Genomic DNA, 72,089 nt, shown 5'->3' with positions numbered 1-72,089 from the left:
GGACTCTACCCCCTGGGACTCTACCCCCTGGGACTCTACCCCCTGGGACTCTACCCCCTGGGACTCTACCCCCTGGGACTCTACCCCCTGGGACTCTACCCCCTGGGACTCTACCCCCTGGGACTCTACCCCCTGGGACTCTACCCCCTGGGACTCTACCCCCTGGGACTCTACCCCCTGGGACTCTACCCCCTGGGACTCTACCCCCTGGGACTCTACCCCCTGGGACTCTACCCCCTGGGACTCTACCCCCTGGGACTCTACCCCCTGGGACTCTACCCCCTGGGACTCTACCCCCTGGGACTCTACCCCCTGGGACTCTACCCCCTGGGACTCTACCCCCTGGGACTCTACCCCCTGGGACTCTACCCCCTGGGACTCTACCCCCTGGGACTCTACCCCCTGGGACTCTACCCCCTGGGACTCTACCCCCTGGGACTCTACCCCCTGGGACTCTACCCCCTGGGACTCTACCCCCTGGGACTCTACCCCCTGGGACTCTACCCCCTGGGACTCTACCCCCTGGGACTCTACCCCCTGGGACTCTACCCCCTGGGACTCTACCCCCTGGGACTCTACCCCCTGGGACTCTACCCCCTGGGACTCTACCCCCTGGGACTCTACCCCCTGGGACTCTACCCCCTGGGACTCTACCCCCTGGGACTCTACCCCCTGGGACTCTACCCCCTGGGACTCTACCCCCTGGGACTCTACCCCCTGGGACTCTACCCCCTGGGACTCTACCCCCTGGGACTCTACCCCCTGGGACTCTACCCCCTGGGACTCTACCCCCTGGGACTCTACCCCCTGGGACTCTACCCCCTGGGACTCTACCCCCTGGGACTCTACCCCCTGGGACTCTACCCCCTGGGACTCTACCCCCTGGGACTCTACCCCCTGGGACTCTACCCCCTGGGACTCTACCCCCTGGGACTCTACCCCCTGGGACTCTACCCCCTGGGACTCTACCCCCTGGGACTCTACCCCCTGGGACTCTACCCCCTGGGACTCTACCCCCTGGGACTCTACCCCCTGGGACTCTACCCCCTGGGACTCTACCCCCTGGGACTCTACCCCCTGGGACTCTACCCCCTGGGACTCTACCCCCTGGGACTCTACCCCCTGGGACTCTACCCCCTGGGACTCTACCCCCTGGGACTCTACCCCCTGGGACTCTACCCCCTGGGACTCTACCCCCTGGGACTCTACCCCCTGGGACTCTACCCCCTGGGACTCTACCCCCTGGGACTCTACCCCCTGGGACTCTACCCCCTGGGACTCTACCCCCTGGGACTCTACCCCCTGGGACTCTACCCCCTGGGACTCTACCCCCTGGGACTCTACCCCCTGGGACTCTACCCCCTGGGACTCTACCCCCTGGGACTCTACCCCCTGGGACTCTACCCCCTGGGACTCTACCCCCTGGGACTCTACCCCCTGGGACTCTACCCCCTGGGACTCTACCCCCTGGGACTCTACCCCCTGGGACTCTACCCCCTGGGACTCTACCCCCTGGGACTCTACCCCCTGGGACTCTACCCCCTGGGACTCTACCCCCTGGGACTCTACCCCCTGGGACTCTACCCCCTGGGACTCTACCCCCTGGGACTCTACCCCCTGGGACTCTACCCCCTGGGACTCTACCCCCTGGGACTCTACCCCCTGGGACTCTACCCCCTGGGACTCTACCCCCTGGGACTCTACCCCCTGGGACTCTACCCCCTGGGACTCTACCCCCTGGGACTCTACCCCCTGGGACTCTACCCCTGGGACTCTACCCCCTGGGACTCTACCCCCTGGGACTCTACCCCTTTTTTTGCATGTAAAAAAAAAAATACACAATTAAAAGATACACAAAGAACATTGCAACACACTTTTACAATAAAACAAAAATACATTACAAGTCAAACAACAGCATAAATACAAAACATTAACATCTAACCCTTACACGTAAACTTAAGCAGGAATGTGAAACCACTAAAAAGTTGAAAGTACTATGAATAAAGAGGCAAAAGATGATGAGTGGTAGCTTGACGATGTGTATCTGGAGAGAGTTGTGACAGAGGGAACCACCACGGAGGAGATAACGGAGGGAACAGTGAGAGAGAACATGGCAGGAGGCTCCAACATGCTCACCAGGATGTAGGGCCATGGCAGACGATAAAAGGATAGGTGGACCTTTGGTAAATGGGCCAGGCAGAACCCGGGACAACCAACTCAGATGGAGCCATTAGAAGTGGGGACCTAGGCAGAGCCGAAGACCCATGGCAACACCACTGCACTGGAAGGCAAAGGCAGAACCATAGGGGTGGAGGGACAAAGAATAGCCGTAAGATCGGAAGTCTGTGTTGCAACCAGGGTAATAACTGACCAAGGTGGAGTCAGAGAGAAGAGGGAGCCCAATACAACTTGAGGGATAACTGCCCATGGTGGAGCTGATAGGTCGACAGAGTGAAAGTTAAGTCCGGGGCTTGGCCCGAAGACAGAGGATCAACACCTAGGCGGAGCTGGTAATCTGGAAGCCAAAGGCGGACCCAATGATTAAAGGGTGGCCAATGAAGGATGAGCCAAAGGGCTGAAAGGAGTCAACGGACACAAGCCCCATTAACTAGATGGCATAGGTAGAGGAGGTGGGAGAAGGAGCATCAATGAGAGGCTTCATGCTGAGTAGGAAGGACATCAGCCTGGACTGTCTCAACAGCTGGAGGAACCGGCCAACACAGGATAATGAGAACACAAAATAAACCAAAACAGAATATAAACCTGACAAGTACTTTAAAGTAATAATAGAAAAAAAAATGGGTTAGGATTTTACAAATAGGGTATTATAAATTACACAAATTGGCATATGGCCACAAGTACAATCATTAAAAAGGTAGAAACAACAAAGGCTTTAAAAAAAAAAACAGAACCTCGAAACAGAAATATAGACCATAAACCAAGTACAAAAAGACTTTAAAATGAAGACAAACAAAACAAAGTGTAACAAAATACAATACAAGTAAGTTTACAACTTCCATATAAAGCTTTACAATATTAGAAGGGGCAAACAATGGCATAAAAAGGCAAACAGACAATTCAAGAAACAAGTGAAATGTATTTAAAAACATTAAAACCATAAATGCAAAGACACAGACAAAAAGGGTCATATAACAGAAATAAAAAGGATGAATAAAAAAGAGACAGACAAACATGATCTTGAATGGAACAAGAGAGCTAATTAGTACAATATAAATAAATAAATAAAAAACACTTAAGAAAAAAAAACTTTGTCTTTGAGTGGGAGTCACCCCTATATATTGTAGCTTAAGAGACTTTGATATGCACCTGCAGTTGGTAGACTGTTGGGTTGCACGGTTGGAATCTATCCTAGACAAGTCTCACCCATCGAAGTACCACCCAAGTCAAACACAAGTCCCACACAACCCTAACAAGTCCAACTGTTGAGCACTTAAAAAGAAAGTTCTACACGTTCATGAAAATGAATGAAGTAAGTAGTGAACCCAATAGCCATTCCATCAAGGGGGAGAAAGAAAAAATACAAACAGGTTAAATGAAATCGCAGCATCAGACAAATACAAGTGGGCACAAGAGCATAAAGAAAAATCACAAAGCATAAAAAGGGCATAGTAAGAGAGCCACTAATGCTAACACACAAAAGGCAGTCAGATAATAAAAACAAGTGCATATATATACAAAATACACAAAGAGTAAAGACAACATTTTATTCAGTAAATTTCAATACAAAATACAACTTTTTTGGAAAAATAACAATGGGCATAAAAGAGTCATTGGGACAGGGCCACAAAACAGCATAATGGCTAATAAGTCAAGGAGCATAAATAAGGTGTATGGAAGACATTAAATCATAAAAAAAAAATAGGCTAAGTAAAGAAATGCAAAAGACAAGAGCAGTCATAAATGCAAATGCAAAGACAAGAGATAGGAATATAATAAATACAAAGATGGGAAAATGCACAAATACAAAAGGGCCATTGAGACAGCAGACATAGAAAAACTAATCTTAAATTGGATACATGAGGTGAAGTGAAGGCATAAATACAAAAGCAGCAATTTCAGGAGTATGGTGTTGTACAAAGCAAATTACTTATACAGCTTTATAAAGTATAAATAATAAAAAACAACATTAGGGTTAGGTAACATTTGTAACATTTGTTTAAGAAGTTGGAGATATGTTGAATTTCAGCCCATAAAAATGCAAGCCCTAAAAATAAAATGCATTAAAATGCAAGCACGGTTAATGCATTGCATTTTTTTTTTTTTTTTACAATTAGTGTATTTCAGCCACCTTTGTTTCAAACACTTTTGTCAATACTTTACTTCTATACATGAATAAGGAAATACAACAGGCAATGTAATAATACTAATAAGTCAATACAAAAAGTAGGGCTGTGAAACGATAAATCGTGATTATGCGATATCCAAAATAAAAGTTTACATAATATTAGAGTTAGGGTTGTACTGTGTATAATTATTCTGTATATAATACACACCCATAGAGACAGAGCGCAACGCGCCATAATCTGAAGACCACGCTCACCCAGGGGGAAAACAATCCAACCGTCTCCATTGACTTTGCATTGCGAGAGGCTGCCTCCTTGTCATTTCTTGCTTCTAACAAAAGACAGAATAATGCCTAAAAGCTGCTGTGTCACAAGGTGTACAGCAAACAAGCTAAGAAACCCAGAATAAGTTTTCATAAGCTGTCGACCCCAAAAAACGAGTGTTTGAGGACATAAACCTTTAACCTCTCGCAATGCAAAGTCAATGGAGACGGTTGAATTGTTTTCCCCCTGGGTGTGGGCGTGGCCTAAATGCGCTCTGTCTCTATGCATGTATATGTTTAAGAAAAATTTGTTCAACATCAAGTGAGGAGAATGATCAAAGAGGGCATAATAACAAACACAGATTTCTATTCTAGATTTCTCCCTTTGATAAGATTCCAAGGACTTAAACTCATTGACAATTTTCAAATGTGCCACTTTAACTTGCTGTTCGTAGCATAACATGAATCAAAACATTTACTAACTTTGTTTTCACCAGTTTCAGTTCGTACAATTTCCGGGACAACATTAGCCAGGATGCCTAACAGAAGACAAAATGGCTCTTTAGTTCGATTATTACAATTTAACCCATTCTGATTCAACACTGTACAAAAATAACTTCATGCATTTAAATTAAAACATTTAACCCATTAAACAGAAATTAAATTTGTGACAGTCAATAAAGGATGTGCTCTTAAATGCCTACTGGGCAAACTACTAAATAGTTCAATATTAAGAACAAATAAGTTCTTAATTTAAATGTTCAAAAACTTAAGTGAATCCAAATCCGAATCAAAGGTTTAGGCTTAAAATAAAACCAATCTCTTTAACATGTTGGGTACACAAAGACAAAGTCCTTATTAGGAATGGTTCAGATTCAAACTGATTCTGAAGAGCTGTGGGATAAACACCATTCAAACTTTGTATAGGATGTACTCACTGTTTTTTCGAGTAGCAAAGAAAAAGCAATTCCTCAGATTTACACATCATTGGTGTATAAAACAAGCCACAGTTAGACTAAAAGGAAAAATAAAAACAAATAACCAGTGAAGACCATAGAAACACAAAAACAGAAAAAGAGACAAACACAATTTATGCCAAACCTGGACAGTTCCTATCCTCAGACAGTTTGTCTTCCATCTCTCCATGCAGCTCCTCACAGTCCTCAATGAAACAACTCTTGATTGGGTCATTACATTTAAGTAGTGATGGGATGGTTGATACCGGGACTCCGATGCTCCGACGCGGTTTTAAAAGCACTATCGTATCACACACTGTACCGATGCTTGTATCAAAATGACAATACCACATGATTGATGACATTTGAAGCTTCAAACATCATGCAGTATTGGATGGTCAGAACAGCTGGTTTAAAAAAAAAACACAAAAAAATAAAACACTACACTTCCCTATGACATAAGTTATATTTCTTAAAAACAGAACACTTAAAGAAAATATTTCTTAATTACTTTAATTATGATCACATACCTGTATATTTTATATCATTGATCAATATGTGAATCTGTTGACCAGGCTACACATCACACTGTCATGGAACAGAAGTCAAGTCAAGTCACACAGGTAAAGTGGATTACAGGTTTTAATTGCAGAAGTAGCCCATTATATCACAGCGATGGAAGCAGGTGAGTAACTGAAGAATGTAGAGTACTGGATGAATCTGGAAGTTAAAGAGTCTTATCTGATGTAGGTTCTGAAATGGAGATCAAAGCTGAAGACTGAAGATTGAAGACTACTGGACGTAAACGGTATCTCAAAGGAAAAGAGTTCTCTGAGGGAACAACGAGACCAGACAATGGTGAACTGCAGAGGGAAGCGTTAAAGAGTGCTGGATGATGATCAGTGAAGATTGGTGACAGGTGACGGTGATCTGTGATTGGGAACTGCATGCAGGTGAGGGCCAGGGAGGATGATGGGAAATGTAGTGAGGTGGTGACTAGCTGGAAACCGTGACGCACACGAGTTGTGGCCTCATTGGCACACATTAATTTGCTGTGGGATAAATGCCATACCTGTGCCTGTGTGGGATGTAGCTGAATTTTACTCACCCATCTCCAGTGACAATGAAAAAGCAATTAACCAATTCCTCAGATCGACACATTGTTGGTATATAAAACAAGCCACAATTAGACTAACAGGAAAAATAACAAAAACATAAATCAGTGAAGACTATAGAAACACAAGAACAGAAAAATACACACACACCATATAAGGCAAGGCAAGGCAAGGCAAGTTTATTTATATAGCACATTTCATACACAATGGCAATTCAAAGTGCTTTACATAGAAGAAATTAAAATAATTAAAACAGTTTAGAAAAATAAAAAATAAAATGCAGTACAAACAGTCGGACGAACATTGGCACAGTGCTCATTCAGTAAATGCATAGTTAAACAGATGTGTTTTGAGTCTGGATTTGAATGTGACTACAGTAGGAGCACATCTAATCACTTCTGGAAGCTGGTTCCAGCTGCGGCTGGCATAATAGCTAAAAGCGGACTCGCCATGCTTAGAGTGAACCCTTGGTATTTCTAGCTGATATGATCCTAATGATCTGAGTGATCTGTTGGGTTTATATTCAGTTAGCATATCTGCAATATATTGAGGTCCTAGGCCATTGAATGATTTATATACCAGTAATAATACTTTAAAATCAATCCTAAATTTAACTGGGAGCCAGTGTAAAGACCTGAGGACTGGTGTGATATGTTCATATTTTCTGGTTTTGCTCAGAATCCTGGCGGCAGCGTTCTGTATGAGCTGCAACTGTCTTATGGTCTTTTTGGGAAGGCCAGTGAGGAGTCCATTACAATAGTCCACCCTGCTGGTGATGAAAGCGTGCACAAGTTTCTCTAAGTCTTGTCTGGAAACAAAGCATCTAATTCTTGCAATGTTTTTCAGATGATAGTTTCAGTAGTCATGTCAAAGCAATAACTAAATCAGCATACTAAGGTCTGATTCTAGTGTCACACCAAGATTCCTGACTTGATGTTTAGTTGTTTGACCCCTAGAGTGAAGGTATGCATTCACCTTGAGAACTTCATCTTTGTTTCCAAACGCAATGACTTCAGTTTTGTCTTTGTTTAACTGAAGAAAGTTTTGACACATCCAACTGTTGACTTCATCAATGCATTGGCACAGGGAGTCAATGGGGCTGTAATCGTTAGGCGATAGGGCTAAGTAGAGCTGTGTGTCGTCTGCATAGCTGTGGTAAGAGATTTGGTTCTTTCTCATTATTTGGCTCATTGGGAGCATATACAGGTTGAACAGGAGTGGCGCAAGAATTGAGCCTTGAGGGACTCCGCATGTCATGGATGTCCACTCAGACTTATGGTCTCCTATACTCACATAATATGTATGACCTGAACCATTTTAGGACTATCCCAGAGAGCCCCACCCAGTTTTCCAGCCTGTCAAGAAGTATGTTATGATCGACAGTGTCAAATGCAGCACTGAGGTCGAGTAGCACCAGCACTGATCATTTGCCTGAATCAGTATTTAAGCGAATATCGTTTATTATCTTTATGAGCGCTGTCTCTGTGCTGTGGTGCGGTCGGAAACCAGATTGAAAATTGTCAAAGTATCCATTCGAGCATAAGAATTTGTTCAGCTGATTAAAGACAACTTTTTCGATGATCTTGCCTATGAATGGAAGATTTGAGATCGGTCTATAGTTGCTTAAGATAGTCTTATCCAGATTGCTCTTTTTCAGGAGGGGCTTGACAACTGCAGTTTTCAGGGAGTTTGGAAAACTCCCAGAGAGAAGTGAGGCATTTACCACTCCTAGAAGATCTGCTTCTAAACTGTTTAACACGCTTTTGAAAAATGATGTGGGAAGTGTGTCAAGAGCACAGGTTGATGTTTTAAGGTGCTGTACGGTTTCTTCCAAAATTTTGCCATCAATTTCTTTGAAGTCAGACATAGTAACTACTTTCTCAGGTGGTTTGATCTGTCTGACCCCAGCGCAACTCAACGATGTGCTGATCACCTTTCTGATATTATTGATTTTCTCAGAAAAGAAAGAAGCAAACTCATTGCACTTGTTCTCTGAGAGCATTTCACTTGGAATCTCGCTTGGGGGGTTTGTCAGTCTCTCTACAGTAGCAAAAAGAGTGCGTGTGTTGTTTAAATTACTGTTTATAATATTTGAGAAGAAAGTCTGTCTAGCTTTACCTAGTTCCATATTGAAAGCATGAAGGCTGTCTTTGTAGATGTTATAGTGGACTACAAGTTTTGTCTTCCGCCACATGCGCTCTGCTTTTCTGCATTGTCTTTTCATATTTTGCACTGCTGTTGAGTTTCTCCAAGGTGCTTTTTGTCTGCCACTCTTCTTCCTGACTTTAACAGGAGCAATATCATCAATTACACCTTTAACTTTTGAGTTAAAATAATCAAGGAGAAAATCAACAGAGTCTGCAGATATGCTTGGTGTTAAGGATATAGCCTTCATAAATAGTACACTAGTGTTCTCATTTAAGCATCTCTTCTTGACACACACAGATCTAGCTTCAGTGGCAGGAGAGATCAATATATCAAAGAAAATACAGAAATGATCAGACAGTGCTACATCCTTAATAACAATCGATGAAATGTTTAGACCCTTACTGATAAGTAAATCTAGAGTGTGTCCACGATTGTGTGTGGGTCCATGTACATGCTGAGTCAGATCAAAAGTTTTTTGCCATATTGTTTTCTGCACTATCTATGTGGATGTTAAAATCTCCAGCAATGGCAAAACAGTCAAACTCTGAGGTAATTGTTGATAACAGTTCTGTAAAGTCCTCAGCAAAGGCTGGAGAGTATTTTGGAGGCCTGTAAATAATGAAAAGTAAAATGCGTGGAGCACCTTTTAACACAATACCCATATATTCGAAAGACAAGTAATTCCCAAATGATATTTGCTTACATTGATAGATATCTTTAAAAAGAGCAGCTAGACCCCCGCCTCTCTTAACAGCTCTGCAGACACTCATAAAAGTAAAGTTAGGAGGGGCTGTTTCATTGAGGAGTGTTGCACTGCAGCTGTCTTCTAGCCAGGTTTCATTTAGAAGCATAAAATCCAGGTTGTTTGTGGTTATTAAATCGTTGACTAGGAGTGATTTATTTTTAAGTGAGCGAATGTTTAAAAGAGCTAACTTAACAGACTTACTTTTCCCCACAGGAATATTAGTTTGACGTGTAATAGGCACCAGATTAGTTAGGTTTGCTGTACGGCTATTGAAGGCCTTAGACTTTCTATCATGTAATAGAACATCAATAGAGAAAGATACAGGCACACTGGGTTCCCGCTTGTTTTGTAAACATTTGAGAAAGTTACTGTTATCAAAACGGGGACCCGACACATATCACTGAGAGCTGGTATCAGTTGTTTTTGGTTCACCTCGAGCAGAAGGAGGAGGGTGTGGGCCCTGGCGTTGTGGCAGAGGCCGAAGAGCTCTCACAGGAGGGATAGGGCGAGCTGGGCCCGCAGGCTTTGGTGGTAATGGTGCCTGTCTTTTTTTAGTTGGTATCTGGGGGCTTGCAGCAAAAGAGTGGGATAGTCTGGTTCCAGCATGCACCAGTTCTTCCATTTTCTGTGAGAAGCACAGAAGGGGCGTTGCTGGGGAGAGGGAGAAAGTGTCTGGTGAAAGGGGCTGTTGCTCTGGTGTTATTGGAGGCTGTGATATGCTGTCCTGGCTTCCCTGGCTGTTTTCCAGGAAGTCGTCCTTGGGTGCTGAATCTTCAAGCAGTTCTGATATGTCTGTCTGTGGTGAGCTCTGTGGGCGGGGCTCAGCTGAGATTGTGTCCGTGAGCACAGGTTGTTGTGGCGGAGTGGTGTTATCATGTCCATTTTGCTGCTGTAGTGAAGTCCAGTGGTCATTCATACTGTGTCCAGATGTGTGTGTGCCGTTCAGATTGAGTGGATTGGCACAAACCGCAGAAGGATGATTGAGGGAGAAGTAGATATTGTCCTTTAACACTCTTGAACCAAGTTTGTTTGGGTGATGGCCATCCCGATGAAACAGTTGTCGTTGACTCCAGAAAAGATTGAAATTGTCAATGAAGTTCACTGCTTTTATATTGCAGGTTTTTTGCAGCCATGTATTAAGCCCAAGCAGCCGTGAAAACCTGTTTGTTCCTCTTGCTGGTAGTGGTCCACTGATGAATGTTTGAACTTTCAGTCTTTTAAGTGTTTCAAAAAGTTCATTGAAATCCTTCTTAAGGAGTTCTGACTGCTCTTTATGAATATCATTCTTCCCCACATGTATGATGAGTCGATTTGCAGCCTTATGTTTCATCAGAATGTTCTGAAGTTCCCTGTTTATATCAGAAGTTGTTGCTTGTGGAAGGCAGCACGTAGTTGTGTCCCTGCTGCTAATGTTTCTGATTATGGAGTCCCCCACTATCAGAGTCCTGGGCTCGGCTGCGCTCTGAGCTGAGTGCCGCTGTCTGCTCGACCTTGAGCGCCATTTAGCATCAGTGTAAGCTACTGGCCCATTCAGTCTGTGTACGATCACATTCACATTTGGGGATTCCTCATTTACATTCCTTAGTACTTCAAATCTGTTCTCAAGAAGTATAGGCAGTGGTAGACCAGTGTTTGCAATCCTTGTCAGAGCTGTATCTGGGGTAGAGGATGCTACTGCGGTAATATGTGATGCTCGTGACAATCTGATGTCTCGAGTGCCTTTGGGTTTAGCTCCCTGTTTGTGCCATCGATTGGTAAGTCGATCGGCTTGTTTCTCTATCTGTCGAGGAGTACTAGTTTCATGGGACTCACCGGTATGCTGAGGGTGTCCATGACGAAGCTCTGTTGTGTGCTCCGTCTGGTTTGGTGGTCCCGTAAGTAACTTTGTTTCTAGAACTGCAATCCTTTGTAAAAGTCTGTGGCAGTTAGTGCAGCAAGTAGATTCCAGAGGAGGCATTTTCTCTTATCCTTGTAGGCAGTTGTGTTTTCCTTTCCCGGTATGTAAGCTGGTCGGGTAAAAGAATTCTCAGTTTTTGTAGTAATCCAAACTTTGTCGTATGAGCACTGTGCTGATTTGCTCAAGCTAAAATTAGGTGATAAAAGGAAATAAAATAAAGGAAATAAAATATAGATAAAATGTAAAAGCGATAGAGCAAAGCGCGGAGCAGTAAGCAAGAGCGTCCGAACAGTAGCTGAGCAGGAAGTCTTTTTTTATATAATATTAACCAAAATATTAACCAAAATGGAGGGCTGTTCCATAAAACAAGATTAAAATACAAGACAGGCTTATTTTGGTTAGTCAGACTTATAGTCGGTTGATTCTGTTTCAAAAAGCAAACTTAAAATAGTTCAAACTCAGTTACTCTGGCAACTTATGCTGGGAGACTAACCTTTCTATCGATGACTATCATTAGAGGGTACAGATTGATAATTGGTTGAGGTGTTGGGGTTGATGGGTAGAAGGATTGGTAGTTCTGAGTAATGGGTTCGTGGGGAATGGGAGGTTGCTGGCAATTCGGATTGACTATAGGTGGTTTTGGAGGATTTTTAGAGGTTGGGAGGACACACGCCAAGGACTGATCCCCTTTTGGCGGGCCGCCTCGGAGGAGGGTGTATGGTGTTTAAAGAGCCGAAACACCTGATGATCCTGAGGTACACCACTGAAGATGTGTTCCTCGGATAAATAGGATTAGATGGTGATAGGATTAGCCTTGGTTGTTTTGGATTGATTGACTGATACACTTTTTACGCCTTATTGGGGCAGTACCTAATTAAGAATAAATGGGCTATTCCTGTAACTGCACACGCACTAAAACCTACCCCTTACAGGGGATTGAGACTAATTGCTTTAACATACCTAAAACCTACCCCTCACAGGAGGGGAATTTAAATTAAATTAATTTAAGGTACATAGGATGGAGCTGTCTCTGTGCTTGAAGCAATCATGGGGTAAGGGATTTATATAGGTATAAGAATAAATTAGAGTATGGGTTTGTTGTTTAGGTATATCAGCCTCAACAAAAACATGCGCCGGCCAGTGCATTTCTGCGTCCTCCCTAATCTAAACTAGACGACCGGGAGAGGTTTTCTGGGGGTCCTATAACATTTTGAAGAATAAAACACCTACTACGGAAATGGTAACTAAAGTTGTACTGTCGTTTGGAATAAATGATAGATCATACGATTCTACGGAGTTGGTGGGTAACTGGATTAGGAAGACCCTGGCAGTGGCGGAATCCACCTTCCCTAACACGCAAATATACATCCCTATCATTAATCACCATGGATATCTTCAGAGAGAGCAAATTTCAATACTTAACAGATAAACACACATCAGTAATACAAGGAAAACCCTCGACCCTTTGCCATCACAGTATTTTCGTACGGAACTGGATTTAACCCACTGGACCCGGAGTACAGGTTGGGCTATGTGGAGACATTGGATGAGGGGTTTAAACTAGTAGGGGAGGGGCACCCAGTTGACCAAGGGGCTGGGACTGTGGTGAACCTCTCCCTAACAAGAGTCCTAAGTAAGGAGGAAAAAGCGGTGTTACAAAGGGGATTATCCTTTGTGCCAAATTGTCAGGGGATGGGGCGTAGAAATTGGAAAAGACTGGAGGCGGAAGCTGGATTGATGAAGTATCATAGACGGCTAAAGTTGGCGATGTTCTTTGAGGAAGAGCAGGAGGGACAAAGAGCACCGTTTACGTTGAATTCGGGATGGGAGCCTCAAGACCAGCAGGTCCCACAATTAGCCAAACAAATCATTAAAGAGGATCAGAGCATCATGAAAGGGACCAAGGAGGTGATGGAGGCATGGAACCTTTCCCAGGGAGAATGGAGAGCGGGGGAAGGATTAAGACGGGATAATTCGATTGTCATCAAGCCTGCTAATAAAGGATGTATCGTGGTGGTAATGGACCGGTGGCAGTATGTGAGGGAGGCCATGAGACAACTTGAGGATACGGAATTCTACAAGGAGCTGGAGGTACCTATTTATATGGAATCAGTGGAACAGATTAAAGAGGAACTACAGGTTCTGCAGGGAAGAGGGATCCTAAATAAAAAACAGACTACATACATCAGGGGACTGGCCACGCCTAGAGAAAGGATATTCTACTTGCTGCCAAAGGTTCATAAAGATAAAGCATCGTGGCCCTTTCCAGATATGCCACCTGGGAGACCTATAGTATCGGACTGTGAGAGCGAAAGCTATGGGATAGCAGAATGGATCACATACTATTTGAATCCATTATCAACCAAGCACACGAGTTATGTCCGGGATACATATCAGTTTCTAGAGAAAATTCATGGCATGGAAATAACACCTAGTGCTAGGCTCTTTTCGATGGACGTAGAGAGCTTATACACGAATATAGAGACCAAGAGAGGACTGGAGGCTGTGAGAAGATGTCTACAACGATATCCGGAGGAGGGGAGACCAGATGAGAGCATAATAAAGCTGCTGGAGTTAAGCTTAACAAAGAACGACTTTGGGTTTAACCCTCTGAGGTCTGAGCTGTTTTCTGGGCCCTGGAGGTGTTCTGACATGCTCTGACATTTCTTGTTATTTCTGTTACTTGTGACATTTTCATGGCTAAAGTCTGATTACACTGTATTCAGCACAAACTCTGCTACAATAATATATCAGCAGCATGTATGTAAAAGTTTGTAGTTTTGAGATAATGACATTTATGCGTGGTTTGTGAAAATACACAAAAAAATTCTCACTGAAATAAGCTCATGAAACCCATACTGATTATTTCTTCACAAGACTTTTGAAAACTGTATGACGTAGCCTAGAATATTTGCTCCAAAACTATGTGAAAATCACCCTGACTGCTCATTCAGAGAAGACAATATATTGATTTAAAAATGTTACGACGTGTTTTGTGTGAAAAAGCTTTATGCGTGAGCTCATTAATATGTAAGCTTTTCACACCTGAGGAAGACAAAGACACTCCCCTAACGGCCCTATTAGGAGCTATCATTCTGATAGCTATCATTCCCACCCTGTCATTCTGAGCAACCTTGCACAATACTGTAAATGAGGAGATTTAAAAAAGAATGGATTTTAAATTGTTTGGATTTATTTACAACACAACATGATCCAAATATACAACAAATGCCCAAAAAAACACTTATTGTAAACAATGATCCAAAGACAGAGACCTTTGCCATTCCTAAAAACATTGTACATACCTTTCATTTCCAAGGTGTTTGATTTTCACTTTACCATGTTCATATACAGAGACTCATGTGATTATTGAAGTCAGCAGGACTCAGTGGCATCTGGGCCCTGAAAGAAAAAAGTGAACATACTGATATCAAGAGAAAGGCCTGCACGATTTTGGAAATAAATATTAGATTTTTCTGGTTAAAATTGCTTTTTAAAATTCACAGAATACACACACACACACAAAAAAAAATGTTTCCAACAATATATAATATAATGAACACCAGGTTTGTTGTGCCTTGTAGGCATAAGCTATATGGCAGTGCTGGATAAAATAATAATAACAATAAATAACCTATAGCAGTATAAATCTTCCAAAAGATTTCAGTATAACTAAGCTAGAGAAACATATATTGATTATCATGTTACTTCAAATGTTTCCATCCGTTATGATGATATGAAATGAGATAATAAAAACATGAAGCCGTTTGGTGCGTTTTGCTTTCATCCAAAATATGATACATCATACATTCAAACGCGATCGCGATCCAAAATATGATACATTTAAACGCGATCGTGCTGCAAAATATGATACATTCAAATGCGATCGCGCTCAATTATAAAACATTATGGTTACCATATACATATCTACGTTTGAGCAGATATCCACAAACACAGTAACAGTAAACACGGGTCTAAATATTATAATATTCCCAATATATCTAGCAACAGTTCAACTGCAATGTGACATTTATGCAACAATAACAAACTAATATGTAAGAATTTCTTACCTTACATCTTTCTTGTCTTCAAATCGCGTTCTTCTTCTTCTGAGGTAGCCTAAATCCAATGTAAGCTCAGGCGCGGCTTTCAAACTCGACGGAAAGTGAAGTGAAGTGTTTTGGTGTTTTGTTGTTGAGGTAATGAGCGAGTTCGCGTTCCATGTGGAGATTAGCTTGTGAATCTCTTTTGCGCGAGTGGGCGTGGCCAAATTAACTGTAATGAGCAAGCGTTTGAGAAGCTGGACATCTTGTTGGTTTTATACAAATTACTTAGAGAATATTTGTTTTCGTTTTGAATCCGATCATTTAAAAGTACACACTTAAATGATTATAAAGGTATATGGCTCATAAATGTGTGACAAGTATTCGCTGAGTTTTGTTTCAGTTTATAGACGTGCTCAAGAAAAAAAAGTTCACCGCGACGGAGAGGCAGAACGCACACCCTGTTTATTTTCTTTATTTTACAAAAGCACAATGTTTTGATTCGATTGTAAGTGGACACATACAAAAGTAGAAATATCACAGATTCTTTTTTTATATTTCTTTTTTCTGTATGACCATAAATTACGGAGTAATTTAAGTTTATACTGCTACAATGTGGAGAAAATCCAGCAAAACGCGCCGGCGCGTTTGTCGACCTCAGAGGGTTAATTCATCTGACTCCATAAATGAAAGGTTTTAATAATATCTGTGCCTCACTAAAAGTGAGCAAATGTTTGACTATTCCTTTTAACCATTAAATGAACAACGTCAAGATCATTTAGAATAATCACATGTAACAATTTATTATGTCAGGTAAATGTATCATGCTAATTTCATAATCAATTCAAAGATAATCGATACAAAACATCAAATTCTCTGGAATAAAGGAAAGAGATGCATACCCAACATTAAGCAATACATGAGGCTGAGAGCTCTCACTCTCAGCCTCACGGGCCAATCTGAAATACAGAAAAGGCCTCGAACTCTCTGCTGCACTTCCCTAAATAGACAAACCTTTTCACCTGAAACCATGTGCTAACAATAGAAATTTGCATGCAGTGGTTGCACCTTCATGGGGGTGTGTGACCATTTGCTTGAGAGACCACCTAACTTTGTAAGTCAGTTATCCATAAACTCTTAAAAACCGTATTACCTTGTGTTTTAGTTAATCTGAAATGAGACAATTGTACCAGTCGCACTGACATTTTAAACGATACCAAACATGAAAATGCTCTGTGATAATCATTCACATTAAACTATACATTTTCTTGGGTGAGATCAGGTGATCATCTGAGCATGAGAGAGAGGGGGTGAGGGGAGAGGGATAGAGATGTAGATTAGATGACTCGGAGGTGAGACTTTCGTCTGGATAGTGCATGAGAGCCAGTTCAAATGCTAATCTCCAGAGAGGCCCTTTTGTCCTCTCAGGGCCTGGTCACCCCCGAAACAGACTGTCCGACATTTTGTAATTTCTCAAGTCTTACATTACCTAGTCACTCTTCAAGGACTACTAGTGAACAGGTGAATAGCTATTTTTGGTCCACTGTGGTTTGCTCTGTGGCAGCGTTACCAAGACAATTCCCAACTGTAATTGCTGTGTGTGACGGAGAGGCAGAGACGGTCGGATCCATGTGCAGATATTTATTAAAGATGATGACAAACTCAAAAGATAACAGGGCCAATCCAGAATCGTAGTCAAACAAGCAGTAGTCAGAGGCAGGCAGCAAAGGTTCACAAACGAGTTCAGAGTCCAAGTTCAAATACACGAGATCAAGTCAAAATACTGAGTAGCAAGAGAAACAAACTGAGACAGAGGTTTGGTAAAACAAGACTTCACAAATAAGAACAGAACAGAACAGTCCAGATAAAGGGGAGCTGAGGGTGCACAGGTGAAACGGATGAAATCATAATGAGGTAATGAGGGAAATGACCTAGTCAGACCAGGAGGAGGCGCTGTCGTGCGTTCCGTGACACTGTGTCTGTGCCACATTTATTTGTATGTTGACTGGAGTAAGATTTTAAATAATCGCACACACTTACTATTAATTAACACTTCATAGAGAGCCTTCATCCTGTCAAGGCATTTTTCAGAATGGTCTGACAGCTGCCACTTTGGCTGGAGGACTTGTGCGGACCAGGTTTTCTGCTTCTTTGTTTTCTTTCCAATGAAGTCTATGGCCTTGTACCCCAATGTGTTTAACTTTTCGACCTGAAAATAAAGACATTTGTTATATAATATATACAGAAGTATAAGCAATTATAAATGTCTGAAACATTGTGGGCTGTAATTATGTAAATAATTACTACAGACGTTAAACACATACCAAGACAGATGCCTCATCAATTACATGAGAGGTGGTTTGGTTTTTGTTTTTGTTTTTCAACCATGTCTCCTTTCTGGCCTCAAATTTCTGGAGTTTTTTTGCCAGTCTTTGCTTTCTTGGCTGTACTGACTGGCAATATTTGCAGGTCTTGGTGGCCACACCAATAGCTGATTTGCAACTCACGCAGGTTGTTATTGTTGACCCTCTTGGCATTTTAAAAGTAGAATATAAAACAATCAACATTTAATGACAAACAGAGTGACAAAGGCACTACATTATTTAAGTGTTACTGTCATGAACTGCTCCGAGACTCGAAGGTTGGGGATCCAAATGCAGCTTTATTGTGTGGGGCAATCCAGAGGCGTAATCCAATGTACAGGCAAGGGTCATACACAGATAGGCAGTCCAAACAAAGAAACAAACAAACAAAACAGGCAGGCAGGGACCAGAGGCAAGAGAGTAATCCAGGGACCAGAGGCAAGAGAGTAATCCAGGGAACAGGGCAATATATCAAAAACCAAAGAAACAAGAAAACCAGGGAAACGCTCAGAAATGCAGTTGTAACACTTAACAAGACTTCGCGGTGAGTGAATGAATGAACATGGTATAAATAGACAGACTAACAGGATGAGACAGGTGAATGCAATCAGTGAATGAGGTCCAGGTGAATGTGATCAGTGATAAGTGATGATGAGTCTGGGCAGTGAGTTATGGGAAATGTAGTTTGTGAGTGATAGTCTTATGTGGAGTACCCTCTGGTGGCTCTCAAGGGCACTCCAGCTGTTGACCGTTACAGTTACATTACAAATGTTTGTAATTTGGCCTACAGCATTATCAGCAGTGTCAGACAACACTTCATGTGTGTCTCATATTTTCAAACCCGATACAGGACGAGATATCGTTAATATCGATAATTTATTTTGCATTTAAATGACTATACATTTCTGCCCTTGAGCCGTATCTTGAGGCAGTATCTTCACAACTGTGTTCCTTTTTTGAAAGAAATGATATCTGCGAGGATTTCCAGTCCGGATTTAGACCGTACCATAGTACTGAGACTGCTCTCGTTAGAGTCACACATGATTTGCTCTTATCCGATCGTGGTTGTGTCTCTCTATTAGTGTTACTCGATCTTAGTGCTGCATTTGACACCATTGACCACAACATTCTTTTAACTAGATTAGAACATTATGTTGGCATTACGGGAAATGCACTAGCATGGTTTAAATCATACTTATCTGACCGTTATCAGTTTGTAGCAGTAAATGAAGAGATGTCTCATCGATCACAAGTTCAGTATGGCGTACCACAAGGCTCAGTACTAGGACCGCTGCTGTTCACTCTGTACATGCTACCCTCACACACACACACACACACACACACACACACACACACACACACACACACACACACACACACACACTCTGTACATGCTACCCTTAGGAGATATCATTAGGAAACATGGCATTAGCTTTCACTGTTATGCCGACGATACTCAGCTCTATATTTCTTCAAAACCTAACGAAACTTATCAATTCACAAAATTAACAGAATGCATAGCTGATATAAAAAATTGGATGACTCGTAATTTCCTACTTCTAAATTCTGAAAAAACAGAGTTTCTAATTATTGGACAAAAAACTTCCTCACGTAATAACCTAGAATACTGTCTAACACTTGATGGCTGCTCTGTTAAGTCTTCGTTGTCGGTTAGGAACCTGTCTGTGTGTGTGTGTGTGTGTGTGTGTGTGTGTGTGTGTGTGTGTGTGTGTGTGTGTGTGTGTGTGTGTGTGTGCTCTTTGATACCAATCTTTCATTTGAAAGTCACGTGTCTAGTATCTGTAAAACCGCATTTTTCCATCTTAAAAATATATCTAAATTACGCCATATGCTCTCATTGACAAATGCAGAACAGTACTAGCTTTGGCCTATTTAAGAGGGCCTCATTCTGCATTAGGGAGAGTGAGGGTGAGTACTAGCTTGCTGTGAGGCTATGTACAAAGTGCTATACTATTGTTGGAAGCTAAAAGCATTGTGCTATTTTGATTTATTTTTGATTATTTTGTTTTCTTGACTTCTGAGTTAAAATATAAATAAACTTTATTTTATTTTTGGAACAATTGAGATCTGGGGCTCGTTCTTCGTACGTCGCTAACTCAGTTAGCTGGATTTGATTGTTGACGATTTGGCATGATCTTGGATTGTTTGGTTCTTCGAAGCTCATCCTGGACTTGCTGTCATAGCAACAGGTCCGTAAGCTTAAACCTGCTCGGGAGCAGTTCATGTAAACAGGATTAGACTGCGGCTCAAGCGGAGCTGATAAGTCCAGTGCAGCCCAATAGTGCACTTTCTGAAATATATATTTTTTCTCGTGACTCGTGAGATTGTCGTTTACATTATTAATTTGTTGGAAACGCACATTTATTTTCGACTTGTCGGAGTCGGGCTTTAACTACAGCACAAACTGTTTGCATTGCCCTAAGATTATTCGCGAGTGGCTCTTTCCTTTACACTATTGGAGATGCGGAGAACTTGATGGAAAGTGCTGTCATTCGGAGTTTAGGCTACCTGGCGCGTTTAGGTTTAAAAAACAGTTTTAGGTTTTTTTGTGGGATGTCCAAGCCACTTAAGACCCAATGTTGTAAAGCAGTTTTTTTTAGGCTATCATAATTTTTATGAGGATCATGCAATCACCATTACAGTAGCCTACAGTATATGTCACTCAGGCTTAAAGGGATACTCCACTTTAAAATGAAAATTCTAAAATTTCTGTCATCATATACATCAACCTGTATGAATTTCTTTCTTCTGCTGAACAGGAAGGAAGATTTAGAAGAATATCAGTAACCAGACAGTTTCTGGTCTCATTGACTTCCATAGTAGGAAAAAAATATACTATGGAAGTCAATGAGACTAGGTCTGGTTAGTCTGGTTGTCTGGTGAGTCTGGTTACTGATATTCTTCTAAATATCTTCCTTTCTGTTCAGCAGAAGAAATAAATTCATAAAGGATTGAAACAACATAAAGGATGAGTATATGATGACAGAATTTTCATTTTAAAGTGGAGTATCCCTTTAACGTGATTGGTAGACTAGACTGCCATCAAGGCCTCAGTGAAGGGGATTATGTGAACAGAAAGGGGGTTCACAATGTAAATGTGCAGCCCAGTTACTATTGTGATTCTTAATATTCCAGATTATATCAAATAAAAAAAGGCATTTGACTAAAATCTTTCATATCACAAATGTGAAAGCAAAATGGCCAGGATCTGTGCATGACTTAAGCATTTTCAGAGATTCACATTTATGCACATTATTTGAAAGTGGTAAGGAAAGTTCCACAATTAAATATCAAGCTCACTGTATTACACACACTTATGCTGATCCTAACAGAACTGCATTTTTTCATAGGTGATTATGACATGTTCCTGCAGACAGGTGTTTTATGACCCCATTCCCTGACCCAAACCAGTTACAATGCAGCTCTAGCCAGGACAAGGGCACACAATGAAATGAACTTCGGCTAAAGGGGAGATTTCAGTGTCTGAGAAGTCTGAGGGTTGCACACCTGACAGGGCCTGTGACATTGTTGCATGTGCCATATTACACAACATTGCCAAAAAACATTTTTCATTAAATGTTTAATAAAAGACAAATATGCTTAGTTCCTTGAGTTTTATTTCAATTGTTCTTTGTAAAGAAAAGCCAGTGGTCAAGTGCCTGCACCAAGAGATATTAGACACATGCCTCATGCAGCAAATAAAAAGGAAAAGTTGGCTATACACTGCCCACCTGTAGGCCTATGTCTCCTCTGTCTGGGCAGACTCTTCTGTAGGCCTTTCTGTAGATGTGGAATCCTGTGACTTATATTGCAGCCATAAAGCAAGTATAAACTTGTATACAAGTATAAATGAAGTAAAGTTATTTATGCACTTGCAGGTTAGGCTAGTTCCTCCATATGACTGAGATGCTTTATTCACTGTCCAGTGCAATGGAAACAAATGGACATTACATATACTCTTATACTTTCTTTCATTTGGAAAGTTAGAAAATGTCCACTTACTGCACATATTTCAGCCGCCACTTTCTTGGGAACAGATACAAGTGTTGGTGTATTATGTAAAAGTGCACAAAAGAGGAAAACACAATGTCATTACAATAAACTACACTCGGGAAAAATGTGATAAACTCATGGCAAAATATGTGTAGCCTACATTAACAAGTTTATTAGTTTTCACTTTCACAAGTCAAAGCAATTCATCATTACTCAAGATTTAACAGTTGAAATGACTATACGGCCTTAATTTAATGCAGCAAAAATTATTTTACAGTGTAGGCTACTAAGATCTTTTCTTTTTTCCTCAGCCTTTTTCTTGGTTGCTTTTATAAACAGACAACCATTTATTTAGCAGTGCCTTTTATGAAAGAGACTATAGTATAACTAAAAATTACCATTATGTAGAATATTTTTGGACTTCACTTTTATTTGTTCCCATGTTCTAGTGTGGTGACTCTGACATTGCAATGAACAAAGTAATTAATTATTAAATACAAAAATATAGGCTAATAAGTGAAAACATCTAACATGGCCACTTCTAACGGATTTAAATTTTTTTTTTTTTTTTTTTAAATAAAAAAATAAAAAATAAAAATTTTTTTTAAAAAACCGAACGTTCTTTTTTTTTTTATGCCAAAAATGAAGATGTAACAAGTACATAACAACAGGAACAATAATAATAATAAAAACAACAAGACATAGATCACAAAAAAATAAAATAATAATAATTAAATAAGTAAATAAATAAAAATAGAGTGCCAGAGGAAAGAAAAAAAATTATACAAGATTAAACATTGAAAGCAATCTTTGACTTTTCAAAGACTTTTTGTTTTTTATGCCCATCAAAGACAAAACATAGGAATTATAGTCTACTAGAAAAATAGACAGTAACGGGATCTTACCCAAAAATTTGCATTTGTGAATAAAAAATTTACCAAGAATCATAAACAAATTAACAATGTACTGAATATGAGAATTTGGATTATGATAAAGAAAAATAATACTAAAGGTGTTAATACATATTTTGCCATTTGTTTTCTCTGAGAGATAGGTACATAACTCATTCCAAAAAGCTTTAACACAAACACATTCACAAAAAAGATGTACAATTGTCTCTTCAGCATCACAGAAAGTGCATTTATCTTCTACGTTTTGGATATACTTATTGAGTACACTATAACAGGGGTAACATCTATGTAATATTTTAAATGTAACTTCTTTTGTCTTGTTTGTTAACAAATATTTGTGTGGAAGAGACCATACCACTCTCCAATTAATATTGTATAACGCCATCCACTTGAAAGATGATACTGGCATAGATTTTCTGTTTATAAGATTACGAACAAAATGGTTATTGAACTTGTCATCAGTAATCAAAATCCCTTCAATTGGAATAGAATTGTTATATAAAGATATAGGACTATTAGTTTGCTCTCCTTTCAAGAGAGTTTTTATACCACTAGGAATGGCGTTGAATACAATATTATATTCTTTTAACGAAGCCCCAAAACCAAATTTTCTGGAGAATTCTGGAAATGAATAAAACTGACCATTGTCATCCATCAGCTGATTAACAATATATATGTTGTTTAAATACCATCTCTCAAAAAACAATGATTTATTTCTGTAAATAATATTCTGATTATTCCAAATAAAACAACGGTGAGGTGAAAAATTGTGTTTGTAAACCAGTAACCATGATAATAAAACCTGTTTGTGAAATTTTGCTAATTTAATGGGTAGTTTACCAAGTGAGAAGGGGCACTGTAAAAAAAATTCAATACCTCCAATTTTCTTAAAAACAAAATGAGGAAATACATTCAGGGTAAAGTCAACAACTCCAAGACCTCCATCACTAATCCTATTTTTTAGAACCTCCTTTTTAATTTTGTGTGATTTATTTTTCCATATGAAATTATATAATAATTTATCTAATAAGGAACATAATGACTTGGGACAATCCATTACAGAAAAGAGATGAGAAACTCTTGATAGACCCTCTGCCTTTGATAATAAAACTCGACCAGTATGAGACAAATCTCTTGCCAACCAAGAATTGAATTTCTTTTTAATTACACCTCTAATAGGGTTTAAATTAATTTCTGTTATAACCATATTTGAATTCAATGATACTTTTACTCCCAAATAATTAACTACATCTTTAATTTGAATTCCACAGATCGCTGTTTTATCAATATTTTTTAAAGATAATATTTCACATTTAGAAAGGTTGAGAGAGAGGCCAGAGACCTGATAAAATTCTTGAATAGTCTCCAATGCTTTAGGAACTTCCAATTGATCTTTTAGGAAAACTGTGGTGTCATCTGCAAATTGGGAGATTTTTATTTCTTTATCGTGAATTCTAATACCTTTAATCATATTATTCTGCTTGACCATTACATTTAAAACCTGAGTAACTATCAAGAAAAGAAAGGGTGAGATAGGGCATCGCTGTCTTATTCCTCTCTGAATAGGAAATTTAGGTGTTGTTCCAGAAAAAAGTTTAACACAACTACTTCCTCTTACATATAATGTTTTTACTGCATGGATAAAATAGTTATTAAAGTCAAAGAATTGTAATATACTAAAAATGAAATTATGGCTAACTGTATCGAAGGCTTTTTGGAAGTCTAAAAACATAATTAGAGCAGGATCCAAAACCAAATCACGATAATCAATCAAATGTCAAAGGTCAATACGCGACTGTAATGAGACATTTTTGTTGCTCCAAGTAAACTGCTTAGTTGAGTGTTAGCATCTTTTGAACAGTACCCATAAACATTAACAATAATGAATTTACAATCATTTATATCAATCAGTAGTATTATCCAATGACCTTTAGAGTCACCCTTGCTCCATACACATTTTCCATGGAAAGTATGTGACAAAATTGCAACTCCACCGGAGTGACTTGACCCGTGAGCTAACCACATCTCACCTCCCCATTGGTTTTTCCAAAAATTAAAATCCTCAGGGCACGAATGAGACTCTTGAATTAAAATTAAGTCGCTTTTGCATTTTTTGCAAAAAAGTAAAAAAGCTTTTCTTTTGACCAAGTTCCTCAAACCTCTGGCATTAATGGAACATAGTTTCAAAACCATCAAACGTCGAAACAAAAACAAATAAAAAGAGTCAAAAAAATAAATAAAAAGAAAGCTTAGCTTTTCTCCTTCTAAATTTGAACATATAGGCAAACAGCCATTAAATTATTGTAAACGTATCAAACGTATCAAAAAAAGAAGTGCTTATTTTCAGTAGAAACCTTGATTTTACTCAAACACTAGCAGGAATCAGGAAGTATCCATTTTTTCAGGAACGATTTCTTTGCCGGCAACGTATGCTTTAGAGCCGATGAAGTAAGCCTTTTTATCTTCGTTGCGTGCTTTTTGTACATAAGGCCAGAGTAGTGCACGGGATCCTTTTTCTTCTTTTGTCAGGTCTTCTCCGAAGCGTATTTTGCGTTCTTTCAGGTATTCGCTGTTTTTTGCACTCTTCCAGATGAAGTCTCTCACCCAGCGCAGTGCAAAGAGGATTATAATGGCCCTCGCGCGACCCGACACCGGCCTGCCCAATCTATGAGCAACGTCCACCGCCTCGCTCATTTTTTCCGCAAGCTCAGGTACCACTCCTTTGCAGATCTCTGTCACTTTGATCTTGACATTTTCAGTTTCCGTTTCTGGAACTCCGTATAGTCGTAGGCACCACCGCCGTTTGTAGCGCTCTGCTTCCACGATTCTGTTTTCCAACTGAGATATCGTTGCTGCTTGTTCGGAAACTTTAGCTGTTAGTTCGCCTTTACACTTCTGCAGATCCACAATTTCTGCGTTGACAAAAAGTAGTGACGATTTCAGCTCTTCAATGGTGTTTGAATTCGTTTTTATCATTTCTTCAAGGGAGTCCGCTCTCTTGTTAAGGGCTGTGATAATGTTTTCTTGAAGCTCATGTAACAAGAGATCAGCTTTTTGTTTTTTTGACGCTGGGCTATTTGTCGGGGTTCCGGCGAGGAGAGGTGGAAATGATTCGGCGCTAAAATCCAGCTCTTTTGAAAGATGCTTTTTCCCACTTAGACTTTTTGACTTGTTAGATTCCACAGGATACGAGTGGTCCAATTTCTGGATACCTTTCTTGCTCTTTTCATTTGCGCCACTCATTTTTGCGATGTTAATTTCGGTTAACTTTCACTGATTTCTGATTTTTCTCTTTTTACGTTATCAAGTAGAGTGTTCAAGTGTTCCAACGATTCAAGCACTTAAAAAAAACTAGGTAATCTGTTTAAAACAACATTTTGAAGGAGTAATGGCCAAAGCCTATATAGAGAAACTTACAACGCGTGTGTTTTCGGCGCCATCTTGTCGCCCCCCCAACGGATTTAAATTGTCTGCTACTTTTTGCCAGCCCTCTCTCCTGGCTTTTGCAGACTTTGTTTGAGGTGTTCCCTGGCGTTTTGATTAAACATAAAAAATTCAGAATAAACTTCGACTATTAGTTCTTGCTCTGCTGAGGAGAAACACTGAGCGCGCTCTTTGGCCACGCTGAGCAGCCAATAGCAGCGTTGCTGATCAATGTTTCTACTATTGATACATATCCCCTTTTAAACCAGCGCATGAACGCGCAATTATCTCAGATAACTCAATCCAGCTATACTAATCATATCCTGCAAGTGTGTTCGAAGAACCTAATTAGCCGGATCATGATTAGCACGATGATATCATCTTGGATGTCTCATTTGATCTCGGATGTTTTAAGCAACGTACGAAGAACGAGCCCCTGGTAGCCGTCTTTTCCACCTCCACCATCGCAAGCCAGTGAGCCTACACATCCCAATACTTGGGGTGGCACTCGGTACCCCCACAAACCACCAATGTTTATTTGATTGTAGTTAGAAACAAGATAACGTAAGGCTACTGTATGCCATCTTTTCCAAATAAGGCAGAGTAACATTTTTCAAAACAAAGAGGGTTCAGGCAGACTACAATGGATGTAGTTGAGGAACTAACTACATCAGATCCAAACAATTAAATAATGTATAGCTAGATTAGCTACTGTAAGCCAATGCCATCCTTCATAAATAACCAGGCAGAGAAACAAAAGGAGGCCAAGCAGATAGTTACCAACCCACATGGACTTGGGATAGGATGAGGTCACATTTAGGCCCAGGCTACGTGTAAAATGTAGTGTTTTTTAATATAATAAAATTAAACAATTGGTCACAAAATGTTTCAAACGAAAACTTGCTTGGCCTCACAAAGGACAAAATCATTCAGGTCTCAATCATAAACTAAAGGCAAGTTTCTCTTGATGACTATGAGCATCTCTGCGTTTTTTGATGTCAGACAGTTTCTTTTGTCATCAATAACGTTTGCAGCCGTGCTAAATAGTCGCTCACTACCCACACTTGTGCACGGTGAACAAAGATATGCTCTTGCTGCCTGTGATAAACGGCCTTTATTCGCCTGCCAATAAGCAAGTGGATGTCCACTGTGTGACATTACGGGCTCTGCTAGATATTGGTTGATCTGCGAGACTATTGTGATTTCCTCATCAGTTTGTCCTGTGTCCTCCTCCACCAGTTCAGCAAACATTGCCTGTAAAGAGCAAGCTGGTGGGCTTTTGTCTGTTGACCTGCTGGAAACGGGCACCTCCACGCTGCTTGCAGTTCAGTGCTGCAATGGGCTCCAACGGCTTCCCGAAACAGATCATGCACAGTTGCTTTGAGTGCCTCTGTCTTTGTACCTGAAATGAAATAGATGTAAAAATAAAAAACTATGTGAAATCAATTAGAGTGACATGCCATGCACACATCCACACATCCATCTGTGTCAGAATGCTCATTTCAGTTAATTTTCGACAGAAAACCACCGCTTGTTATCCGATTATTAACCGTTAACTGATAAGATTATAATATTGAATTGGCATTAAGTAAAAAAATTAAATTTACGAGTGTCTGTGACCCGTCAAAAATAAATAAAACAAAATCACGGGTTTAACGTGCAAACAGATCAACAACAGAACCTGGATTCATTTAAAATGTTCACACACCTGCAGCATTTCTGACAGTGTCAACAGAGAAAAACAGAATATTATGAATAAAAAACATAAAATAGGCCATTGTTTTAACTTAAACAATTAAATTATGACGACAAAAAGAAAACAATGAATCAGTTTTCAGCTGAGAACCGGATTTTTTTTTTTTTTTTTTTAATATGTCTGTAGGCTATAGTTGCGTATCGATGCGCCACATTGAGTTAACAAATATAGGCTATAGCCTTTTTTTTTTTTTTAACCATGCAGCAAAAAAAAGGCTATTAATCGGTCAAAAAACTTTAGGTTAACGGTTAAACGGTCAATATGAGCAATGCATACAGGTTACATCTCAAAACATGAACTAGGCCTACTCGATAGTATTTCCAACTATGACAAAAAATATTACATAGTTTAAAAATATTTTAGATTACTAAAGCCTAGTAAGCCTATATATTAATTTAATACTATATTTGATCCCTTCAAATAAGAAAAGCATAATTACGTATTTTAAACAAAGGTAGTTGGCCTAAGACTGAAAGGCAATGGAAGACTAATGATAAGTGATAAGTTTCTCTTACCTTGGATCTAGGACCGTCGCAATTGCATATAGCTTCTGTGTATCAATGTCAGCAAATCGTCTTCTGACAGCTTCCAGTAGCACTGTTTCTGATGCTTTCAGGCCATGGTCAGACTCCGTCTTCTCCAAGAGTCGGCTGAGAGCTCTTGTACACGGAGTCACATCCGCAGCTGACGCAGTTGAGGAGCTGATTTGTTGTGTCAGCTCTTCAAACGGGGCAAGGTAGAGATCATATTTTCGGTTAATTTCCACTGGTGAATTGTAAACGTTCATGGCAATTCGTATTCTGCAGCATATGCTGCAAGTGCCAATTTCTGCTCTAATAGACTCTGGAGCATGTACTGCTCCATCGAGTGGACACATCCTGGCGAAGTTTTTTAATAGGCTGGCCGAGTTGCTTTTGTACATTTTCCAGCCGGCTGTATGCCAACGGCGAATGTTTAAAGTGCCCAACTATGCGTCTCCCTGAGGCTGTGGTATCCGAAATACTTCGCTGGGACAATACCCCCTCATGCACAGCAAGCTGGAGAGTGTGTGCCATACACGGCAGGCCAGGGAAATCTGCGTCTCCCATTGCTTTCTGCAGGTTTTTGCCGTTGTCGGTTAGAATTGCGTGGATTTTCTCTTTTTGGATCCCCCATGACTGAAACATGCCGCTAAATGCGTTCACCAAAGCCTCCGCAGAATGTGACCCCGTGAAATCCTGACAGTGTAGCACAATGTTGTGTCTTTTGAAGTTTGAGTCAATAAAGTGCGCTGTTCAGCTTAGCAGGGACATTGGACAGGCGTCTGCACTCCATATATTGCTTGTGAAGCTAATATGTACGCTATCAATCAGAAGCTTGTCAATGTGTGTGTGCACGGATTTGTACAACGCGGGGAGACGCACATCAGTTAGATATTTCCTGCCTGGGGGGTCGTATCGTGGATCGAGGCAGGTTAGCAGGCGACGGAACCCTTTATCCTCCACAACGGATAGAGATTGTTCTCGAGGCAAATGAATTCCATGATTCTGGACGTGATGTCTTTCCATCTCTTACTATCCCGGCTCTATGGTTCACGTCGTTTAAAGGCATCACTCACAGTCGGCTGATTGAGGGATGGGGATGTTTGCGTCGGCTGGTTTAGTCTCTCATACTCTGCATATTCAGCTGTTGTATGGCGTGTTCGAAGATGCCTAATCATGTTGGTTGTATTAAAATGCCGTTGGTGTATTCCACCTCGAGGGATTTCAGCACGACATGTATTGCATATGGCTAATTTTATGTCTTTGTCTGACACTTTGAAAAACCTCCAGACGGTCATTTTGCTGCTGTCTAGCCAGCTCTGCTCTGCTGTTGTGTTCCCGCGCGCCACATGCAGAAAAGTTGCACGAGTTATTTACGTCACGTGATCGGCTTTTTTGATCGGCGCTTTTGGGGGTTGCCGATTAAGCTATTTTTAGCCCATATCGGCCGATCATGATCGGCAGCCGATCAATCGGAGCACCACTAGTTCAAACTGTTTCATGTTCAATCTTGAGGTGCTACATGAAAAGCCTAATGAAATACTCATCCACCTATTCAAAGAAAAAACTTCTAAAATTAATTTTCCAGAAATTAAACAAAAGTGTGCTTTGATGAACACAGAAAAACACATTTTGATGGTAAGAACAAGAAAATATATGTAATTCGCAGAATGGAAACATTTTGTTTTTTATACGTATTGTTGAAGGTTAACAATGTTTGCAAGATAAATGAGTTTAAATGATCTCCTTGATACATTCTTTGCATTATGGGTTGGCTTCCTGCTCAGCTACTGTTCGGACGCTCTTGCTTACTGCTCCGCGCTTTGCTCTATCGCTTTTACATTTTATCTCCTATATTTTTATATTTTATTTCCTTTTATCACCTAATTTTAACTTCAGCAAACACCACAGTGCTCAGACAACAAAGTTTGGATTTCTACAAAAACGCAGAATTCTTTTACCCGACCAGCTTACATTCCGGGAAAGGAAAACACAACTGCCTACATTCATACGGATAAGAGAGAAAATGCCTCTTCTGGAATCTACTTGCTGCACTAACTGCCACAGACTTTTACAAAGGATTGCAGTTCTCGAAACAAAGTTACTTACGGGACCACCAAACCAGACGGAGCACACAACAGAGCTTCGTCATGGACACCCTCAGCATATAGCCGGTGAGTCCCATGAAACTAGTGCTCCTCGACAGGTAGAGAAACAAGCCGATCGACTTACTAATCGATGGCACAAACAGGGAGCGAGACCCAAAGGCACTCGAGACATCAGATTGTCACGAGCATCACATATTGCCGCAGTAGCATCCTCTACCCCAGATACAGCTCGGACAAGGATTGCAAACACTGGTCTCCTACCACCGCTTATACATCTTGAGAACAGATTTGAAGTACTAATGAATGTAAATGAGGAATCCCCAAATGTGATGAATATGATCGAACACAGACTGAATGGGCCAGTAGCTAACACTGATGCTAACTGGCGCTCAAGGTCAAGCAGACAGCGGCACTCAGCTCAGAGCGCAGCCGAGCCCAGGACTCTGATAGTGGGGGACTCCACAATCAGAAACATTAGCAGCAGTGATACAACTACATGCTGCCTTCCACAAGCAACAACTTCTGATGTAAACAGGGAACTTCAGAACATTCTGATGAAACATAAGACTGCAAATCGACTCATCATACATGTGGGGAAGAATGATATTCATAAAGAGCAGTCAGAACTCCTTAAGAAGGATTTCAATGAACTTTTTGAAACACTTAAAAGACTGAAAGTTCAAACATTCATCAGTGGACCTCTCCCAGCAAGAGGAACAAACAGGTTTTCACGGTTGCTTGGGCTAAATACATGGCTGCAAAAAACCTGCAATATAAAAGGAGTAAACTTCATTGACAATTTCAATCTTTTCTGGAGTCAGAGACAACTTTTTCATCGGGATGGCCATCACCCAAACAAACTTGGTTCAAGAGTGTTAAAGGACAATTTCTACTTCTCCCTCATACATCCTTCTGCAGTTTGTGCCAATCCAGTCAATCTGAACGGCACACACACACCTGGACACAGTATGAATGACCACGGGACTTCACTTCAGCAGCAAAATGGACATGCGGTTGACATATCACACAAGGACAATGATAACACCACTCCGCCACAACAACCTCTGCTCACGGACACAATCTCAGCTGAGCCCTGCCCACAGAGAGACTTATCAGAACTGCTTGAAGATTCAGCACCCAATGACGACTTCCGGGAAAACAGCCAGGGAAGCCAGGACAGCATATCACAACCTCCTATAACACCAGAGCAACAGCCCCTTTCACCAGACACGCTATCTCTCTCTCCAGCATCGCCACTTCTGTGCTTCTCACAGAAAATGGAAGAACTGGTGCATGCTGGAACCAGACTATCCCACTCTTTTGCTGCGAGCCCCCAGATACCAACCAAAAAACGACAGGCACCATTACCACCCAAGCCTGCGGGCCCAGCTCGCCCTCCCCCTCCTCCTGTGAGAGCTCTTCGGCCTCTGCCACAACGCCAGGGCCCACACCCTCCTCCATCTGCTCGAGGTGAACCAAAAACAACTGATACCAGCTCTCAGTGATGTGTTTTGGGTCCCCGCTCTGATAACAGTAACTTTCTCAAATGTTTACAGAACAAGCGGGAACCCAGTGTGCCTGTATCTTTCTCTATTGCTGTTTTATTACAAGATAGAAAATCTAAGGCCTTCAATAGATGTGCAGCAAACCTAACTAATCTGGTGCCTATTACACGTCAAAGTAAGATTGATGTGGGGACAAAAAGTAAGACTGTTAAGTTAGCACTTTTAAACATTCGTTCACTTAAAAATAAATCACTTCTAGTCAACGATTTAATAACCACAAACAACCTGGATTTTATGCTTCTAAATGAAACCTGGCTAGAAGCCAGCTGCAGTGCAACAGTCCTCAATGAAGCAGCCCCTCCTAACTTTACTTTTATGAGTGTCTGCAGAGCTGTTAAGAGAGGTGGGGGTCTAGCTGCTCTTTTTAAAGATATCTATCAATGTAAGCAAATATCATTTGGGAATTACCCTTCTTTCGAATATCTGGGTATTGTGTTGAAAGGTGCTCCACGCATTTTACTTATCATTATTTACAGGCCTCCAAAATACTCTCCAGCCTTCAATGAGGACTTTACAGAACTGTTATCAACAATTACCTCAGAGTTTGACTGTTTTACCATTGCAGGAGATTTTAACATTCACATAGATTGTGCAGAGAACAATATGGCAGAAGAAATCAAAACTGTTTTAAAAACTTTTGATCTGACTCAGCATATACATGGACCCACACACAATCGTGGACACACTCTAGATTTACTCATCAGTAAGGGTCTAAACATTTCATCGATTGTTATTAAGGATGTAGCACTGTCTGATCATTTCTGTATTTTCTTTGATATATTGATCTGTCCTGCCACTGAAGCTAGATCTGTGTCTGTCAAGAAGAGATGCTTAAATGAGAACACTAGTGTACTATTTATGAAGGCTATATCCTTAACACCAAGCATATCTGCAGACTCTGTTGATTTTCTCCTTGATTCTTTTAACTCAAAAGTTAAAGGTATAATTGATGATATTGCTCCTGTGAAAGTCGGGAAGAAGAGTGGCAGACAAAAAGCACCTTGGAGAAACTCAACAGCAGTGCAAAATATGAAAAGACAATGCAGAAAAGCAGAGCGCATGTGGCGGAAGACTAAACTTGTAGTCCATTATAACATCTACAAAGACAGCCTTCATGCTTTTAATATGGAACTAGGCAAAGCTAGACAGACTTTCTTCTCAAATATTATAAACAGCAATTTAAACAACACACGCACTCTTTTTGCTACTGTAGAGAGACTGACAAACCCTCCAAGCCAGATTCCCAGTGAAATGCTCTCAGACAACAAGTGCAGTGAGTTTGCTTCTTTCTTCTCTGAGAAAATCAGTAATATCAGAAAGGTGATCAGCACATCCTTGAGTTGCACTGAGGTCAGACAGATCAAACCACCTGAGAAATTAGTTACTATGTCTGATTTCAAAGAAATTGATGGCAAAATTTTGGAAGAAACTGTACAGCACCTTAAAACATCAACCTGCGCTCTTGACACACTTCCCACATCATTTTTCAAAAGTGTGTTAAACAGTTTAGAAGCAGATCTTCTAGAAGTGGTAAATGTCTCACTTCGCTCTGGGAGTTTTCCAAACTCCCTGAAAACTGCAATTGTCAAGCCCCTCCTGAAAAAGAGCAATCTGGATAAGACCATATTAAGCAACTATAGACCGATCTCAAATCTTCCTTTTATAGGCAAGATCATTGAAAAAGTTGTCTTCAATCAGCTGAACAAATTCTTGAGCTTGAATGGATCCTTTGACAATTTTCAGTCTGGTTTCCGACCGCACCACAGCACAGAGACAGCGCTCATAAAGATAATAAACGATATTCGCTTAAATACTGATTCAGGCAAATTATCAGTGCTGGTACTACTTGACCTTAGTGCTGCATTTGACACTGTCGATCATAACATACTTCTTGACAGGCTGGAAAACTGGGTGGGGCTTTCTGGGATAGTCCTAAAATGGTTCAGGTCATACTTAGATGGGAGAGGTTATTATGTGACTATAGGAGATCATAAGTCTGAGTGGACATCCATGACATGCGGAGTCCCTCAAGGCTCGATTCTTGCGCCACTCCTGTTCAACCTGTATATGCTCCCAATGAGCCAAATAATGAGAAAGAACCAAATTGCTTACCACAGCTATGCAGACGACACACAGATCTACTTAGCCCTATCGCCTAACGATTATAGCCCAATTGACTCCCTGTGCCAATGCATTGACGAAGTCAACAGTTGGATGTGTCAAAACTTTCTTCAGTTAAACAAAGACAAAACTGAATTCATTGCATTTGGAAGCAAAGATGAAGTTCTCAAGGTGAACGCATACCTTCACTCTAGGGGTCAAACAACTAAAAATCAAGTCAGGAATCTCGGTGTGTCACTAGAGTCAGACCTTAGTTTCAGTAGTCATGTCAAAGCAATAACTAAATCAGCATACTATCATCTGAAAAATATTGCAAGAATTAGATGCTTTGTTTCCAGACAAGACTTAGAGAAACTTGTGCATGCTTTCATCACCAGCAGGGTGGATTATTGTAATGGACTCCTCACTGGCCTTCCCAAAAAGACCATAAGACAGTTGCAGCTCATACAGAACGCTGCCGCCAGGATTCTGAGCAGAACCAGAAAATATGAACATATCACACCAGTCCTCAGGTCTTTACACTGGCTCCCAGTTAAATTTAGGATTGATTTTAAAGTATTATTACTGGTATATAAATCATTTAATGGCCTAGGACCTCAATACATTGCAGATATGCTCACAGAATATAAACCCAACAGATCACTCAGATCATTAGGATCATATCAGTTAGAAATACCAAGGGTTCACTCTAAGCATGGCGAGTCCGCTTTTAGCCATTATGCCAGCCGCAGCTGGAACCAGCTTCCAGAGGAGATCAGACGTGCTCCTACTGTAGTCACTTTCAAATCCAGACTCAAAACACTTCTGTTTAGCTATGCATTTACTGAATGAGCACTGTGCTACTGTTCGTCCGAATGTACTGTATTTTATTCTATTTTTCTAAACTGTTTTAATTATTCTTATTTCTTTTATTATTTTAATTTCTTCTATGTAAAGCACTTTGAATTGCCATTGTGTATGAAATGTGCTATATAAATAAACTTGCCTTGCCTTGCCTTGCCTTATGAGACTTTTTGATGTTGTGACGGGAATGACGTTTTGCAGTGCCAGTTGGCAAATAGATATAAAATACTCAAATTATATTTAAGCTCAGTCTTGGCCATTATTCTATCTTTACATCAAAGCCTGTAAACATTGTTTTGACATAATTCTAAAAAAATTCAACCAAATTTCATTCATCAAAATGTAAGATGGCAAAATAGCCCCCAATTGAAGAATCGCCCATATATGTGCATATATGTACCTATATAGGTACATGTATGCACACATAATATAGGAACACTGCCAATTTTATATATGTCACATATATTAAAAACCTATACCTAAACCGTTAGTTACTTATGGATTAAACGAGCTCTCTCTCACAAACACGTACGCGCGCGCACAGAGAGAGAAGATAATTGTAAAATGAAAATTGATTGAAGTTTAAATTTTGTTCTTGCTTGTTTTTTTTCTGTCAAAATGTTTTTAAAATTCGTTAAATGACGGATATTTTACTGTTAACACAGCCCAATATGTCGGATTCGTCTAACTTATACTTGATATTCTTTTTAGAATAAGTTATTCGTTATTAGTTCACATTATATGTATTATATATATATATATATATAACCACAAATAGGCAAGTACTATAATGTAATTGTAATTGTTGTTATTAGTTATCAGATGATACAACATATTCAAAGATTGTTTATAAGGCAATATGCATCTATTGTAATGCATTAAGAGTAGCCGTATAATGCATTATAAATACAGGCTTCATAGAAAGTCTTACCAACTTTTTTCATTCCATTTCTTTATTTTGCAGAGATTTGAGTAACAGGGTTGCTGGATACATCTACTTCACTGTTCTTTATTTTATCATACATCTTATGAAAGGCCTACCTCTTCCTCAAATATATCTTGCAAAGTTGAAATGGGAAAATTTCTATGACATTCCTTACTGCTTTCATTGTAGTCTCACTGATAAATGATCATACCATATCGACATCTCATTTTATTTCAACACTTTCTTTGTAAAATATGAACACGATGCTACTAATTACCCCAGAAAGCCTAAAACTATGCAGGAAGTGCAAGCATACCATTATTAATATTTTAAACATTGTTCAGAATACAAACAATAATGTCTTTTGGAAATAAAACAACTCTTACTGATACTATTAGATATCTTCATTCATTTAAAATTATTTTCATACAACTTCATTTAATCTTTGTTGTTACCTCAGACCAAACGTAAAAATGCCTTCATCGTGATTTCTTTAGACAGAATAATAGAATAGAATAATGTCTCAATATGCTGAAAAAAGAACAAGCATGTCAGTATGTGCCACACAAACAGGTAAGGTTTCAAGTACAGTAAAATAGACACAGAAAGCTCTCTAGAAGAAGTTTGTGTCTCATTTATACCTTGTGTGACCTGATGAAAAAAAAAAAAAAACATAAATTACACTGTAAAATTGGTACTATCTAAATTAATTAAAGTCAAAGATATTACTTAACATCACTGAATCAACGGTAACAATTTCAGGTTATCAATTTTTATAGTGTAAAACAAAGATGAACAATGTTAAGTCCACAGTCAGTTATCATAATGCTATGTAGGCCTACTGTTAATACAGAGGATGCAGGAATCCTGAAATATGCCACCCAGAAACAAAAGAGTTTGGTGAAATGTAGTTGTAATATTGGAAAATCTGCTAAATACCTTATTCAGAAAGGTGGATTGTTTAATCAAGTACTGTAGTACAAAACATACTATACACCCATTTCACTTCAAAAGTTCATGAATTTCCTAAAACAATATTATTTGTTTTGAGGCTTCAAAAAGACTGCTGTGGAGAAATACAAATCACCATTATAAGTATGTGGAATTGCTCTCATCTTCACTCTGATATTCGTCAACATAGTTCTCCTCCAGGACTTTAGTGAGAGTTTCCAGTGTGCTATTTGGGTCCAGCAGAGTCACTAGAGGGACATTCACACCTCTATCATTGAAGAGAACATTCTGCAGAGTCATGGCTAACATTGAGTCAATGCCTAAATCGAAAAGATGAACATCATCATTCAGCCCATCCATCTCAACACCTGTCGTTTCGCTAATCATGAACCTCAGATAATCACGTGGTGGGGATGATTTCTTGGGTTGTTCAGTTCTAGATATGAACACTCCAGCTTTAATGATGGCTTCCTCTGCTATTTTGAACAAGCGCACACTCAGTGATTTGTTCTGACTGAGGATGTTATTCCAGCTGTTTTTAAAATTGAATCTGCATACAACCTGTTGAGGTTTGTTGATCAAGAGGCACTGCTCAAGACTTTCATGGATTTCTGGAATCTCCAAAAGCATGATTCCCTTTGCCTCCAGAAATCTTTGGAAATGTACTTTGTTCAGAAGAAGGCCAAGATTCAAACCCCCCCAATTAATGGACTGTCCAGAAAGCCCAATGTTTCTGCGGTACTGACAGAAAGTGTCCATGAATGTATTAGCCGCTGCATAATTAGTTTGTGAGGGATTGCCAATGAAGGCAGAGATGGAGGAATAGCACACAAAGTAATCCAGATTGCACTGTATGGTTGAACGGTGAAGGTTAATCACTCCGTTTACTTTTGGCCTCATGACTTTCTCATAAAGAGATTTGTCAAGACGTTCAATCAGCCCGTCATGCAGGACAACCGCACTGTGAAACACCCCTTTGATGGGACTGGATGGAAATAGTTTTCCAATGTTAACAATTGTCTGGTCCACTTGCTCAGATACAGAAACATCACATGGCAGAGACTTAATGACAGAACCCCAATGGCGACTGACCTGGCTTATCTCTTGTTGCATCTGAGGGTTTGGATTACTCCTAGACAGAATGGCAATGTTCCCTCCTCCTTTCTGAGCAATGAACTTTACTGTCTCAAAGCCCAACCCAGTTAGACCACCTGTGACCATATAGACAGCATTTTTCTGGAATAGACTGTGTTTGAGCATCACTGGAATGTCAGACAGCTGGTGCTTGGCTTCACTTTTCAAGACTATAATGGGTAGGATCTGGCATCTGAAGTATGACTCAGATTCTTTTACAGACATAAGGTCAATGTCTTGAGATTTCACTCTTTGAACAACTGTTGTGTCTAAAGACAATAACTTTCTGTCCAAATCCAAGGATTTAAGCCAACGGTAGATGTGTGGCATTTGTGTCTGCAGAGACCATTTCTGCATTATTTGGGACATGAAAAGGACATGGAAGTAGACCTCCTCATTTGTACTGAATGTCTTTGAATTCAATGGGAAATCTGCCTGGTTGTCACAGACAAACACTATGTCTTTGATGCCTCTAACACTGCTAGCTATTTCAACGGTTTTTATATTATAAGGAGGTAGAAGAACAGCTGCCACAACCTCACTAAAATCACAAGACAGCTGATCAGCCTGTGTGCTCACTCTGACATTCCAACCGGATCTGTTTGCAATTGCAATTAAGACAATCATCAGAGCTGAGTCAGGAACAGTGGAGAAAATACCCAGTTTCCTTTGCTGTTTAGCCTTGGGTAAAGCCTCATGCAAGATCTCCCAAGCCAGCACCGTAAAAGAGACACAAGGCACGTCTTTCAGGAATGAAAGCCTTTTTGCTTTGCAGCAAACAGCTGCTGGGAGAACTACTTTAGTGGTGGCTGGCACAGGGTAACAAGACACAACGTGATCACCAACTTTAAATTTGCTGACATCTTTACCCACAGCTGTGACAGTGCCACTGAAGTCAAGGACCAATAGTGTATGGTTTTCAGTTGTGTGCTTGTTCCAGTACAATGTCTGGCCATACTTCAGGTCAGAAATACTGACTGGAAAGTAATCTGATGAATGAACACAGATTTTACTGAGGTGAAGCTCAATGTGTTTTCCTTGATTCAGTTCAGTATGATTGTCCATATTTTTTGCTGAGAGATTTGTCATTATATATGGGTCAGATGTTTGCAAAATGAAGTCTTCATTTTGCAACATGTGGACAGTTCTTGAAGAGATTGCCATGGTTGGCAGAGGTGTGTGGGTGATTTCAGGTTTGAGAATTTTGCCCTCCTTCACTACTAGCTCTGGATATTTGTGACAGGGGAAAGATCTGAGGACCTGAACCAGAGCTTCGATGTCTTCAGAAGTGGCAGAGTTCATGTCAATCAGCTGGAAGGAAAGTTCTGGCAACTCAGCTGCACATGCTCTTATCATGCCTGACAGAACAAACCCAGGGTTGATGTGCTCCACTATGCTCTCAGACGACTTATAGGTTATTACTCGGATATCGCCTGGGAAATGAAGTGCTTTGAGATATCCAACAATCTTTCTGAAAATCTCACAACACCCAGCCATACTGTCCAAGACCTTCTCGGATTCGAGAGAGGTTAGGTCTGCATTACCCCACATGAACAAAATTTCCTGGAAGTTTTTCTTTACACTTGAAATTTTCAGTCTTGACAAAAACAGTTCGACTCTGCTTTCTAACAGTGTGTTACTGTTTGAATAAGACACATATCTAGATTTTGGGTCCAAGTACTGTTGCAAAGCTTCAGAAATTCCTACCTGGTCAGAAAAGACCAGTGCCTTAATTGGTGTATCAAATCTGGCAACTTCAGAGATGATACTGAAATTGTTATGGTAGAAGTACTCCTTGACTACTTGGGAACGACTTCCTAACATTCTGATCTTCACATGCCTCAGTTCAACTAACACCCTACCCTGTTTGTTGGCTAAGCAGCCACAAATGTCAAAATCATCTTCTCCCACATGTACTGTTCTCAGATATACAACCATCTCCTCTTGCAATGGTTCAAAAACAGTCAGGCTTTCTATTTGTGCAGGAAATTGAGGTCTTGCTGATAGGTCATGCCCTATAGTTACAGGAACAATTTGCATGAAATAATCCAAGACCACAGGGTGAAGGTGATAGTCATGTAATTGAGGCAGTAATTCCTTTGAGATCTTCACAATAGATATAGCCTCTCTGTATTCTTCTCCACAATAAACAACTGCATTATTTCTGAAGACAGACCCATACTCAAATCCTGTTTGACTTAGATGCTTGTAGAGTTCTTCAGTCGTCATGTGGAATGTGCATCTTTTGGAAATACAGTCTAATGAAATGAACTGTTCTTCAGGGCTTCTACCTGGTTTTGCTTCTACTGTGCCAAACGCATAGACTGCAGAAGTAGACTGTATTTTGAAGTTACATGTGTTATCAGCCTGGTCAGATGGATCCAGCTGTACTTTTAAATCTGGGGCATTCTGGGTGAAAACAAATGGACTCTGGAATGTTATGCTGAGCTGCAGAGAACTTAGTGGGACTTTAGGTTTTGCATATGCCATGTAAGTTGCTAAACCCAGCTCTGCATAAAATGCCCCGGGAATGATGGCAACCCCATTGTGCTTGTGGTGCTGCAGGAAGGCCACTGATTCAGAGGATAAATCACAGTTGAACACTGAACTGTCTGTACCCATTTGTGTAACTACTGGATGGTTGCCAGTGGGACTGATCAACTGCGAGTTAGAAGCGAAGACATCTCTCTTCACATCATCAAACTGGTATCGTGGGTAGGGAACTGGTTCAGTCTCAAAACCTTTGTAGAACATGTCCCAGTCTACTTTTACCCCAAGCTCAAACAGTTTGGAAACAACAGCAAGCATGGTCTCGTGATCTTTATCAGGCTGCACTGAGGGAATCACAGTGAAGTCATTTCCCAGAGTCTCAGTGATGTACCTCTGCAAAGATCTTCTTGGACCAATTTCAACAAATATCACACTTCTTTTGTTTTTAGCTGCAGACCTTACAGCTTGCTCAAATTCAACTGGTTCTCTGATATTCTTTGCCCAATATTCACCAGTAATAAAATCTGAGGAACACAAACTAACACCTGTCACTGTTGAGAACAATTCTGTCTCCAAATGATGTGCCTGCAATGAGCCTATACTCTGTTCCACTTTGGATAAAATAGGATCCATCTTGGGACTGTGGTATGCTGCAGGTACATCTAAAATGCGAAGGAACAAATCCTTTCCTCTGGCTGAGTTGCTCAAATTCTGTTGCAGCCTGTCAATGTCATCTGCATCTCCTGAGAGGGTGCAAGACTGAGGGCTGTTATAAGCAGCCAGACAAACCCTTCCTGAATAAGATGGAAGAATTTTCAAGACTTCAGAAACAGCCATATTACTGACTACCAGCATCTTCCCTCCCGTCACAGTGCTTTGCAGAGAGCTGCGGTAGTGGATGACTTTCACTGCATCTTCAAGTGACAGCAAACCAGAACAATGAGCTGCAGCGACTTCTCCAATGGAGTGCCCCAAAACAGCATCTGGACTGATGCCCCAGTGTTTCAGGAGTTTGACAACAGCAACCTGAATAGCGAACAGAAGAGGCTGGACAATCTTTGGATCAGACGGCTCTGTACTTTTCTCAGATTCATTTTCTAGTATCTCTATCAGATTCAAACTTCTATGGCTTTGCAACAGAGCTTCAATCTTCAAGATTTCCTCTCTGAAAACTGGCTCTTGTTTTAGCAGCTGCTTGCACATACCCTGATATGTAACACCATTGCCACAAAACACAAAAACTACCTTGGAGTCTGTCTTTGACGGTGCAAGCTTTTTCTCCACAGCGGCAGTAAGTTTCACTTGCAGATCTTCCAATGTTGATATTTGAAATACTTTCCTGTACTTGTGTTTCAAGTGACTTCTTCTGCATGCAGATGTGTACAGTAAAGACTGTAGATTTGATATTTTCCCTGCACTGATCTGTTCTGCCATTTTTTCAATTATATTTTTCATGGATGTTTCAGAGGCTGCAGAGACTACAAAATACTGATGGGATTTGCTGATCTGCTGACCTTTTGGCTTTTTTGACTCAACATATTGTCTGACAACTGCATGTGCATTTGTTCCACCAAACCCAAAGTTATTGATTCCTGCACACCTCCCTGATCTGCGGTCACTTGTCCATTTTTCTGCTGTGGTGGGGATTTTGATATTGAGAGATGCAATGTCTATGCTGGAGTTTTCCACTGAGTAGAACAATGATGGCACAATGGTTTCGTGCTGCATCATCAATAGAACCTTTATGAGCCCTGCAACACCTGCGGCAGATTCTGTGTGTCCAATATTGCTTTTAACAGAACCAATGATGAGTGGCCCTGACTTTTGAGGTCTTGCTTTGGCAATGACTTTTGAGATGCTACCTGCCTCTATTGGATCTCCAACTGGAGTCCCAGTCCCATGAGCCTCAATGTACTGGACACTAGTCAAATCAGTCTCTGTTGAGTAGATTTTTCTAAGCAGCTCCTCCTGCTGTACCATGGATGGTTTGGTGATTGGGCTAACGCTGTGGCCATCCTGATTTACTGCAGTTTTGCTGATTGTGCACCAAATATGATCATGGTCCTCGAGAGCCTGTCAAAACATAGACTACTTATGTTTTTTGGTTATAGTACTTTATCATATGGTGCATTGTTGTTATAGTGATGTGTTTATGTGAGACAATCTAATTGTTTACTTTTTTCAGAGGCTTTAGCAGAACAATCCCACAGCCTTCACCTCTCCCATATCCGTCTGCTTGGCTGCTGAAGGGTTTACTGGTGCCATCAGAGGAGATCATTTTTGCCTTGGAGAGAGCAACAAAAACAAGTGGCTCCAAAATACAGCTCACACCCCCAAAGAAGGCCATTTCACAGTCTCCTGTTGAGTGGAACACAGACAGCCAGACATTACAAAAGCTATATATTAGTGTAATCAAAGGTGCTGCTCGACCAAATGGTTTTGAGTCTATATTTTATTGAGAGGAGTACTAACTTAACCTAACTTAACTCAAGCTGATTGAGCCATCTCTACCATCTGGTTGAGGTATGTTGTGCCAAAAAAATGTCACAGTTAATCAACAGTACTTGTCACAACACTTGGATTTCAGCAGGCATGATGATATGACAGCGCATGCCGCCTGATAATAGGATACCGAGCTGGGGACTATTATCAGGCGCTGCGTCATATCATTACGCCTGCTGGACTCATGGTACGGCAGCAAAGTATCTTGATTATTTCGCAGGAATGAGAGTATAGTTCCTTGCCATATCAGCCTAGAAAATCGCAACTTTTCATTTTCCGTCAGTTTTAGTACATGATGTAAATACAGAAGAGTCAAGTTTTAAATAGGAAAAATATCGAAACTCTTTGTTCATTTTTTTGAGAGAGATGCTAATGGTCTTGTCCGGTTCAATTCATTATGCTAAGCTATGCTAAAAGTGGTGCCGCCAGACCCGGAGATCGACTGAATGGATTCCAAAATGATAAAACTCAACTGTTTAACTCTGGGGGAGTTGTAAAATGAGCCTATTTCCAAAAAAAGTGGAGTATGGGTTAGGGTTAGGGTTAGGGTTTAAGTGCCATCTCAACCATTTGGTAGAGGCCAATATTTTTTAAATTATGGGATGTGTTAAAAAAAAAAGACATTGATTCTGGTTACTAGCGACATAAGTAGATAAGCCTTTTTCTTTGTGGGGCAGACACAAATCAGATATGTGCTATAATAGACTAATCACACTTAGTTGCAGATTACTATAATACTGCTACAACAGGGGTGGGCAACAGTTTTATTCTGAGGGCCACAGTTACTTTGGCAAAGTAAACGGAGGGCCACACTTTGGACAATTGCAATTAAACATAGTTACATGATTAAATGGTACAAATTAATGAAATGCAAATATGTATAAGGCTACTCTACAGTTACTTTGACAGCCTATTTAAGGCCTGATACTTATTTTTGCTAGGCCTGTCTGACCTAGGCTACTCTAAGGTTACAATAACTGGATTTACTTTCAAGGATTCATTTTCTACACTACCCTGCATATTATTCAACTGTCATTCATACCAGCTGTAGCTATTCAAGATTGAAAACTTAACAAAACTGCAAATGTATGTGTGCAAGTTACATTAACATACAGACTGCAGGCAATCTGGCTTGGAATTATCAAATTTAATTGAGGCTATATACCAGAGGTAGACCTTCATCACTGAATGAAAAACATATTCAGTTTTCAGTTGTGATTATTAATTTTTTTGTAATTTCTTTCACATATTTTGTTAAAATCTTTTATAAAATAGAACACAATTTAAGTGCAGATCAACTTCATCACACGTATGTTTGCTTGAAAGATATAAAGGGCCTATATAGGCCTATGCATCTCACAAAATTTAAATTTGATTTAGCTGTATCATCACTATCTACGGGACATGCATAAGAAATGGCAACATGAAACTGAACAATGTTGTAAAAATAACATCATCAATCAAGGTTAACTTAACCCTCAGAGGTCTGCGGTATCGCCGGCGATACCAGCTCGCTTTTTTTTTATCAGTGTAAAAGAAACTCATAAATACTCTGTTGACTTTGATTTTCCATAGGAGTTTCATACATCAATCGATTCTGTTAAATGTGTATTATTTTTGTGTATACTCACAATAAAAACAAAGTGTTGTGCTTTTTGCCAAATAAAGAAAAATAAACACAAAGCGAGTTCTGCCTTCTCTCTGCCAGTGAAGTCCATTCTGAAACGCGTCCGAAAATGAACAATAACTCAGCGAATACTCAGTCAAACAGACATATAAACACACGGGCATGAAGCTTGAATTCTATTCTTTTAAATGAATTAATTTATATAAAAAACAAATATTCTCATCTTGTGAAATCTGTATTAAAAGAGAGCGATTGCAGTCGAGCTAATTACAGCAGATTCAAAGGTAATGTGACACGCCCACGGAGGCGCGCGTGTTATTCAAACGCAAATCACTGAGGCAATCCACGCAATCCTGTGAACGCCCCCATATCAGCTCGAGAAAACACAAGTTTAATCATATCATTACTTGTTTACACCGTCTAACAGCGCTGTGAGGAATAATAATAATGGAAAATGTACCTCAGAAGTGCAGGTATATCGAGGAGCGAGCTGAGGAATACTAGTAAGTTTTTTTCCTTCTCACGTGAATCGGGTTTCTGTTTATGAATGAATGAACGGCAGAGATGCGCGCTGTTTACCACAGCTCGCAAAAGACAGTTTAAATTTAAATCGCGTGTGTGAATGAATGATGATGTTTTAGCAAACTGTATTGCTACACTGAGATGAGTAAAAATCGACTGAAATATGTTGAAATAAAATGTAGGCTATTTATAATATAGTATGTTTTGTCAATGTAGGCTATATTCAAAGTAATGAATCCTTAACTTTGAAATATGTATGATAAAATGTATACTTTAGTTTTTACAAAGAAAGATTACACTAGAATTGTTTTTGTAATTGTAACCTTTTTAATAAAAAAATAAATTTATAGATGTAAACAAATTTTAAAAGGTAAATATAAGCCATTTCTTTAAATAATTTTTGTGTTTTATTATTGACAACTTTGGGGAGAGGATACATATTCCAAAACTGAAAATATAGTATGAGAACTGCACAATTACTAGACATGTTTTCCTTGGATATTATACAATTTGAAAGCACAATTTGTGGAAAAAAAAAAAAATGAGATGCTTCCAACTGTGATATATATATATATATATATATATATATATATATATACACACATATATATATATATATATATATATATATATATATATATATACATATATATATATATATATACACACATATATATATATATATATATATATATATATACACACATATATATATATATATATATATATACACACACACATATATATATATATATATATATATTTTTTTTTTTTTTTTTACCTTTATTTTTATATATATATTTATATATATATTGCATTCTTTCTTGTGGCTATAGGTGACACACCTGAATGGATGGCTCATTAAGTATGTGGGCCCATTGTCTCCTGAGGTGTGAATCACTAAATATGCATGATGGTGTTGGATTGTTGACGCCTCTTGCGCATATGGCCTTTACAAACAAAAAGTGTTTTACAACATTTAAATCAATGTATTGTGTTTTGTGAATGATTAGGCAGGATGATTTTCACATCATTTTGAAGAAAAAAATCTAGGCAACCACATCCATTAGACAAAAGCCTTATTCACACATATTAAATATGTGTTTTGTGGCTTTATTTCAGCAACTTTCATTTTTATTTTTTTCAATAACCATGCATAAACATTATTCTCTTAAAAATTCAAAAATATACATGCATGGTGATCACATATTATGGTAGCTCTGTTTGTGCTATATAGAGTAAATTTACACCTTTGCCATTAACATGTTTATAAATAACTGAAAAAAGCACATATGTCAGAGCATGTCAGAACACCTCCAGGGCCCAGAAAACCCCTCAGACCCCAGAGGGTTAATGGAACTTTGGCTAGGCCTACTTTAGAAAAATGTATTTCGGCCTATGCAACTGAACTGAGATGAAGAGCTTTTTTTCGGTGTTCTGTAACTCAATGTGAACAATTGAGACGGTCGCCTTTCTTTACTAAGTCATCGAAATCTGGGGTCGTGTTCGACGTTGAGATGCGCAACACGGATGACAGGTGTGTGTCGGTTAGTCGTGATCTGTAGCGTGACTTGTTGAAGTTCATTACAGAGAAAGTCTGCTCGCATACATACGTGGACCCGAATAAAACGAGCATCCTTTGCGCATGCCTCCGCATGTTAGGAAACTTGCCCTCGTTCAATGCACCATAAAACCTGTCCAATGATGACGAGGTGAATTTCTCCTTGAGAGTGGGATCGCACTGCATGTCAATCAACTAAAGCTGAGCTTCCGGAGGTGCTTGGTCGCTGTCAAAGGAAAAGGGGGCGGACACCAGCTCCATCTCTTTTTCAATTTTTCCGAAATCAGAGAAACGCCTGTTGAATTCAGTGTGCAGATCCTCGAGTGTAGTGGTGTATTTGACAGTGAGTCGGGATGGCACATGCTTCATTGTGGCGAGAGTTGGGAAATGTGTAAAGCTCTTGTTTGTCATTTGTCGGGAAAACAGGGTCAGCTTTGCTCTGAATGCTTGCACGTAGGAATACAGTTCGTGCACAAACACATCCTTCCCCTGCAGCTTCCGGTTGAGGTCATTCAAATGGCCCATTAAATCCACAGCAAATGCAAAGTCAAGCATCCAATCAGAATCTTCAAGTTCTGGAAAGTCACCAGCCTTCCCGCATTCTCCAGAAACACCCCTATCTGATCTCTCTGGTCCCACACACGGCGTAGCACTGTGCCCAGGCTCAGCCAGCGGACGTTTGAGTGGTATGGGACATCAGTGTGTTCTGCCTCACTCTCCTCCAACAACTGGATAAACTGGCGGTGGTTAAGCGCCCGGGCCCTGATGAAATTGACAAGTTTCACCACAGTTTTGGTGACGTGATCAAGCTTTAACACCGACTTAGACAAGGCCTCCTGATGAATGATGCAGTGTAAGAAAATCAGAGTTGAGTTGGGGTCATCCTCTTTCACCCTGTCCTGTATCCTACGCAATAGCCCAGTGTTCTTCCCGGTGAGGTTTGGACAGCCATCGGTGGTCACGTTCAGTAACTTCGCACACGGTAGGTTCATTCTCTGCATGCATCCTGACACCGCATCATAGAGGTCTGAACCCCTTGTCGTCCCCTTCATTGATTCCATCTCAAGAAACTCCTCCACTATTTCAAATGTGTCAGTAATACCTATGATGAATATAAGCAGCTGGGCAGTGTCTATAATATCAGTGCTCTCATCCAGCGCTATTGAAAATATGTGAAATCGGTGGCCCTTTTTAGCAATGCAGATGTCAGCTCATCATCAATTACCTCGATGCGATGAGTAACTGTACTAACAGCGATGCTCTCCTGACATATCAGACAAATCACCTTTGAGCCGACGTTCGTGACGAAATATTTTGACGTCCATTCTTTATTGAATGCTCGACATTCAGAGTCAACTTTTCTCTTTTTTACTGCACTCATTTTGACAATTTTTTTTATGCCGCCGGCCGTTTAGAATTTGTTACTTTGAAAAGTGAAGAAGAGAAGTAAAGGCGCAAATTGTAATTTCACACAGCGACATCTGTTGGATTGTTTTTAACCCCTTACGCGTCAAAGATCAGATTATTGTTGTTCAAAATTCATTACTCGTCAAAACATCACACTATTACTTCTGGACAATCTGAGCATCATTTTAGAAACTTCAGAAAGGTTTAAGACTCCAGCTTCGATATTTGACCACTATGATTAAACTTGCAGTGACATTAATTTCTTAATTTATGACAGGAGTGCAAAATAATTAATCTGTAACGATCGTTATTTTGAATAGAAATCATTACTCACACAACCTTTATTCTCGTCTTCTCCGGTTTATTTGTGTTCAAATACATAAAAAATACAGCATCCGCCAGGCCTATTAGTCCAATGGTGCGCATATTTGGAGAAATAATGATTAATTATCACATGTTAGTAAAATATTTCGTCATACAGAAAAACATTTCTATTCATTTCCACTGAATTATGCGTTCTGAAGAGTTCAAACAGCGAACGGACTGAGCTAGATGTGTGTCCTCTTCCTGTTGCGTCAGATTTGACCTGTCAATCATCTCACGTTACGTGGTTCATGACGCGTCCTGTATACACTACTTCCTCATTTTGGACATGCGTGATAACTAAGCTAAAGTGACATTTCTTCACTGAAACAAGAAGCTAATAAATGCACGATTTAAGTATCTGTATGAATATGTGTTTTGTGTGTGATTTTCGTGCGATTTGGGGTTTTCATATAAATAATGAATGTCCAAATTGCGGGTGCATCGAGCACATCGCGGGGGCCGGATTGAAGCAATATGCGGGCCGGATCCGGCCCCCGGGCCGTATGTTGCCCATGTATGTGCTACAATATAATTATTTTTGCTCTCTGGTATGCAGTAATTGTCACGGTTCATGAATTCACTGTCTCTCTCTCGTCTAACGTGCTGCTGTGTGTGTGTGTGTGTGTCTGTGGGCGTGGTCACTGATCATCAGTGATCAGCAGCGCCAGCTGGTTTCAATTGTGTGTCCCTTTATAAGCTCAGTAACTGGTGTCTCATGTTGTCAGATCGTTGTGGTTTTCCTGGTGTGTTTCCCGTGCCTGTTCCTGTGTTCCCTGTGCTGTTTTGGATCTTCCTGTCTTCGTCGTGTCTTCCTGGATTTCTGCACTCATCACGGATTCATCGAGCACTTCACGAGGGATCACCACTGGATTACTGCACCAGCACCAGTTGCCCACCGAGGTCCCTGCGTCACCACACCATCAGCGTTTGAGTCCGCCCACCTGTCCCGCTGTGTTGGCGTTCATCTGTGTGTTTTCAATAAAGAGCGTTGTTGCATATACATCCTGTCTGTCGTCCGTTACAGTAATGGTATCTTACATTATGCAGATCCAGTTACAGTTTGCTTACAAAACTGTTTTCTCCATTCAGCTAGGTTCGTCATCCATAACTCCATCAAGGTCAGCCAGGAACCTTGGAGTTGCGTTTGATGATCAGTTGAACTTCACAGACCACATTTCCAGAACTGCCCAGTCCTGCAGATTTGCCTTATGACATAATATACGAGTAGGTGCCTCTGGGGCCCCGCACGCACCATATGAACACTTACTTATAGGACAAGATGTGCTTATGACAGTAAAATGTGTAAGACAAAAAATGGCCAGACTACAATCAGGCCAGTCTCGTTAAATGGAGAGAACCCGAGCATGAAAGCAGGGTTCCTACAGATTATAAAATCTGACAAGCGTGGTGGGCGATAACCATCCGGCCGCTGCACATATGTCTTCAATTGGTACACCACTTCACCAGGCCCACGAAGAGGCCATTTCCCTTGTGGAATGGGCTCAAGAGCCTATGGGACATTCCTGACCTAAAGAGGCATAAGCCAGAGAGATGGCGTCCACTATCCATCTGGATAATTTCTGCTTTGTGACCTGTAAACCTTTGGTGTGGCCACCGAAGCACACAAAGAGCTGTTCTAACTGCCTGAATGGCGCAGAACAGGAGGGGGGTTCAGTAATAGTGTTTAGGACTCTCTCTGGGAGGTCCCAAGATACATGTTGAGGGGCCACACATGGAGGGCCATCCTCGCAATCCCCTTCGCCAGTCCTGTTTACACAGGCGGACCAGCGCCCTTCCCAGTGAGTGGCGGGTCTCGTCTCCTTCGGCGGGGGAGAATAAGACGACAGCCTCTCCATTACTGCGTCTGAGGAAGAGTGGTCGGCCTCGGTGGATCCCACCCACCCCTCTCTCCCAGTCAAGCTTCTGTGACTGGGACCAATTCGGACTTGGAGATGCTCCGCATTCTGACCACGGCCGTTGCAGACACTCGAGGCACGCGGGGACGTGGCCGGCGTGTGCTCGCTGACATCCATGCGCTTGGGCTGCCATTGGCTTCTTCTTCCGCAGCTCAAGGAGGGCGGGGAAAGGAAGAGATGGGAGAGCGCTATCGCCGTCGGCAGCATGGAGATAGGCATACTCTCGCAGTGACAGCTGCCGGCTGAGAGTGCTGCTTCTGCGTGGGCGAGTCCCAGTCGTGAGGTGCACTCCGAGTGCCCGTCCATCTCGTGCAGAAGGGATCCGCACGAGGTGCAGGGAGACCGAGACATTTGGAACAACGCTCGCGCTCACTGAACATTAGCTCTTTTATATATCAAGCTGAGTGTCGTGACGGCAAGCACACAGTGTCAGAAAAGGATATAGCGTGTTCGCCGGATGGCCACAGCAGAATGGCGACACAAGAGAAGCGGCTTCCGAAGAGAAGAAGGCGCTAGTCAGCTGAGAAATGCTCATTCCAGCTGAAGGGCTTGATTCAGCGGCGAGGCTTCGAAGAGGGAGAGTGGTGAAGGTCGCTGAAGGAGATTAAATCTGATTTTATGGCGAAATGGTGGGCTTTTATAGCTATAAGCCACACCCATTCTGGCGGGCTCTGACGCGCTCGGGTATCATTGGATCGCGTGCTGGAGCCGCTTCGCCATAGGATGTGCAGCCAATCGGTGAGCTAGTTGCTCTGATGGTTCTTGCTGTGCAGCTGCACTGCGTTTTAAATATAGGCTTCAATATTCTCTAGGAAAGGAATTTCCCCACTGCGCATAGCTACGCAATACGAAGTGACCGTTCTCGAAAGGCAACTCTTTTTAATGAATGATCGTAAAAAAATACATATAATTTTAATAAATTAAATATGTATTAAATTACAAGTAAGCTTTTAGTGTAATCTTAAATATAGCTTTGAATGTAACCCTGCTGTGATGTACTTTGCAGCTAATAGATATTCATGCTTTTTACCGCGGTAAAGCACGTTCCACAAATAATGCAGTCCATTTGTACCTTTACTAGCGATATAACACCAAACATAGAACATTTATTCACGAGACCAACGCACTAATAATCCACAAGAAACTGGTTAATGTAAGCTGTAACTGACTGTCATAAAATGTTTAACTGCAGGCACTGATGTCACTGCCATTACATGATAGGCTGAGGTGCCTTATGTGATCCAAGTTAGCCGCAACGCTTTCTCCAATGGAAGAGATACAGACCCTCTGTAAATAAGACTTACCCTGAGTCTCAATGTCCATACTATCCATCCTAAACAGTGTGTGAGTCCCAAGACACACTTATACTCTGTTTAAAAGAGTGTGCCAGAAGTCCCCGGATGGTCTACTATTTCCGGTGGATTTTCGAAGTGTAGATCCGTGCTCACTATAACGGCTAATATTGCCCACAACCCATTGCGCTTTGGAGGATGAACTACAAACACATGTAAAAAGTGTTAAAAAACTACAAAACATGGCGGATATGCCAAGGTGAGAAGTTTAGATCAAGGTTTGAGTGACTAATCCAAGTTTAACTTGATAAATATATATATTTATTTAATGTTATATTTCATCTGCGATAACAATGTGGACTTGTATACAGATCCGTTTGGCCATTAACTTTTAAATGCTTAATTATGCATTAATATGAGGAGTCTCTCTGCATGAAAGACCCGCGCCTGCAGATCTCTCCGGCTGGGCCAGGGATCTTCTTTGTGGAGAAGAAGGATGGATCGCAGCAGCCCTGTATAGTTTATTGGGGATTGAATGGCATTTGCCGTTGATGTCATCAGCCTTTGAACTCTTGCAGGGTGTCCCCATCTTTACAAAGATGGACCTCCGCAATGCTTATCACCTAGTTCGAATTTGGGAGGGGGACGAATGGAAGACCGCCTTTAACACCTCCCACAAGGCAGTTTGAATATTTGCTCATGCCTTTTAGGCTTTCTAACTTGCTGGCTGTCTTCAAAGCACTCGCCAATGACGTGCTCAGAGACATGGTTGACCATTTTGTATTTGTTTACCTTGACGACATCCTGATATTTTCCCAGAACGAGCGCGATCATGCCCAGCACATCAGGCGAGTGCTCTAGCAGCTGTTTGAGTATCGCCTATTCATCAAGGTGGAGAAGTGCGAGTTTCACGCACGGTTCTGTTCCTGGGATTTGCTCTCTCACCCAAAGGTATCCGAATGGATCCCGCCAAAGTAAAGGCAGTTGCAGATTGGCCCACCCCAGATAGTTGTAGAATGGTCCAGTGATTTCTGGGGTTCGCTAATTTTTACAAGTGGTTCATTCAAGGCTTTAGTTAAGTCGCCCTTCCTTTAACTGATGTCAGCTCCACTCGAAGAAGTTTCTTTTGGTCACCGCAGGCTCAGGCTGTGTGTACAACCTTAAAGAGTCGCTTTATTTCAGCTCCCATCCTTGCTACTCCCGATCCATCTCTCCGATGGCACGGAGGTCCCTTTTGTCATTTGGAACGATCATAAGAACTTATAGTACATTGGCACCGTTAAACTACCAAATTCTCGACAGGCTCGCTGGGCACTGTTTTTCGGTCGTTTCAACTTTACATCTCCTATCGCCCTGGAGCCAAGGGTGGTAAGCCGAGGCTAAACCCACCCTCCCTGTGACCATTCTGCCTCCCGGTCCGGTGGTAGCGGTGGTCACCTGGGGAGTGGAGTCCAGAGTTCGTGCTGCACAACGTCACAGTTCCCGCGGGGTGGCCTGAGAACCTGTTGTTTGTGATGGAATCAGTCCGAACTAGCGTCCAACAGTGGGGTCACTAATCTGAACTAGCTTGCCACCCAGGAGCGACTCATATGTGCAGTTTAATCATGCAGCGGTTTTGGTGGCCGTCCATGGTGCGGGATGCTCGTCCGTTTGCGTCGGTCTGTCCAGTTTGTGCTGCGGGCAGTTTGTGCTTGCTTCACCAATGGAACCAATCATATTAATAGAAGGTGACAATGTTAAAGTCATGAGTTAGGCACGATGATTTTGTTTTTATGTGTCATGTCTTTATCCTATAAAACCTGATGTATTATTCTATGTGGCTGAGATTCTCTGAGAACTGCTCGAGAACTCCAGGCCGTGATTAAAGCATTTAAAGGACATTTTCTGAAGTTTGTCTGTCATTTATGCTGCGCAAGTTAGGGAAGCAAAGAAGTTAGAGTAAGAGACTTGGCCAGTTGTCGACTGAAGACGTCCCAGAAAAAAGTGTTGGGTGTCGATTGGAGACGCCCCAGATGGTTTTAGGGAAAAATCTACCACACGGGCTATCATTTAAATAACAATTTCAGTTCTTGTGTTATTTTCTTATCACTTCTTGCGTTTTTTTTGTGAAATGTAGTTTGCGGACGAGTTGTCTGCGATTCTTCCTATTCTAAAGTCATGTAATGTGAAACCCTCTGTGGCCGATCCATCGTGCAGTGTGCACACAGCAGCAACAGAATGCAACCCCAGATAGTCATGCAGAGGTGAAAAGAACAGTTATCTGACCACTTTAAAAATCGTACAAAGGGAACTCTGCATAAACTGAGCTGAGAGGCCGTTTAAATAAACAGTTTTCAGTTTTTAAATGAAAACACTGTCATGTTTGGCCCTTCATTTAGATGACACGGGCGTTTTGGGGGGATGAAAACGCAAACTTTTGAAAACAGGTTTCAAATTGTACATTTTTGTTATTGTTTCAGTGTAAACTACAAAACACGAATTTGTGTGAAAGCGGTGACTTCATGCAAATGCGCATTACGTGTTCAGTCTATAGGTGTGTAGCGTTTCTTTACAAAGTAACATCGCCAATGTAGCAGAACACAGCGTTTTTAGTAGTTTTGGCAGATCCGTGTGAACAGGGATTGCTTCAGCAACGTTAGGGTTAGGGTTGATCTTATAGATGTATAAAGAAATATTCAAATTAGAATTATAAATTTAAATATCACACAGAAAGAAACTGTTTGAATAAAATAACATTTTAATAGTGTTAGTACCACTGGTCTAGTGCAGACATTAGCCAACAATTATAAAAGTATTGTAATATTCTGGATTTATTTGTTGCTTTGGATAAATGCATCTGAAAAAAGAAAAGATGCTTATTTTGTCCAGAGAGGATGTAAAGTGTGTACATACAAATTACACATAAACAATCTCCTGAAGAGTAGAAAGAGTGAAAAAGTATTCCCAAGTTTTACACACAGTACATGTTTGTGAAGACTACCTTGTTTTATGGCTTGACAAGCGAAGTGAAGAGCGACGAGGGATGAGGAACAGGCACAGTCGATAGACACTGAGGGGCCAGTGAGGTTGAATATGTATGAGATGCGGTTGGCTGCTATGCTCATAGCGACACCAGTGCCATTGGTGTGGTTGATGTGTTTTGGATTAATCCTCACAGAGCCCAGCTCAAAGTCCCTATTCATTAGACCTAAAAATCAAGCAATCCCAAGCAAATCATTAACCACAGATTGCTCCTATGGCATTTACAATGCAATTATAAATGCATGCACATATAAATCCACTGGGATTAATAACTGAACACACATACATTTACTCCTAGTCATTAACAGTAAGAATATATGAATTATTTAGCATATGTTACCCAAAAATACTCCTGTTTTCGTTCCACTGGCCTTTTCCATTGGTATCCCAGCATCCTCTAGGGCCCTGTAGGTGCACTGCAGCAAAAGTTTGTGCTGAGGGTCCATACTGATCGATTCAGAATCAGTGATGCCGAAGAACTTGTTGTCGAACTCATTCAAACTGCACATAATAAAAGGTAAATAATTGGGCTATTGCTTATAGAGAGTGAATTGATGCCAAGAGAGGCCAAGCAGATGGGGCTCCGAGTGTCATCCCAAAATGGAGCATTTTAGCCACTGGCCTTTAAAGTATTTTTAAATTTGCACAATTTTTTAACTTGAAAAACATAAGTGAACATTAAGGAGTATAATGATTAAAAACAGAATGCATGACCCCTTTGATTTCTTTTATGAGGGCAAATTAATTGAAGGTTTACCCATTAATAAGTGCTGCCTTTGTTGTGTATGTCTTTCCTGCCATACTCTCATCTGGATCGTACCATTGAGAGAGATTAAACCTGTCGTTTGGTATCTGAACTGCACAGTTCTCTCCATGAAGAAGGACTCGCCAGAAGTTTTCAAGTCCCTCGCCTAAAATAGATGAGAACATACAATCCAAATATAGTTTAAGCCAAAATCATGACATGAAGAAATAATAAATGGTAAATAGTTACCAGTTACCTCCAGGAAAGTGGCATCCAATGCCAACAACAGCGATTTCATCATCATCATCCATCATGATTCACGTGCCGTGTCTGCAGATGCATTTGATTGTATGACCTGTAGACAGCAAAAGCAAACATTTAGGCATTGAGGAAACCATATAAAAAAGAAACTACACACTTAAATCTCCGTCCGTCATCTAATGGCGTCTGCAGCTCCTCTCGAAGAGGCGCATCTGCTACTGATCCTCTTGAGATGACGGCAACCACTCCTGAACCTTCTGCCTGCTCTGATACGGCCAACGAGGTTGATTATAAACCTCGTGATCTTTATTGACTCTGACACGACCACAGAGGTTGTCTATGAACTCTCTGTGTTCTCTGTTCCAGCTCGCAATTCCAAAATAAATCTCTAATAAATCATGAATGGGTTAGTCTTGACTTGGCAATGTGATGGGCTCTCGCGCTCCACCGAAAGGTTTTGATCAGAGTAATTAATGTGAGAGACTTGAGAATGGAGTAGAAGTGCCCCGGTGGAGCAGAGAAGCTAAACTACTGACCTGTTCAGTATTTCAAGTGCAAGTCAGTTTCATCTGTAAATAGGCTATTGTAGTTTTGACTTTGATTACTTAGTTAAGCATTAAACTGCTAGCATTGAAGTAAGTCTTGTACTTGTGTTTGACTTTAGCTGTGCAGACACCTGCAGCACCTGCCTTGCTGCCCGTCCACGACGCCATCTTTTTCTGACGTCATGAGAAAGTCACGTAAACCACACAAAATCCCATCAGAGCAGTCAGACTGAAATGGATTTCCAGAAATGCGATTTGAATAGGATTTAAAGATGTTTGGATATTTGTTCTGGAAAAAACAGTAGCAGTCCACACATTCTTTTTTTCTCCTTTATTGACAAAGAGTGACGGGTCTCCAGCTCTTCCTGCTACGGAGACTCATCTAGAGAACTATGTCCACCTGGTCTTCCTTTTCTAAAAAGCTTTGCTTTGTTAGTGTAGCTGGAGAGAAAGCTAGATAGGTTCATTGTTTGAGATTTGGTTTATGTTGTTTTCTATGCTTTAAACACCATCACAGGTACATTTATGTGGTGTATTTGTTGTTTAGTGGTTGTTTTGATTCTTTTGTTTTTGTTTTGTCTATCTGCCCAGGGACAACAGATGCAAATGAGCTGTTAGCTAACTCTGGTGCAATTGTTTAAATTGTGCACTGTCTCTGTCAAATAAACAGTAAAATAATAAATAAATAATAATAACATCTGAACAGTTCCAGTACACAGTGTGAACATCAATCATTTTAAATCAGACTCCAATCGGATACACAAATAAATGGATTTGGACTGACAGTGTGAACGTGGCCTTAAAGGTGCATTGTGTAATATTTAGGAGGATCTGTTGACAGAAATGTAATATCATACACATAAATATGTTTTCAGTGGTGTATTAAGACCTTACTTAATGAACCGTTATGTTTATATTACCTTAGAATGAGGCATTTCTTTCTACACCCCGGGTCCGCTTACATCGACATGTTTCTACGGTGGCCCTGAACGGACAAACACGGTTCACCACTGTTGTTCTTCGTGTAAAGAAGCAAGCTAAAGTCAGCTTATAAAACACTAACACAAAGATGAATGAAGAAGTAACAATAATATTAGCAACAACATATTGTTTTACTGAATAATTAAGTAAATCTAATTTCTTAATTTATCTTTGTACAGAAACCTCATTGCTTAACTGGCTACTCTCTGCTGTCTCAGACTACGACATCACTTCCTAACTTCTGTTGGTTGCAATTCGTAACCTCACCACTAGATGCTACTAAAATGTACACACTGCACCTTTAAGATAAGAAATGTACGGAAGTGTATTGCATTCACTTGAGTAAAAAAATCTACTCTGTTTTTCTGAATTAATGAGTTAATAATCTCAGAATTACAAGATAACTTTTCATGGAAAATGATCATTAAGTCATTAATTCAGAAAAACAGAATTTTTTTAAATGAAAAATGATCTCATAATTCTGAGATAATTAAGTCATTAATTCAGAAAAACAGAGCAAAAACTTTTTTTTCATGAAAGATTATCTCGTAATTCTGAGATAATTAACTCGTTAATTCAGAAAAACAGAGTAGATTTTTTTTTCAAGTTTTCAAGTGAACGCAATACGCTTCCGTAGAAATGTTCTGCCATTGTCGCCAGATAAATATTCCTATTTTCCCTTTGAATTAAGTTATTGTTATGACCCCATTGACAGATTTTTTTTCTTGTTTTAAAACACGCACTTGTTTTAAAATCATTTTAGTAAATTTTTCAGAAAACTGGATTTCTTAAAAGTAATATTGCTTCTCAAGTAAATGCATCTTAATTTAAGAATGTTTTATATATTTGTACTGGAAAACAAGACAAAAATACAGAGGAAGAATATAATTTTTTACAGTGTAAAAATAAAAAAGCAGGTGAAATATTCTGCCTTACCTGGATACTCATGTAGAGTCTTGTCTTGTTGAAAAGGTTTACATGAGACTGAGTCTGCCCAATATTTATTTAGCTAGTTAAAGGAGGAGTAAACATAAAAATTAGCCAATGATTGACAAGTACAGCAGTAAATTTAACTGATGCTAGTACCTTTTTCATATTACTTCCCGTTAGCTCACGACATCATTTATTTTGCTTTCTTTTTAGAAATATTCCTCTGACTGTACGATCATAGACATGAATGCAAAGTCTATATCTCCTGGTGATCTTTGGATAAGGATTAACTGATTTCATGATTCAAGATTTTTTAAAAGTAAAAAAATTAAATAATAATAATCTAAAAAGCCTTTATTGCATCATTGCTAGAAAAACTAGTAAATAGAAGTGCAAATAAAGTAAAGCGATGTGTTGGGTCTGATCCCTTTGACTAATATATTCCAGTGTTTGCGGAACAGCCTTTTTCCAGACTAGTCCTCAAGATTTGACAACTGTATTGTCTTATTAAACTCAAGCTAGTTCAAAATAGTTCAAAATGCAGCAGCCAGAGTGCTTACTAAAACTAAGACATGCACTTATATCACCACTTCAATGGCTGTCAGGTTTCATTTTAATTTTCAAATTCTTATTAGTATATGATTGATGTTTTGTACAGTACTTGCCTTTTGTCCAAAAACAGTTTTGTTTTTTTATTTAATTTAATTTTGTATTGCATTAACTCTGACACATGATTATGGACATAACAATGAACACGACAAAAGTTAATTATAAATACAGATGACAGGCAAGGTCTAGATAAGGGACAGCTTTGAATTTTCCTTCTGGGAAATCGTTTCACTCGGAAGTTAACTTAACTTAGGTTAACCTTAAAGGTTAACCAAACAACTCTAAAAAATAATGGTATAACCCTTTGTTCTGGTCTGGGTATTTAAGGGTAGGTGACAGCGCAGTCTTTGGGAATCTGTAACCAGGAAAGCCCCCATGCAGTGCTGTGTCAGTGTTTCCTCAAGTCTTACACTCAGCACACACTCACACACCACTGTGTGTCTCTGTCAGGAATGCATTGCTTACTTTTAGAGGCATCTTTGAGTAATTGATGTCATGTATTTATTATTTCTGAATTGGCTTTTAATCATTTACTTGTGTAATTGCCATGATACATTTTTACCTGACAAATAAATGTTATATTTGAATTATTCTGAAATCATTATTAGTGGATTAAAGTGCAGTCTGGCTTTTCCGCAAATCTCTGTCCAGGATAGATCAAACCGAAGGCACTATGGATGGAGCATGGGCACATCATTAAGGAGACCTGCTGATTTCTGACTATCACTGACTTAGCGTGTTGCAAGCTCGCAATTATTAAAAAAAATACACGTTTGTCATGAGTAAGCATGGGCGACCGCTTAAAGGTGAAATAGTTCGCACTGCAACCTCTGACTATCTCAGAACTGGCTACGGTTGTGATCGTGAGCGCACATTCGTGACGTCCTTAATGAATGAATAATTTAAAATATTGGATACCCAGAATAATCCAAGATCTAAATTAAATCATAATCAATATTTATGATTATTTTCTAATAAGAAACACAATCTAAATTTGATTATCATTTGAAATTGGAGTCAGATTAAGCGTAGAGTTAAAATAATATTGAAGTAAATTCTAATAAATTGAGTGAACTTCATGGAGCGCTGAAAAGACATACACACATTATACCTTCACCCAGACTGTTGGACTCCGCCTTTGGGCCAATGGGGGGTCTATACAACTATATAAAGAACACTGATTAACCACACGGTTTCTTCAGAAAAATGTGACTATGCATGTTTCTTCAGAATACAGAAACATTTCTACAACCCCAGTTCCAGAAGAGTAGGGACATTTTGTAAAACACAAAAAATCAAGAATCTGTGATTTTTTAATTACTTTTGACTTTATTTAACTGACAAAAGTACAAAGAAAAAAATGTCAATGTTGTCACTGGCCAAATTAATTGTATTTTGTAAATATAAACTAATTTTGATATTGATGGCTGTAACACACTAATAAAAAAGTTGGGACAGAGGCAAAATAAAAGTGAAAAGATTACAGAATATCCCAGTTAAACTGTTTTGGAACAGTTCAGAATCAGAAGGTGAACTGGTAATAGGTGAGGGTCTCTTGTTAGCGTAGAACAGGAGCATCCACCAAAGGCTCAGTCTTTGCAAGAAAAGATGGGTCATGGCTCACCACTTACTGCCAATTTTCATGAAAGTATTGTCAAACAATTCAAAAATCACATTTTTTACAGACTGAAGAAGTCTAGCATTTTTTTATTTTATAAGCTGCATCATGCAAATGAGCAAGCAAGTAATTGGTAATTTTTCAAAAAGCAGCCAGAGTGCTTACTAAAACTAAGACATACAATTATATCAGCCCTTTTTTTATGATCACCACTTGGTTTGGCTGCCTGTCAGGTTTCATATTCATTTTCAAATTCTTATTATTATACCATTAATGTTATGCACGGTACTTGCCTTTTCCCCTGAATCCCAGAAACTGATTTTGTTTTTTTCAAATTGCATTAAGGGCGTTTTTCCACTGGGTTCGTTTGCTGCGGTCCGAACCCGAGTGCGCTAGTTCCCGGCGCCCCCCGCAGCGCTGGTCTGGTCTCACACTCAATTAGTTGTATCGAACCCAGGTGCGTTTGCAGTGATATTACGTCATCGCAAACGCACACGGAAAACGCATGGAGAATGATATCGACAGTGATACGCATGCGCGGGATACTATACTTCCTGAACAAGCGCGCACCCGAGTCCGTGTTGCTTGCACATTAACGCGAACCGCGCCACGGTTCGGGAGCAACCGAGCTCAGACCACCTCCTCCAGGTAGTCTCGGGTTCGGTACTCTAGTGCGCACCCGGGGCCGATGACAGCGTTCACATTAGCGATTTTTCATGCGAACCGTGCCCCGGTCCGCACTAAACTGCCAGTGTGAAAGCGCCCTAACTCTGACACATGATTATGGACATAACTATGAATGTGATAAAAGTTAATTATACTGTAAGTACAGCTGAAAGGCAAGGTCTAGATAAGGGACAGCTTTGAATTGTCCTTCTGGGAAATCGTTTCACTTTGACCCAAACAATGACTTTGTAAGAACTGATTTTCTAGCTAAGACAAAAGCAGACTAAACATTTTTTTTTGCTTCCCTAGTTTGTGACATGTTCTAGTCATGTGATCCTGTCAGCATGTGTTTTATGCTGTCATGTTCTTAATGGTTTATTGCATTGATTGTTCACAGGTGTCCCTTGTCTTGTCATTAGTAGTCTGTGTATTTAAGCCCTCATGTTTGCCATGTGTCTTTGTATGATGGACTATGGTAGTATAGTGTATACATCTGATCTAAATTAATTGGATGTAATCCAGGCTCAGGCATTGAGAGTGTGTAGTGGTGCTTTTAAAACATCGCCTGTTCAACGATACACGTTGAGATGGGAGAAATGCCATTGGAAGTGAGGAGGAGGCATCTGATAGCAAACTACTGGACTAATTTGCAGGGACATAATGACTTGCACTCCACAGAAGAAGTGCTAAATGAATGCTGGGGAAATGGGAGAAATAAAAAGGACTACTTTGATCAGATAGCGAACAATATAGCGAAAGAGCTTGGGGTGATTGATATGAAGGTTAGTTCTACGCTAGTATATCTAGTCATGGCCACATGGAAGATTATATGTCCTGAGGTAGATTGGCATCTATTCGAGATTAAAAGGAAAGAAGAAAGAGCTGATTTGGCAGGTGTGTTTCATGATCATGTTACAGAAGTATATAAAAACTATACTCAAATCTATACAGATGGAACCAAGTATCCTGAGACAACAATTGGTTTAGTGGTTCCAGCCAGAGGAATTGAAGTTAATAGAAGAATATCTAACAAATTAGCAGTATATACAGTGGAGATGGTGTCAATTTTATTTGCATTACGTTGGGTGGAAAAAATGGAAATAGACAAAGTTGTAATATGTTCAGACTCATCAGCCGTAGTGAGTGTAAGATCTTTCCATTCAAAAAGTCAACAAGATATACTATATGAACTATATACTATACTCTGCTCAGTTACAAGAGTATCAAATAAAGGGGGTCAAGTTAAATGTTGACGGGTCCCAGTGCACATAGGAGTGAAGGGAAATGAAGAAGTAGACAAGGTGGAGGCACTGAAGAAGGGAAATGCAAATAAGAATCAGTAAAGCAGAAGTGAAGTGCATAATCTTGGAAAGAATCAACCAAAAGTGGCAAGAAATGTGGGATAAAGAGGGTAAAGGGAGACATCTTCACAACATTCAGAGGAGTATCAAAGTAAATAAGGTAAGAAGTGAAAACAGGAGAGAGGGAATTGTATTAACTAGGTTAAGATTGGGACATTGTGCTCTAAATAAAACATTAAACATGATAGGGAAACATCAGACTGGTCTATGTGAGGATTCATATCATTAAGGAGACCTTCCGATTTCTGACTATCACTGACTTAGCACGTAGATGACATTGCTGATGACATTCAAATATATATACCACCAGCTCCGATAGGCCATCCCTGCCTGCATGTATCAGGGACATCAAGCATTGGATTCAAGCATTGGTCCCTGAATTTCCTCAAATTAAATAATAAAAAAACTGAGCTATTGGTGATTGGCTCTGCTGCCTCTGTCAAAAGGATGGACCTGTCCTTTGATATTGATGGAGTTCATGTTCAAAAGCCTTCGTCCTCGATTCGTAACCTTGGTGTCTTATTCGATCCAACTCTATCTTTTGGCTCTCATATTTCTTCTCTTGTTAAAAACTCTTTTCCCCATCTTCGTAATATTGCACGTCTTTGATCTTCTCTCACTTTAGTTGTGATTGTGATGCTGAAACCTTAATTCATGCCTTAATCACATCACGTCTGGATTATTATAATGCTCTATTTCTTAGTCTGCCCAAAACACTTATTGCAAGATTACAGTATGTTCAAAACTCAGCAGCAAGAGTTGTCTCCTCCGCCAGGCGTTCTCTCACGTTACTCCTCTGCTTCTTGACCTTTACTGGCTACCCGTAGCATCACTTATTCACTTTAAGGTATTACTTCTAACGTTTGAGGCATTAAATGGTCTTGCACCTCCATATCTGTCTGATCTACTGTACTCTTACCGCCCTGCCTGGTCCCTTAGATCAGCTGAACTTAGTTTATTGTCCAAGGTCATTTAGTGTTAATGCTCCTAAATTATGGAATCCACTAGCCCTTACACTTCATAATATCTCATCCGTGGCTACATTCAAGACTCAGCTAAAAACATATCTATTTAACATGTATTTTTGATAATGTGACTAAATGTATCCTATGTGATTGTAATGTGTGTGCGGGTGTGTAAATGTATTGTAATGTACAATGTAAAGCGACCTTGAGCTACGGTTAGCTATATACTATCTATATATATCTATATATATCTATCTATATCTATATCTATATATATATATAACCTCTTCTTCTGCTTCTTCTTCTTCTTAAACATTGGTCCAGCTAACTTTAAAAAATCTTGAAAAATAAGGCAAATAATTTGGCAATTGCTCTCCCACCAGAATGCAAACATCACACTTTTGGAGCTTCAGCTGCATGACTGAACTTTGTCCAATTGCAGTAAAGACATAAAATGTTAAAACGAAGACATAAAATTGTACTTTCTTTTATAATACCATAAAATATTTGGTCTCTCTTTAGATTAGGTCGTAATTGTTTGGTACAATGTACTTATTGTGTTCATGTTGTATTGCAGAACACTACTGATGTGGGACCTTACCATAGTAAGATTAGGGACAGGTTTCGTTGTTTGGTTAGGTTTAAGTGTGGATTAAAGGGGTGGTTGATTATGATTTCACTTTTCGAACTTTAGTTAGTGTGTAATGTTGCTGTTTGAGCATAAACAACGTCTGCAAAGTTATGTCTGAAGGTCTCTACATGTTACTGTCTTTTCTTGTGGCAAAGTATTTTTGATTAAATGCAATTCATTTTCTCATAAAATTTTTTGACCATCTTCCTTTGTGTGCCAGCTATCTCTAAACTCTTAAAAACCTTATTACCTTTTGTTTTACTTATCTGGAAATGAGACATTTGTACCAGTCGCACAGAGACATTTCAAATGATACCAAACATGTATAATACTCGCTGACGCTCTGTTTGAAGGGGCGTGTCTGTATGAGACTTCAGTGTAAACACCCACAGCTATGATTGGCTGTGAGACTTCAGTGTAAACGCCCACTGCTGTGATTGGCTGTGAGACTTCAGTGTAAACGCCCACCGCTGTGATTGGCTGTGAGACTTCAGTGTAAACGCCCACAGCTGTGATTGGCTGTGAGACTTCAGTGTAAATGTCCACTGCTGTGATTGGCTGTGAGACTTCAGTGTAAATGTCCACAGCTGTGATTGGCTGTGAGACTTCAGTGTAAACGCCCACCGCTGTGATTGGCTGTGAGACTTCAGTGTAAACGCCCACAGCTGTGATTGGCTGTGAAGCTTCAGTGTAAACGCCCACAGCTGTGATTGGCTGTGAGGCTTCAGTGTAAACGCCCACAGCTGTGATTGGCTGTGAGGCTTCAGTGTAAACACCCACTGCTGTGATTGGCTGTGAGACTTCAGTGTAAACGCCCACTGCTGTGATTGGCAGTGAGTCTTCAGTGTAAACGCCCACCGCTGTGATTGGCTGTGAGACTTCAGTGTAAACGCCCACCGCTGTGATTGGCTGTGAAACTTCAGTGTAAACGCCCACCGCTGTGATTGGCTGTGAGACTTCAGTGTAAATGCCCACTGCTGTGATTGGCTGTGAGACTTCAGTGTAAATGCCCACTGCTGTGATTGGCTGTGAGACTTCAGTGTAAACGCCCACCGCTGTGATTGGCTGTGAAACTTCAGTGTAAACGCCCACAGCTGTGATTGGCTGTAAGACTTCAGTGTAAATGCCCACCGCTGTGATTGGCTGTGAGACTTCAGTGTAAACGCCCACTGCTGTGATTGGCTGTAAGACTTCAGTGTAAATGCCCACCGCTGTGATTGGCTGTAAGACTTCAGTGTAAACGCCCACTGCTGTGATTGGCTGTGAGACTTTAGTGTAAATGTCCACAGCTGTGATTGGCTGTGAGACTTCAGTGTAAATGCCCACCGCTGTGATTGGCTGTAAGACTTCAGTGTAAATGCCCACTGCTGTGATTGGCTGTGAGACTTCTGTGTAAACGCCCACAGCTGCGATTGGCTGTGAAACTTCAGTGTAAACGCCCACAGCTGTGATTGGCTGTGAGACTTCAGTGTAAACGCCCACAGCTGTGATTGGCTGTGAGACTTCAGTGTAAACGCCCACCGCTGTGATTGGCTGTGAAACTTCAGTGTAAACGTCCACAGCTGTGATTGGCTGTGAGACTTCAGTGTAAACGCCCACAGCTGTGATTGGCTGTGAGACTTCAGTGTAAACGCCCACTGCTGTGATTGGCTTTGAGACTTCAGTGTAAACGCCCACTGCTGTGATTGGCTGTGAGACTTCAGTGTAAACGCCCACAGCTGTGATTGGCTGTGAGACTTCAGTGTAAACGCCCACCGCTGTAATTGGCTGTGAAACTTCAGTGTAAACGCCCACCGCTGTGATTGGCTGTGAGACTTCAGTGTAAACGCCCACCGCTGTGATTGGCTGTGAAACTTCAGTGTAAACGCCCACAGCTGTGATTGGCTGTGAGACTTCAGTGTAAACGCCCACAGCTGTGATTGGCTGTGAGACTTCAGTGTAAACGCCCACAGCTGTGATTGGCTGTAAGACTTCAGTGTAAACGCCCACTGCTGTGATTGGCTGTGAGACTTCAGTGTAAACGCCCACTGCTGTGATTGGCTGTGAGACTTCAGTGTAAATGCCCACTGCTGTGATTGGCTGTAAGACTTCAGTGTAAACGCCCACAGCTGTGATTGGCTGTAAGACTTCAGTGTAAACGCCCACTGCTGTGATTGGCTGTGAGACTTCAGTGTAAATGCCCACTGCTGTGATTGGCTGTGAGACTTCAGTGTAAACGCCCACCGCTGTGATTGGCTGTGAGACTTCAGTGTAAACGCCCACTTCTGTGATTGGCTGTGAGACTTCAATGTAAACGCCCACTGCTGTGATTGGCTGTGAGCTGTGATTGGCTGTGAGACTTCAGTGTAAATGCCCACTGCTGTGATTGGCTAACAGCTTTGCATATGAAATAGCTCTCTTGCGAAAACTGCTCTCAATGTTAACTACTTGTGAAAAGTTATATTTTTAGAATTACAATCAGATCTATGGCATTATATTAACCCTATGGAGTCGGCTGTCGTGACCCCATATTTTCTTATCAGTGCAAAAAAGACTCAAAATACTGATTTTGATCTTACATATAAGTGTTGTACATCATTCGGTCCTGTTAAGTGTTTATTTTTCTATGTATACTCACAATAAAAACAAAGTGTTATACTTTTCGTCAAATAAAGAAGTTCTGATGCGAGAGTTCTTTCTGTCAGTGAAGTCCATTCTGAAACGCGTCCGAAAATGAACTGTAACTCAGCGAAGTGTTACCTACACACAGTGTTACGTACGCCGCGCTACGCAATTTTTGTTTTTGTGTATGTTGCTGCATATGCGTGTCGTGTATGTCTGTGTACTTTATCTGTTTCAGGTGTGAAGCTCGATTGAAGAGTCCGCCTGTCAATCTGCTGACGTCGGATGCTGACGTCTGGAATCGCGCCACCAATCGCCTGTCGCCGTGCAGTTTATAAATGGCTCTAACTTCAATGGCGACAGTCGAGATAGACTCTGGGCTGGGAAAGAGTATGCACACTCTGTGAGGATGGTTTTCTCGTATAGTATAGTTTAGTTATAGCGTCTTGTACGCTGAATATGTTTCTTTCTACCTTTTTTGTTGATAGTTAGTTTAGTTCTTTAAAGGTATAGTGGAGGATTTTTTTTTTCCGGATCATCAAGACTATTGGTCCTCCTAATTGTCAATCATTCTGGTGATATGTTTACGTAAGGCTGCCGTACGTGCTCGTCCCTAGGTAGTTTTCGCCTTCTGCGCATGCGCACTTTAGTGTATGAGAAGAAGAGAAAGGCCGCAGAAGATAGAAACAAGACCAGAGTGTTTTTGGGAGATTCATTCACACGATGGCGTGCGCTCAAAACACAGGTTGGGCTTCAATTTGCATCATTAGTAGTTATTATGGTGGCTAGATTTTTAAATGTACCAGTAACGTTAGTCTTATTTGCGGGGAGACTTTTTGTACATAAATATGGGTGAGATGAGATCCATCCGAGCCGATCGTCTTATCATTGCGTCCCCGCCCCTCCTCCCTCATGGCATAGTGGAAAAAGTGCAAATCTTCTTTTGGAAAGTAAGCATGTATGAGCGATGCCGACAGCAAATTGTAAACAGAGCGTGCACGAGGAGAACTGGGCTTGTTTAATAGGCGTTCCCTCTCGGGAGCAGGTCGAGTGTTGCGCATGTGCAAGTGGAGAGAGCGGCTCTTTTCTAAAATTCGGAAAGATCCTCCACAATACCTTTAACTTTAGTTAAAGGGGCTTTTTGTTAGTGATGTCCGGTTCGTGAACGAATCGTTATTTTGAACCGGTTCTTTTTAGTGAACTGGTCGAACCAGTACACTAAATCGGACTGAATCGTTCGAAACAGTTCGCGTCTTGCGTCAGCTGATCCACAAGTTAAGTTACTCACTTTCGGACATGCCTGAGTCCTGACAGTCCCTTCGACTCAAAATAAACCAATATCCCGGAGTAGGCCTATATGTTACTCCAGTAAATCCAACAGTTCACTGAGCTGAGACATGTTGTGCTGAGAGAAGTGATGAGCACGAGCAGTTGATACTGAGCATGCGCGCACTACTGGACGTACAGGTACAGCGGTTCTCGGACCACCAGTAAAGAACTGAGAACTGATTCTTTCGGACACGTTCGATACGGAGAACCGATGAGCTGATTTATTAATTTTCATTACTTTCATTACTAATTACTAATCTTTCAACTAAGTTATGGATTGTTGTCTGTTCCTTTTTTTAAAATTGCAATTCCCGTTACTGTATTGACACACACATGCAAAACTTTTGTTATGTCTAATTAATATTCCTAGACAAATAACATCTAATTAACGAGGGACGTAACACACAGGAACGAGTGATGTGCATTTATAAAGCTTGAATTCCCTTCTTTTAAATGAAGTATTTTATATAACAAATATTCTCTGTTTATGTAATCTGTACGGAAAGAGAGAGATGTCAGTCGTTCTCATTTCAGATCATTATCTGCTAATGGAGAGCGCACGCTATTCAAACGCAAATGATCTGAGGCAATCCATGCAAACCTGTGAACGCTCACATCAACTTGATAAAACTCATCAAGTTTTAGCAGATTCATGTATTTTACGTCGTCTTGCGATGCTGTGAGGAATAATACTATCGCAATAATCCTGGGAAATTTACCTCAGAAGTGCTGGTTTAGATTCACTTCGAGGAGCAACGGATCCAGATGAGGATTGTGAATAGTAAGTTCTTTATTTTTAAGTGCTTTGTTCTAATTGCGATATGCAAAAGTGTCTGTAAACCTAAAAAATACTGTTTAAATATGAATCGCGTGTCTGTGTGTGAATGAATGAACGGCACAGCTTTAGTCAACAACCGCGCGCATCTGTGCCGTTCATTCACACTGGCACTTACATTAGTAAACATGTTATTTTTACATGAACACATCTACTAGTTTAGCTTTTAACAAACTATATTGCTATACTGAGATGAGTAAAAACGATATGTTACAGACAAAATATGAATGTTTAGACAAGATTTCATTGATTAGTTTTGGATAGATTATAAAATTTTTACTGTAAAAAAGACTAGTGCCACATCAAACAAGCTTTTGTTCGCCAATTTCTGATCATTATGTTAAATATATAGTATGGGATGTTTGTCAAAAATAAAGTAGGTATATTGAATTAGCAACTAAGATGTTATTATAGTGTTTGTTCCAATATTCAAACTAATGAATCCTTAACATCAACCTGCAAAAGGGACAACGGATGAAAATTAGCCAGTGTTGGCTAAATCTGGCGCATGTCACATATTGTTATGTATTATTAATGTGTACTGTCTCTGATTAAATAAAATAAAAAAAGACCAGCGGAGGCCAGCATAAGGGGGAAAGGCTGTCTCCAAGCAGAGAATGGCCCACTGGATAGTGGACACCATCACACTGGCTTACGGAGCACAAGGCGTGCCTTGCCCACTCAGGCTGCAAGCTCACTCAACAAAAAGTGTGGCTTCTTCTTGGGAGCTGGCGCCTCGCTAACAGATATTTGTAGAGCTATGGGCTGGGCGACACCCAGCATGTTCGGTAGGTTCTATAGCCTATGTGCAGAGCCGGTTTCCTCCTGTGTTTTCACCTCAAATGGGTAGAACCACAGAGAGGCCAGTCTCTTGTCAGCTTGCTGCGCCTACAGTTGCACTCATGTCTCCAGAGTGTAAAACCCGTTGAGTCCTTCGTCACCCTTCGGCGGCCGGATGTGGGGGAGCGTCTGGCGCCAGGCCTATATCCCGCTGAATCCTTGAGAACCGGGTCTAGGCTGGGTTCCATATGTGCGATCCTGCGGGGATCCCATTTGTTGCTTCTTCCACGGCTGCTCCTAAATGGAAGCCCATGTCTTTCCCTTGGGAGAACCCATCTCTCAGGAGATTGGTGTCACCTAAGTATTCCATATGCAAACAAGCTAAAAGTATCATTTTTCTAAAAATATGTCTAGGAGGTTTTTTTTTTTCAAAAACAATAGCAGTCCCTTGGCAGCAATATTTCATATCATTTCATATTAGTCGGCAGCGTAACACAGATGGGTTTTCTTGCCAGTAAACCACAAACTTCCTGGTTGAAGCAATATATTGTTATTTTTATTTAATTTGATTGGCTACACAAAGTGCCAGTCATCAGCACAATTGGCTAGGTCTACCCACGAAACAATAGGCGCTGGCACTTTCTTACAGTGTGGGCTCTCGTTGGCTTTTGTAGGCTGAGTGGCAGGAAAAGGAAGCTTCTATTTGGTCGAATGAGGTGTCGATCGAAAGGTCAAAGTTCAGCGGCCATTTTGACACTGAGGCAACACATTTGTTTACATTGAAACTGAAATTATTATGGTTATAATGAAATATTAGGCACGTCTGCCGGCTAACAACGAATGAAGCAGCAGCAGTCCCTGGGGATTTATTGAAGGAATAATATGCTTTGGACTAAATGTTTTTACTAGATTGGACCAATTGGTGCCAATTTTGATTGTTGGTGATTGTAGCCAGTTGGTCCAATCTAGTAAAGACATTTAGTGACAGAACTGCTGCTTGTACCCGCTGTTGTGATTGTATCTTGAAATGGTTAGCATGGGTCGAATCACAAGTATTTTAGCTTTCCAACGGTGTATCACATTTATTTATTTATTTGATTGGGACAGTGCATGTTAATGAACAAACATGGAATACATGTGTAACCCCTAGGGGGCGCTCCAATGCACAATTGGGATATTTAGAATAGAAACCCCCAAAAACCCACGCTCCCCTTTTAGATAATTAGGCAGATTGTGTCCAATGAAGGAACAGAAATGGGACTGATGAATTTATTAAACACTCACAAATCTAAGGATTGGCAATCAGAGCAGACAAATACTCCTTATAGGTAACAGTAAACAACTCTACAATAAATAGGTCACAGTGAATAAAAGCCTCATAGTAAATGAGTTACAGGGTATAAAGTCTAACAATATCAAAACTACAGTGCATAAAGTCGAATAAATAGGTACTGTTCACAAAACGCTGGAGAAACACTTCAAACCAATTCGGCCGTGCAAACATACACTAACACAGCATTTCACACTTCACTAGTGAACCTTTCATCACAAAATAGACACTGTTCCTAAAGGAGATATTGCTCGATGCCCATAGGCCGAATGTTGGAAGCTATCTGCCAAACAGAAAATAAACAAGAAAATAAAGCAAACACAACATTTAAATAGACAGGCTACTACAAGCAGGACTCCATCTTAAGCCCAACTAGGTCCGGGTCATCCAGGGGGTAGCCGCTCCCAAGGCACACACACACACACAAAGAGATACAAAATACACAGAATGATTAAGCTCAGGAAAAACAGTGGCTAGTGCCCGACGTAGACAATCCTCGTTTTTTCTTTGAATCAAAGCCGTGTGCCCTGTAGCAATACAATTAAATGGTGTGGATGACTAACAACTGTGCACACTCTCATCGGTGTTGTTTATTGCTGCAACTCTTATAGGATCACTATTCGCTATTATGAAAGCAAGTTTCTGTAGTACCATTGACTGGACACCATAAACGCAGACGCCCAACCGAGGTTACTGCAAGACCTATGTAAGATCACTACTCGCTATTATGAAAGCAAGTTTCTGTAGGCTCGTCACTGCTGGTACCATTGACTGGACACCATAAACGCAGACGCCCAACCGAGGTTCTCCCCTTCGCACAGCCGATACACCAAGAGACTCACTCTTCACTCATGCCGCACCATTTTTCTGTTCCTCTCAACCCCTTTAACCCCCTGAGGTCGGCAATCGCGCCGGCGCGATAGGCTCGGTTTTTTCCTTATCAGTGAAAAAAATAAAATAAATAAAAATATTACTTTTTATCTTATATGCTTGTGTTATACATCAATCGATCCTGTTAAGTGTGTATTATTTTTGTGTCACAATAAAAACAAAGTGTTGTGCTTTTGGCCAAATAAAGAAAAATAAACATGA

The 72,089-nt window shown here is 40.5% G+C and overlaps 1 protein-coding gene across 1 annotated transcript; it reads right to left on the bottom strand.

The window, feature by feature from the left end:
- Positions 1-37,110: 37,110 nt before the first annotated feature.
- On the bottom strand, positions 37,111-55,869 carry LOC307164911 (phenolphthiocerol/phthiocerol polyketide synthase subunit C-like; the record flags this gene model as incomplete). The annotated part of the gene is made up of 6 exons (XM_079882128.1): positions 37,111-42,669; positions 42,773-42,954; positions 54,770-54,976; positions 55,151-55,311; positions 55,568-55,721; positions 55,812-55,869. 6 exons carry the CDS (start codon positions 55,867-55,869, stop codon positions 37,111-37,113), a joined length of 6,321 nt encoding a protein of 2,106 aa, XP_079738254.1.
- Between the last annotated feature and the right edge of the window lie 16,220 nt (positions 55,870-72,089).

The sequence above is a fragment of the Squalius cephalus genome, assembly GCF_949319135.1.
Source record: "Squalius cephalus genome assembly, chromosome: 9".
Lineage (NCBI taxonomy): Eukaryota > Metazoa > Chordata > Actinopteri > Cypriniformes > Leuciscidae > Squalius > Squalius cephalus.
This window is presented reverse-complemented; position numbering and strand designations above follow the sequence as displayed.